Genomic DNA, 72,089 nt, shown 5'->3' with positions numbered 1-72,089 from the left:
TTTTTGTCTGTAGGAGTAGATCGACTTTATCTGTCATACTGCGTTCGACATAAAAGGGGTTTTCGTGGTTGAGTAGCTTGGCAGCTTCAATTCTGCTCTCTGTTTTATTCTTGTTAAAGTCAGGGAGAAAACTGGAGGAGCACACTTCAAAAAGAATAGACAGATCAAACACGCAGTCCAAAAAGACAGACTGGAACACCTCAGTGGAATGAAGTTTGACTATCTGGTTTAGACTTTGAACACTTGTAGCTGCTGTAAAAATCATGAGATACCATGTGGAATATCATTAAGTGAATAAAAATGTGCAAAACCTGTAAACCACTCAGCTCAGAAGCCTACTCAAAATAAACAATAACAAATGTTTGGAATGTAACTGCTGACTCTTTCTGTGGAATTTACACCCTGAGCTTCTTCATTCATCACCTACAGAGGTGGAAATGGACACACGCACGCACGCACGCACGCACGCACGCACGCACGCACGCACGCACGCACGCACGATAGCCTGCATGAACCTCTGCAATATTATAATTACTACTGGAATAACCCAACTATTTGCAAAACAACTGTTCAAGAAAAAAAAAAGCTACTTACTTGTGTTCTCTGGTAATTTTGATGACATATTGTAGTGTTTCCAGGTAAATTGAATGTACGGTTTGATTTCATGCTATCGAACTCTTAAATATAACACAGGTCTGTCGGCTTTCTAATCAAAGAAAAATATGAGAAGTTACCGCCCCGAAGAACGGCCAATAAACAAGCACAGGGAACAAAACAAAAAAATAGCCTGCGAGAGAGCAATGAGACTCAAAAACACTAAAGGGATAAGGAGATACAGGTGCAGACAATAACCGAAGAGGAGGATAGAGGGAGGCACCTGCCATGGGAGGTTCCTTCAAAATAAGGCAGGAAATAAAGCTAAACATCAAACTGGAGTCAAAACAACAAAAGAGCACAAGTAAAACAAGGCTGCAATTTAAGGGTAACTAAACGAGGCTGCTATGCAAAACCAATACCATAACACTTCAGTGTAACACTCAGTTGTACATTTATATATATATATATATATATATATATATATATATATATATATATATATATATATATATGCATAACAACATACAACAATGATTAATTATGACACCTGCTTTTTATTTTATAACTTTTACCTTGAATTCACATAATTGAAAACTCAGATTTCTATTCTTCAGCATCCTTCTTTATGTATGTTCACATGTTCTATAATAAAAAAAAGGTAATTTTCAAAAAAACATTTGTGGGGGTTAAAAAACAAACACTTTTTGGTTTGTTTGTAATAGTACACTTTGCAGCATGCAAAAACATTTTTGTATAGTAGAAACAAATTTTAAGGCCCTGTAGACTAGATTGTACCTGAAAAAAGGATATCTACCATGGTCATCTATTATGAAGTAAAACCAAAGTAGTGCAAAAGGCTCTGATAACAATACTGTCAATGTGACTTGACTTTCCCTTTACAAATCAAATATAGATACATGATTTGGGATTTGCTACGCTATCCATTGTGATATATAGTTTAAGCCAGACTCTTTCCATACATCTCTCTCCCTCTCTTTCTGTGTGTGTGTGTGTGTGTGTGTGTGTGTGTGTGTGTGTGTGTGTGTGTGTGTGTGTGTGTGTGTGTGTGTGTGTGTGTGTGTGTGTGTGTGTGTGTGTGTGTGTGTGTGTGTGTGTGTGTGTGTGTGTGTGTGTGTGTGTGTGTGTGTGTGTGTGTGTGTGTGTTCACTGTGGAGGTTCTTGATTACACAGAGTTTTGCTCAACCATCTGCTGCAGATCAAGACTGACTGTGACTACACATGTTGGGACGTATAAAGAAACTGCCGAAACCTCTCAAAGGAACATCCAGGGAATTCACGCAGTTAGAGTCTTTATTCTCTCATGACAACATCTAGTCCTGGTCCGGTTTGTTATCTTTGTGATCAGAGACGCAGACGGATGTGCTGGTGGCCTAAAGCCAAGGTACACAACACATACTGAGTTTGAACTGGCTCATTGTTTTTGTTGTATATCACCCCTGTTTCTCCTTTTTGACTTCACAAAAAATGGAAAAGCCACAAATTGATAATTTTTTCCAGTTCTTTGTCCCTTTGATTAGTCTAGTAGCTATTGTAGACAGGAAACAAAAAGTATGTATTCTTGGAATTTATGTATCCTTCTGTATCCCAACAAAATACAAATAATCTGGTTCTTACTTTGCTTAAAATGATGAAAATACAAAAACGAAGAACAACAAATGACATATTACATGTTATAAATGTTTATTTATAAATATATATATTTATAGAAGTTTGAAAGTCTCACCGGAGCATTTCAGTTTAAGTGACATCTGGACCTTGAAGAAGCCTTTACAACATCTTGATTTTCTTTTTCTGTAGATTTTGCTTTTGTGCTTTGGGAAATTTTCCTGTTGCAAGACTCAACTTTGGCAAAGCTGTTGGACAGATGGCCTCGCATTTGACCCCAGAACAATTTGGCATACATAGAAGCTTATCGTAGACTTAACTACTTCAAGGTACCCAGGTCTAGTTGCTGCAAAACAAATCCAAGGCCTCACCCCACCGCCACTGCGCTTGATAGTTTAGGCACATCTTTGCAAACCTTTTTGGTACTCTTTATACTCTTGTGAGAAGAGGTTTTCCCACGGTAACGTAACAGCTCATACTTTTTACTACATACATTTTTTTTCCATTTGTACCAGAATACATGGTTAACATGGTAAATAAGCCCCAAAGAGTCTGAGCTCTAGACCCCCCGAACTTCTTGAATGTTTTTCATTTAAAATGTTTTTCGTAGGAAATAAAAAGGATTCCAAATTGTTTGGGAATTGATTTGTTGGATCTTATTAATAGTCAGCAATAATTGCTTCTCTAAGATCATAGCTGATGTCTTACCTGCTTGCCATTGTATTAAAACAAACCTGGATGCCCCAGACCAGAAAACTGCAAAAATGTGTGTTTTTATAGATGTGATCACACTTGCTGATCGGTCGAGGTTATTTGTTTAGGATCGCATGGCTGCTTCCCTAAAAAGGTCAGAGTCAGAGTCAGAGTAATTTAAGGGTAAGGATATACTTCTTTTTTTCATGTTGTTCATTCATTTTGAACTGGTTTTATTAAATAGCCGACATACATACTGTACTCTGTATTACTTTGTAGTTTTGACTGTGTCAGGAAACAACCTGATAAAACTCCGACTGACCAAAATCCATCTGGACCTGATCTGCTCTGCAGCACCAGCCCTTGCTCCTGGTGCCGCCTTTGATACCATTCTGCTTGACATCGAGAAAATCAGAGGTTTGTGGCCCTGTTGGCTTATTATGTATGTCTGTGTTCAGGCATTATGGTCTGTATGAGTGTGTTTGCAAGTTTTTATGAGTGACTTTTTTGCTCCACACTGTGTCACTTCCACATTTCCTTCTTGTGAGCACCCCCCCCCCCTTACACATGTTTTCCATTTAGGTTTTTAATTTCCCTCCTTCACCCCACCCCCCCGCTTTCCTTTCGTCTGTTTAAACAGCCGGCAAGCGGCCTGTAAAAGCCCTGATGTGTTTACATGATAGGCCGCCTGGTGCTAGGCTGTTTAACGCACAGTCGTAAATTATACAAGATCTCAGCACACTGGGAATGAACACCATATTGCAGCTTCCACATGCCAAAAACCTGTTTCACATAGCTTGAACCTGGGACACTTTTTGAACTACAGGATAATAAGATTCTTGTCGATTGATTTGAATTCTGTACATGTATTTTGAAGATTTTTTTTTAAAGTTAGCGATCAATGATCAGTATTGTCTTTGAGTGCAATAAAGTGAAAAGCAATTTCTTCAAGAAATTGTGTCACTGTATGTACTATAATACTTTTGCAGACTTACATGTAAATCAATCAATCAATCAATCAATCAATCAATCAATCAATCAATCAATCAATCAATCAATCAATCAATCAATCAATCAATCAATCAATCAATCCATCAGTTTTCATGATCTTATCAGTTAATTCAATACATTAATAACCTCTATTGCTCAAAGCTGGAATATTTTCAGTTTTACAAAGATATTTGGTGAGTTATAGATCCATAGTCAAATCTCTGATTTCTTCAGAATTTACCATGACCTTGCAGCATTGCATTTTAGAAATGAAGAGAGGATATTGGGATAACAGATTTAAAAGTAAAAGATTTATGGTTAGCATTTAAAGAATTTTAGGATTTGCATATATCTTGTTCATAAGTATCATGTAAAAAGCACATTAAAAATGCCTCATCGACACTCAACAGCTTCTGTTGTGCATTGTTTGCATTCTGTAAGTTTTGTCTCTATTTTATTAGTATAATAATCTAGCGGCTAGCCCATTGCTAGAAACCATCAAGCTGCAAGCAACAGCCAGGACTCTAGTGAACATTCAGTTTTTATGTGTAAAATCTATTTTCTCCTATTCTCAATAAGTTGAGAAATCTGATAATGTGGTTATAAAATCATAATGACACAAACCACAAAAATGAAAAATTATTTAGATGCCATTGAGCTAATTTAAACTGTAGGTTAAAAAAAGAGAGAATATTGATTCAGTTAGAGGCATTTTTCCAAAGTGAGATTGCACTGGTAGATAAAATATGGTCTTCCTGCTGGTAGCCCCACTTTTACAGCATTTGATGAGACTAAATATCTCTTAGTTTTGTGATGCCATAAGTGACAGAGCATTGGGACATTTTTTTTTGTTCAATACATAGATCAGGTTAGGAAGAGACCCATCATAAAGATGCATCAATATTTCAAATGCAGTAATGTCATAACCGTTTCTGTTTTCTATCCCAAACTGTTAGAAATAGATCAACTTTTTGGACCACATTTTTTTATATATATATAGTATTCAAACAAAAACAAACAAAAAAAAAAGCTGTCAATCAAAAAGTTAACTGTTTGAAATTAACATAATTTATTTTTTTTAAACAATGTGCATAGTGCGGCTTTACAGTCAGCTAAAATGTGGTTATATCATCACCATGTTACAAACCACCACCTTATTTTTGTAACTTAGATTATGTTTTGCACAGAAAGTATTTTTTTTATCAGTGTGTGGCCAACCAAGATCTTCCAGGATATTGGTACTATTTTTTTTATTTATTTTTTTTAAGGTTAGCAAATGTGGATCTCATTACACTATATTCTTGCCACTTATGTTTTTTCGGACCGCTAGAATGTGGTTACTACATCACCACATCACAACATTGTTTTGAAAGGAGTTGTACACAAATTATAGTGGAACAAGTTTTTAGTATTTACTTCTCTGCAGGAAAAACATGCCTGAATTTTCAGTATACGTATTGTAGCACGTTGCTATTTGTCTCGTTTACTTGATAAATTAAATCGGGACTTCTAAATATTTATATATTAAAATATTTGGTCTCCATGTGGATTATTCTGTTTCATATTCTCTGGTAAACTTTGAACGGTTGGTGGAAAAATGCTTACACTGTCTTCTGTGACCACTTATTTTTTAGTCAGATATTCCAGTGTTTCTCTCTAAAGGCTTCAAATTAGACATTGCAGGAATGATGTCATCTTGAAAAAAAGACAGGGATGGGACATGGGGAACAGATGACAGCGGTGATTTACCTTTGGTATGGTTGAGATTATGTAGTACCTGTAGGCACTGCAGTAAATTCGTAAAAGGTTGCAGCCTCTTCCCAGCTTCTTAAGTTTCTCGACACGCATACTTCCGTGGGGTGAAAAGTTTATAGTGTGTCAAAATTCAAGTGCAACTTGCTGGATAAGATGTAACAGTACCTTAAAGGTTGACTGTTAACACATACGCAAGTACACAAGATGTTTCAACACACTCTCACGGGAATCTGAAAACTGAATCATGTCCAGGGAAACACATTTCACATTCATCCAGTTTCATCTGCAAAAACAATAACAATCAAGAATTTTCTATGACAAAAATGACTATATTACTATTAAGAGTTGAAAATCTTTGCATGGGAAGCAGAAGATATTATATGGAGGAGTTACAGGGTTGACCGTCACACAAAGGATCTGTGTTGGTTGAGGCAGATCGCCGTCCTCCCCCAAGTCTGGTTCTGTTGTTTTGTTTTGTTTTATTCCCATTACAGCGTTACTGTAGTTTGGAATGTAATTTTTGTTGTCTTTCACTGTTTTACTTCCTCTTTCAGTTACTGTTTGGTTATATTTAGGCATTGAATACATCATGGCTTGTCAAACAGCTGCTTGTCAGTTTTTAAGCAGGTTTAAACAGGTTTTCCATAATGTGAGTTCAGCTGCCAAACTGCGGTTCAACCACTGCCGTGGCTACCCTGAAACATGGCGGCCACCAGGAGCACCGTGGTCGGGTTTTGCAGCCATTTTGCTTTGTTTTCAGAGCAACTTCACGTCCCACTGGGAGCGTTGCAGAATCAGACCAGTTAGTAATGCTGCCTGCTTGGTGAGATTATTAGTGTGCTGAAAAGTTTCAAGAGCACATGAGAATCACGTGGTCACTTGCCCTTTAAAGACATATTTCTCACTATGTCTTATCCTTTCTGGAATTATACATACAAAAAGAATGAGTGGTGTCAAATGAAATGTGTATTAGTCCCTCTTCCTGCAGCACCAGGCTGCAGGAAGACTAAGTCCTGAATAAGTCCTGATTAAACCTTAAAATTGATAGACTGTTTATTTTGTTTAGTCCATGACTTTCAGTCTTCAGTGGCAGCACTTTATATTGACGTTACAGATGTGTGTCTGTATTTTTGACTTTTGGTTTTGATCTATCACTCGATTCTCACAAAAATCGAAATTGAAAATGGGCTGTTCTTGTTTCCTGCCACATCTGCTCAACACCTTTATCCTTCTACCACTTCTGTATTACATGAAAACCCTTTATCTTCTCCATGCAGCACCTCAGCCCACACTGTGCAAAAGGAGATTGGATCTGTCACAGTGGTACATGCATCCTTCCCACCAGTTGCCCAACCTCTTTCAGTCAAAATTTAGAAAAGTGGCACACAGGCAGATTCGGTGGTATTCAAATGATCTTGGTCATCTATTAAAAACAAAAAAATCAAAACAAAACGAAAGGTTTCCATAGGACAGCTTGGCAAGAACCCTCACGCAAATCATCTGCTTTTGACACACACCACCTCATGACCATGAATAGTCCCTTTAACACCCCCTCCTGCCACACACCCCACCCCCCCCACACACACACCAAACTAACCAAATGTGCATATACACATATTCAAATAACACACAGCCAAACAAAACTCATATGTTTGCATATGTTTACAGACACACACACACACACACACACACACACACACACACACACACACACACACACACACACACACACACACACACACACACACACACACACACACACACACACACACACACACACACACACACACACACACACACACACACACACAAACATACCGCTCCAAAGCTCTTGTTGTGTTAAGTAGGACGAGAGTGGGATCACTCCATTTGTCGTCTCACACAAAGCTGCTTGTTCAGTCATTATCTGGGAGAGCCTCTTCTCTGCTCTACAGACAAGATGACCCCCCCTCCTTTTATAAACAAAGTGCAAGCATTTGTTTTAGCCACTAAAATCAGAAAGAAATTGGACATTTGCAAACCAAATGAGGCTTATATGGCAGGTTCTTTTACCCCATCCAAAGCAGAGGCTAATTGTGTTCTTGGCCACTCTAAACAAATGAGTGGGACAGAGGGGGAGAGAGACTTCTGAAGTGAATGAGAGGATGGGCATTTGTTAAGGAAATAGGGAGGCCAATGAGCTCATGTTTCCTCGTTCACTGTCTGCCTGATCACTGAAGCAGAACACAAAGTATCACTTAATGTTTACAACCGGATCAGAAACACAGAACACTCACAGGTTGTATCTTTCAGCACGGAAACATGCAGTTTATACACCAAGACTTTTGTACATCTGTCATAGCAAAATAACAAAACCAACAATCCTGAGCCGCATTACAAACTTTAAATCAAATACATACTAATAGAAATACAGCAAACAAACATTGATGTAAAATGTCATTTCTAAATGTAAATTTGTCATGCAATATGTTTTTTTTTGGGGGGGGGGGGTATTTTTTACCACTTGAATAACACAAAACCAAATATCGCAAAGAAAAACCTGTAACGGAAACATCTAGAACAGAAAAGCGCGCAACATTTCATGAGAATTATTGTAATTCACAAAACAATGACAACAATGTTCAATGACAACACCAGTACTTTGTCACAATTTCAGAATTGTTGTATTTGTTTTGCGAAAAGGTGTAATGGAAATCCATCTAATGTAAAAGGGCCATTATGATGGCAAACTTTCTAGTGTCAGTTTCACCAGAATAACTACCATATTACTGCCAAAAATATACTTCTTGTCAAATGTAAACTCAACATGAAATGAACCCCATATTTCTTGTTATCTATGTAATATCTCTTTTTTTAAGAGATTAAATCTTAACTGTCATTGGTCTCTGAGGATGAACTGTTGCCCACTTTTATACCTAAAAGCGTAGCAAGCAAATCATTCAGTAAGTTGCTGGCGTCTCCAAGTGGCTTCATTGTGGGCATCATGGTTCTGCAGGCAGATGCTGAGGTTCATTGGGGATCTCTGGCACTGGAAGGTTTTATTTTATGGCCATGTTGTGAAGCACACAGTCAACTGACATTATTTTGCAGTATTCTTGCTTATATACAGCAGCGTGCTGCTGGTTGTGTCCAAGCACAACCATATCACCTTCAGGACACTGAAGATTGCGCTCTGTGACCTGCATGGGTATCTTCTTAGTAAATCATGTCAATCAACCCATTGACATTTTAAAAAACACAGTCTGAAGCTTAAATGTGTGCAATACACATTGATTAAGATAAAAGGACATATTTCGAATGACTTCTTCTGTTTAAAACACATGCTTTAAAAGGCATTGTGAAAATAACTTAATATATGCCATTGTGGTATAATGTTATTAAGTCTGCTAATGACAAGCAATATGAGTGTATACACAAGGTCCTTCTGGTCAGAGGCAGGAGTAGATATTATTCGTACCTTTGAATAGTTCAGAAGTAGCAACATTTTCATGAATACCAAAACCCTGAAAACAGTTTACACTTGAATTCCTTCTGGTCACATTTCATGAATGGATTCCAGTAAGTCTAAGTGTGTGTGTACTTCATCTGTGATTTTCAGGAGGCAGTACTAACAAAGGCAGAATAAACCGCCTCTTTACGCAATGCAGAAAGATAAATAAAATGTGATGTAGGAAGAACGTCAACAAGACTAACAGCAACGGTGTGCCGTGGGGAAGGAACAGCAGTGAATGATTGTTGTTGGTTTTGCAGTCAAAACCTGTTGACCCAAGGTGTTATTAGCAATTCTATAGCCATCATAGAAGTTTTGAATAGTGGCTCTTACACACTCCTGTTTGAGTCATCATATAAAACCAGTTTCCCCTCTCTTGTGATACGTTTGGTACATTTTGTATTGAAATGGCTGAGAATGGAAAGGCCGCCAAACTCATTTCACAAGAGAGAATTGTCATGAAGTGAGTGAGTTCTTTATGTTGGTGCACAAAATCGATGAGGAAAAGATTCATTTGTGCAATAGAAATGACCAACTGAGCCCCCTAATATTAAAATACTGTGGATGAGTAGAAGATTGTTTTCGCACTCTGTTCTCGTGTGCTGTTTTTGATAACTGGGGAAGCACTGACCCAGACATGTTAATCATTACCTCTTTTGTCTAGGAACCTCCAGAGAAATAATGTACCAAGTAGCCATTTTCTCAGGTTCTGCTTTATATCCATCACAACACTCTGGGGAGGAGTTCTTTTGACTAACTTTGAGGTTTTAAATTTCAGATACACTCAAGTGGTTCCCCCAGAACAACAACACCATGTTAAAACACTTTATTATCATTGCATGTGACATCTAGGCCATTTCAAAAAGAAACAGAATTTGGTAAATAAATTTGGTAACAGTTATTACATTATACCTTGTGGTAATTGTAGAGAACATGAGAAGATGAGGGAACTGAAATCAGCTCATAAACAAAGAGCCACAACATATTGTTTGAAATAATTTAATCTTAAAAAACATTCTAGAGAAATACAGTAGATTGTAAGTTCACTCAAATGACGTGTCCATTTTACACTTTTCTACATCAGTAACTCATCTGATTTTCCTTGTCCTAGATTGTAAAAATACAGTGGAACTGTGATAAACTACAAACCCCTACAGCCTTAAATGCTTCTCAGAAGTTCAAGTTGTGGAAAGTTTCAAGCTGCGAGTTTCCAAAATGGAACCATATTGACACATCTTTGACCCGCAATGTCTTTCTTTCTTTTTTTTTTTTCTAAAAGTGCTATTTTTTACCATAAGCTGGATATTAGTACACAATTTATGTCATGTATTCTTAAGCTTTAATTTCTCAGCATCTTCAAATATTGTTTTTACGTCATTTATTAGGCTTGTGTGTGCATGGCCACAGAATAACATTCTGCCCAAATTAAAAGAATAAAAGAGAATGTGTGTAACAAAAAAAAGTGTATTTTGTTTTTCGTTTCGGTAGTTGGGAATGCAATACAAAGCTTGACACTGTAATTGTATAGGAGAAGGGTTCAAGAGTCAGACATCAAATGGGATAAAACACGTACGGTACAAAAAAATTAATGTGTAACTGCACATTGAAGCTGCTGCAACAGTGACCACCACCTGTTAGTACCTGTCTGTTTGTGTCCGTGTGTGTGTGTGTGTGTGTGTGTGTGTGTGTGTGTGTGTGTGTGTGTGTGTGTGTGTGTGTGTGTGTGTGTGTGTGTGTGTGTGTGTGTGTGTGTGTAAGACACGCAATGAAAAGGGTGATGGTAGGTCACAATCAGGAGTCTCTCATATGGACTGGATCAGCCGCTGTAGATGTCAGAGGTCACAGGGTCAGGGGTTGAGCTCTATAAGCCAATCACAGGTCAGCATGGTGCTCAGGTTCTTTCCGTGTGAAGTGAGTGGTACTTAGATGGGATAAGTGGAGCAGAGAAAATTTGAGCCTGCTGTAAGACCGCAGTTTCAGCTGCCTCACCCATCATGACATAGTCACTTTATTGTGCTTGTTGTTAGTCAGCCCATCGAAAAAGACAATTTGGGTTATTAGTTAAACAAAAATGCGAAAATTTCCAGTCCAGGATGGGTGCGAGTTACTCATGTCTCTTTATCCTGAATGCAACTCTGACTTGCACAAGCTTGTTGGTAAAACCCGTGGTAACAATTATAGCTGTAGGCAACTTTGAAGAGATACATGAGAACAACTCTGATCTTAAAAACATAATTCATGGTTGTTATGCGTGAAGAATTTAGACTTGATTTAAGAAGGTGTTAACTTTTCCTGTAAGGCACTGACTGCCTAAAGGCTCAAACAATAAATCTGATTTGTTTTATCACACTGAAATATTAAAGTTTTTTTTCCAATGTTTTTGCTATTTAATTACTTGAATCAACTGGAATCAATGCACTCATAAGATCGAACATTATAAAGTTAGCAGTGCAACTGGCATATGCTAGAAATTGTATGTAGTAAACTTTTTAAACATCGGCTCTAAACTGTCAACACTACAGAAAAGCTGAATTGTGTCAGTCATCTTTTACAAATATTTATTATTATTGCGGATACATGGTCTTGATTAACCCCCCCTCGTCATAACTTACATAATCACTTGTATGTTAAAGTATTTGCATCATTTTGGTTATCATATACCTGTGATGTCTGTTCCTCTACTTTTTACATCAGCAGACACATCAATGTTTTATCAAACATGATGAAATCTTTCCAGACCGGTTTTTTTTTCTTTTAAAGATGGAGATTAATTTTACACAATGCATATTTATGAAACCTACCTGCGAACATGTATGAAGTGGCACATAAAGTGAGATAAACAAGATAAATGCCTTTGACGGACATATTTAAACACAAAAAGAGAAGAAGAGGAGAAAAGGATATTTGACGTGATTTGTCATTAAAATTCAGGACAATATCTACAGCTGGAAAACTAAAAAACAAACAATCTGTATTTGTTTTTTTTTTACAAGTATAAGTATGTAAGCGTTAGTTTGCTTGTGTGTTTATGAGCATGCGACTGTTCACGAGTATTTATGTATATTTGCGTTAGTGCACGCTTACGTCTCAAAGCCTTCTGCTGGTGGGCCCCCACGTTATTTTGATTGACAGCTGAAACTCGCCTTCTACTCACCGCACTACCCGCCCGTGCGCTCCTAAAGTGGCAGCACCTCGCGGCGCGCTGATTGGCTGGAATCCGCGCAGCTCGGCGAGGTCAACGGACGAGACGAGGCGAGCGCGGCTCCCATTGGTCAGTCCCTGACGGTGACGCGTCAAACCCACGTGGGTCGAGCGCTGTGATTGGCTGAGCACCGTTTTGAGGGGCGGGGCCGGGGTTTCGGTTAGACGGAGAGCGTGACACCGCGTGAGAAAGTTGCCATTGAGGTGAGGCAGAGCTGGGCAGCCGAGGGTTGTTTCGCCGCTCTGGGAGTTTTTGTTATCAAAACCAACGATATATTCCCTCTTTTTTTTCGTATAATCTATTTTTGACGCGAACACAACTTGATTTTCCCTCCTCGTTTGTTGTAATTGACTGTTTAACTGGCAACTAGCGACCGCGTCGAGTCAAGTGGGAACTCTTCACTGCAATTAACTGGTTTGCTGCTGATGCGGAGCGGGGACCGCCGGGCTGCGAGGATTGTCTTTTCCCCTGGTTTGTGTGTTTTGTGCTCGGAATACATTGAAGTGCAAACAAGAGAAACATTAGAGTGAGCGGAGAGTGCTGCTCTCACCTGGTTCCCCCCCCGGCTGATGAAGGGCTGGCCGGGCTGTTCCGGGTGATCTGCGGCGGGAGAGACCACCGTGACCCGGGCAGGAGCGCCTCACCCCGGACCGAGCAGCGGCTCCTGCTCGCTGCCGAGGACCGCCGGTCCTTTCATTGAGAAAAACACGGATGGCTTCGTCTCCGTAATCGGGAGGCTCGCATCAACTTATTGTGCTTTATTATTTGATTCCTTGTTAGCGGGTTTTTTAAGGAGGACACTGTTGTTTCCCCCCCGGAGGTAACGATGTTTCCCCAAGGGCGACACCCGGTAAGTAACTTCCCCTCCGGCATGTTTCTACCTGGAACCTCTTTAGCCTCAATTATGGTCCTGCGTTAAACCGACGCAGAGCCTACGCCGTAGGGTACGGTGTAGGTTCTGCGTCGGTGTAACGCGGAACTATAAATCAGCCTTAAAGCTGAATTGTAGTAACCCCCCCCAAAAAAAAACCCAACAACAACTATTCCCTTATGCTACCTTCCTCCTTAGTTTATTTTTCTTCCAGCTGAAGCAAGAGTGGGGTTGATGATATTGTTTGTTGATTGATTATTATATTTGTATTATTTTTTGCTATTGACTGTTTTGTTTTGGTGATTTTGTATTGAGGGGAGGATTTTTTTATAAGCCCTTCGGGCTTCTTTTCCTCTCCTGCACAAATTATTTGTCCTTGTATGATAAAAAAGAATTATTGTGTTATCACTGTGCAAATAAATAAAAAATAAAAAAAATAAATTATTAAAAGTTATTGGCATTAACACATAGGGCTGGGCGATATGGCCTTTTATTAATATCTCGATATTTTTAGGCCATGTCACGATACACGATATATATCTAGATATTTTGCCTTAGCCTTCAATTAACACTTTGATGCATACAATCACACCAGTATGATGATTCTTGTTAATACTGCATTAATATATGCTAATTTTAAACTTTCATGCAAAAAGGGGGAAATCACAACTTAGTCAAACGCACGTGACTGATGTATGTAAGTAGGTGCGCTTGTTTTATGTCTCTGAGAAGGAGATACGAGACGAGAGAGTGAGAAAAGCCTGTAATTTAATGCCCGCGACTAAAAGCAAACGCATGACAATGTATACTTGAATATTCACGATATAGTCATTTTGTACATTGCACAGAGTAGAAGCCGCGATACATCGAGTATATTCGATATATTGCCCAGCCCTATTACCACAACACGGTCAGATGCAAAGTGGAGCCAGCATATGAGGAACCATAATACTCATAATCTGGTGTTTGTGTGTTTTTTGCATGTTAGACACCCCATCAAGCTCCAGGCCAGCCCTTCAAATTCACCATCCCAGAATCACTGGACCGCATCAAGGAGGAGTTCCAGTTTCTCCAGGCTCAGTACCACAGGTGGACGACACAGAATGCACACAAGGCAGAACTTCCCCATTGTCATCTCACACTAAACCTCAGTCTAACCACAGTCTCCCCCTATAACATTATGAACAAAACCCCAACCGTGGCCTCCGACTAACCCGTAAACCTGGATTAGGTTCACATCCATAAACATAAAAGCACACACAGGCAGCAGGCATCAGCGTTTCACTTAACACTGCGGTAGGTCTGAGTCTTAGTGATGGGTGAGAGTCAGAGGATGGCATGTGGGCTCAGGGTTTCATAAATCACCCCTTATTACCCCTGTTCTGTGCATAGTTGTGTACTAGCCTGATACTGCTTTTTTCCCTTTGTGATAGTATTGTGTACTTGTATTCATGTGAGTTTCCCAGGGATGTTGGCCACAACAGGTGAAAGCTGCTGACAACAGATTTCTAATTCGTGTTCAGTTAAAAAGAGCTCAGTTAAATTAAACCATATACATCTATTGCACACTGGTTATCGTTGGCAAGAATCAACGTTTGTATTGGCGTATGTGACTGCATGAAATGGTAATCAAATGGAGAGGGATATTGTAGACTGTGTTTAGGTAAAACATAGATGAATTTGGGGCGAACAAGGGGAAACTTGCCAAACTTTATTATTTTCCTTAGGTTCTCTCAAAGTAAATATTGTATTGTTCTGTTTTGCAGTCTTAAGATGGAGTGTGAGAAGCTGGCCAGTGAAAAAACAGAGATGCAGAGACACTATGTCATGGTAAGATCCATGCACTCAATTCACTGGCCCTGCACCGTTTCACATGACACACTGCAGTAAGGCTGCTGAAATGTCCTTGAGGAAGATCATGTTGTGCTTTTACCAGGTGTGAATGTGAACTTTAATCTTTCCAAAGTCAGAGGAGTGCATAAGCTCAATATGTGGCTACCTGTAGTTGTTTTCTTCAACAACAACATAAAAGTCATTTTATTTAGATTTTTCAAAGGTTTTCAGTTTTTCTCAGTGAGCCAGTAAATATGGGGAGTTTGATTACAGACTGCATCCCAGCTTAGTGTTGGCTTCATGTTGTGTAAAATACAGCAACCTTTTGCAAAGTACACCACCATGATAGAAAACAAGAGCTTTTCATAAGACACAACAGCATTTTTTTTAAATAAAGCATTTCAAAAGCAAAGTGGGACAATATTTCACCAAGTATATACAAAACAACATCTCATGGTACACATTGATTTTTTTTTTTTTTTTTAACTCTCGTTTGCTGATTTATCTGTAATGTCATTTTGTTTGCTCAAATATTGTTTTTAGTTTGTGTTGGGCTTTTTCGCTTCAGAGCAACCACAGATTTACAAATTAAGCATTTCTGAGATGAACATAGGCTTCACATAGTATGCCAGGGTTCACTCGTCCGCAGATTGCTTTTCAAGTATTGTTGATGACTCCAAGTGGTTTACTGTCCAAGCCACATTCACCCATTAAAAATATATATTAATACCTCACTTCTTATGCTACATGTCCAACACTGTTTATGTCATATTGACACATTGAAGAGCACATCAAAGGAATGTTGGGTTATAATCACTGTCCTTACGATTGAGGAATGACCGCTGTTATCTCTTGAACCACCACTGAGACTACCTATACATTTATCACAGGTGGACGTAATATATGTTCACAACATGAAAGTTATATTGCGTGCTTTCAACTTTTTGGTTTGTGCATCTGAGGTTTTTAGTTTGACACAAACTCAAATGACGCAGGCTGCATGAAAACTGTTTCTCTATTTTGGCTCTATGATGATACTCGTACTCAGATAAAAAGTATTTAATTTGCGTAATATGACATTGATATGGTGTGGATACTCCAGAAAAGATCTAGTATGATAATCTCATCTCCAAAGTTACACACATTCATTTTGTTTATCGTGCTTTTTGTTTTTAGTTGTTCAGGATGTTTACTAATGGTCTTTCTGTTCTTCTTAGTACTATGAGATGTCGTATGGCCTCAACATTGAAATGCACAAACAGGTATGGCTGCTTATCCGTCTGCCCCCTTCCTCGCCTCTACATCTTCTTGTTTGTGTCTCTTCCTCTTTCTCTCTTGCTTCCTCATGGCTCATTTTGATGTATTTGGTGTGTGTGCCTGTTGACGTGTCCTGTGTTCATTCGTTTGTGTGTATATATGTTTTACTGTATGCGTGTGTGGATGTGTGTTTATTTGTGATTGATGGGGCTCTGTCTCCATTTCCCCAGTTAGGGCCAGCCGGCTGAGCCCAGAGGCAGAATGAATGGCTCTGTAGATTGATTGGTGCTGTCTAGAGGAGCGGCCTGGTTTATTACGTTAGAGGGGCAGGGCTGGGGAAGGCAGAGGAATTGATCAACTTGAGGTCGACAGAAAAGATAGTGTAGCTCCCCTTTTTAGAAGCTGGGAGGTTAAAGCAAATATGGAATACAGCATAGCATAATGTATGCAGATATGCAAACTGGAAACGGTACTTTTCTTTAGTCATAAATAAAATATACAAATTAAATTGGGGATTTTTTTTTTTTATGTGGTTCTCACAGTAATATTTACACAAATACAGAAAACTAAACTTTTTTGTTATGAAGGGATTTTTTTTTTAAAGTATGTGAACACATTGTTGAGGAGGGAAACTCGCACTATGATACACACATTTCCCCAGGGGAGTATTTCAAGGATCAGAGCGTTTACTTGTAATTACCACACCTATCGACCAGTCAGGCCAGAGGAAATTAGAGGTGGATTGGCTTGGCTACTTCACTGAGAAGTGGAGATGCTTCTCTGCCTTTTTAGGGTTTTTTTTTTCCCTCTTGTCCTTCTCTTCCTTTCATGCCCCAGAGTTTTTAACCCCTTTCTGTCTGGCCTCCTCAATAATAGTTATGGGATCTCTTCTTTCGTTTTTTTACCCAGCCCCCCCTCCTTTTTTTTTTAACTTAGCTCCTCCTTTTATTGTATGTCTGTGTGAAGCTGTTCTTCTTTCATTGAGAGGGAGATGCATCTTTTCCTATTGTCCACACATACATAAACATACACACACACTATAGCTCCAAGGGAGGTCATTAGCTTGGGGCTGCAGTTGTCAGAGCAACAAGCTTCTGTGGGCAGGGGGTACGGGGGATACGGATTAACAACCTACCTCCTGCTGGGGATGTGCGTACGGGGGGGTTTGTGTAGTGTGGCCATAATGGTCCAATTATATGTGTAATGGGAAGCCTGTTCCTTTTAAGACATTGTATGTGCGTGTATGGCAACTTTTTCTCTGTATCCTCAACTTTTGTCTGTCCTTGTCTCAGCGTCATCATGTAAACCCATGTGCCACAGGATTTCTCATTTGTCGTGTTTTAGGAGTTTTTCGAAAGAGCACATAAGATCTGTAATATTATTATTTTAAATTTTACTTGCAATGTCTATACCTCACAATTTGAAGCCTCACTTAGGTATTTCAATTTTGAGTGTTTGTGGGGTTCGTCAGGTTCGGTAAGATCACCTGATATTACCTGGTAAGACTATTCTCAGACAGCCTAATCAGTTAGCCTTTATACAAAGCTAATTAATGGCTTACAACAGGGTTCTGTAAACGGAAGTTCTGGTATACTGTGGACTGCCTGAAATGGATCTTTATTTAAAGCTCTCATGGCATAACTTTGTTGGAACAAGACTAATTGAAGAACAAATGTCAGAAACTCTTGAGCTGACCAGGATGATGGTTTTAATAAGTTAATGGAAGGATGAGATTCACATGCAAGTTAACTCACCCTTTTAAATGGGCGCGAGTCCAGACTTTAAAATGATACAGTAAATCTGCACAGAAAGGTCAACCGAGTAGTTTGTTGTATGTTTCAAAGTTGGCTGTCCATAAAGAGGAAATCTAAAATGGCATGTAAATTTCCTTTAAAAACTTTTCATGACATGCATCTGACATGCTGCCATGTATACCCAGAAGCGGAAATGAACATTTTGAGCTTCTAAAATGATAATAGATGAAATGAGATAAATCTTGGGCAATAGTGCTGGACACAGTTACATAATTCATTAAAAACGGTTGGAAATACACACAACAGAAACAAGACACAACTACACAGTTTTAACATGTCACATATAGTTGACGTATCATGTGCTATGATGCACAGAGTTGTAATAAACAGAAGCGCTCTGTCGGCTTGGAATTACTTTCGATTCCTTTTTCATTTTCACTTTGGATAAAGACCGAATTTCAGCGAAGGACTTTGGAGGACTAAAACAATATCATACAGTCCTATTAATAGTCTCCCAAGAGCAGGGAGATTTGTGCACTTAGAAAAGGTGGGCTGGACTGCTGCTACTCTTGGTTGAGAAAAGGAAGATTACACAACAAAGAAAGATGCAGCTTCAAATCTCTGAGAGAAATGTCTGATCTAAGTAGGGCCTCGGATGTCACTGGCATTAGATTAATAAGGTCTAGCTGGAGACTCTGATACTTGTATTAGATTAATACATCGACCCACCACACTTAAGGCAGCATTTCTTTTTCCAACTAAACTTACCCTTTTGTTTTTTCCTCTTGTTCCTCTTGTGCTGCTGTGTGTATGTGGAGGCTATATGTATTAATGGGTGGTGGTAAGATTTCATAGAAAAGGGTATCAGTGCCAATACTTATCCAATACCCTTATTGATACCATCCTCAGTATAAATTCACAGTTTTAAAGCAAAACACACTCTTTACATTAGGCTTGGCTATTAGTTAACAGAAAGTTAATAATTGGTATTTATTACAGAACATACCTTAACAAACTCTACTCCACTTCAGAATTTTTTAAATCCCTCTCTTGTTGATGATGATTAATGTCAGAAAATTGTAAAAGCTCTGATTGCTATCTTAATCCTTCTTGCTATTGGGACTATCGGGTATCACAGCTTTGATACATTAGATATACATCTCACAACCTTTATAATAACTTCTGTCGTGGGTTACTTTTATTTATATTTTTCTTTTATTCTTCAGGGTAGTGCCATCTGGGATTTTTCTTCTGGGTTTTACTTTCAGTTATGACCCAAGTCCTGTCAAGGCTTAAGGAGATACTTGTTTAGTTCAAGACTCATTAAGAATACACTAGTACTTGTTTAAGCTCATTCAGCCTAATTGGCTGAACTATAGCAGGGTTGGCATTTTGGGGATCTGCCAGGTGTTGGTGTGTTTGAGCTTTCTAATGAGAGCAAGTATGTTTTCAGCTAAAGAGCAAATCCCGTCTGCAACTTTTCAGGAAATTATTGACCTATTAAAACCATATAATCATGCAGGGGTTAGAGGCGTGAGTTCAAGACTGGAATATCTCATAACCTACTAGATACTGATGTTCAAAATACTGATTATACCATCTCCATGAAGTTTGGGGCGGTAATTGGTGTCAGATTACTGTAGCACAACCCTACGATCAGATACTTGCATTTCCAATCATCTTACGCTATAATGCACCAATTGGTATTCTGTCTTAACTAGTGATGTCCTGATCAAATCCCATGATCTGAAATTGGGGGATGATTTCCCCCAAATCCCAATCATTTGGAAATCAAATGATTGGGATTTGGGGGAAATCATCGATTTTTTTTTTTTATTTTTAAACTTCTCAGCGAGCAGCCCGCGCTGCCGTAGGCCTCTCCCCCACCACAGCAGGAGATGTTCACCTCTCTGGCTTCACACCGCAAAAACATCCCACATCGTGAATCCAAAGGTGGCTGATCTTGCCCTGGCCCAACAACATTGAGTAATAAAAGATTATAATTATTAAGATGGAGGGTTAGAATTGTAACCTGGAAAAACAATCAAAAAAAGAAAGTTTATTTGAATTTCTAAACATATTTAGAGTGGGTTTTTTTTGAACTCCCTATTTCTCTCCCATTACTTAATTCTTCTTTTCTATATCATATACATGTATACAAAATGTAAGGCCAATTGATACTTTCTTTACTGGGAAGTTGGCAACACTGACTGACATAAACGTGGCATAAACCTGAAGCGCTTTGCATTTCAGAAATGTCTGAAATTTTGAAATATCTCAAACTGAACAGAGAATGTAATGCTACAGTAGATTTTGTTGTTTGGAAATCAAAAAACTTTTTTTTTCCTTTTTTTCTTAAATTGCACAGTATCGGATTGGGACTCAAAACCAAATGAATTTGATTGGGATGTCCCTAATGTTAAAATAATTTAGGAAGTTAAGAAACTGCAGTGCTCAATTTCTTAACATTTGTTTAAATTAAACAAAAAAAAAAAAAGCTGTATGTCATTGCCGTGATATACAGTTGGTTGTTTTCCACCATCACATCTTATTTGCGCCACTTTGGCAGCCCAGTGGTTAGTATACCGGTAGTTATCTTACAAGTTCCCCGTTGTGTGAGGTTTCCTTGCTGTCTCTGTACTTGCAGGGTTGCGACAGAAAGGATATCCAATATAAAATATCTTTTAGTATCAATTAAATTTTCCAATATTTTTTTTTAAACTCGTATAACTACAATAGCTAACCCTTTGCATTGTTCACTTTCAGTGTATGCATCCGTTTCTATTTATGTAGGTTAGGACTTGTGTGTCTCTAGAGCCATTACTACATTTCATGGCTCCTCCAATTCCCTCGTCACCCACTATTTGATTGGATGATGTGTAATATGAATCCCCTTATCCGATTTGATGCCACTGTGGGGGTATCTGGTTTCGGCCAATTGTAGCCACATCTGGGGGTTTGGGGGCAAGTAGATGTGTTGGCATGGATACTGGGCAAGACCAAACTAAGTTAATAGCTGATTAGATTATGTTGAAGTGCTGAAGGGAAGAGGGACAAGAACACAGACGACAGAAGGAGAGCAAAAGAAATATAACAGGCAAGACCAACTGAGATCATAAGCATAGGTGGATAAGAAAATCTAGGTATTATTTGTGTGTTTTAGTGCTGAAAATGGTCCCAAACAGAATGTGTGCTTCGAGAGACGATTATGATTTCTATGTAGGTAGGTGTTTGTTCTTGAGTAGACAGCAGTTTCCAATGTCTTAATGAGGGCATGTGTGTACTTGTATTAATTTATTGTTGTAACTGAACAGCTGTCTTTTTTTTTCTAAGTGAAAGCAATTATGTTGTAAACAGTTGAGTCTCTTTCTATCTTTGTGTCTCTCCCTTTGTCAGACTGAGATTGCCAAGAGACTAAACACCATCTGTGCACAAGTCATTCCTTTCCTCTCACAGGAGGTAAGTATGTGTTTGACTTAGAGTTACAGATTTGTTTGCCATTTATATACCAAGGTTGTTTTTCAAGCTTTATTAATACATTTGACCTTCTGTGTTTAACATTATTCTGTACATCTACATATTTCACAGCATCAGCAGCAGGTAGTTCAAGCTGTGGAGCGAGCTAAACAGGTGACCATGGCAGAGCTTAATGCTGTCATCGGGGTACGTGGACTGCCAGGGCTTCCTCCTACAGTGTGTATTCTTCTAATTTCTATTTACGTACAGTGACTTTCAGTGAATGTGTTTAATCCATAAAAATAAATGTTACTTTAATCTGCCAATATTGTGTTTTTAATGTGTGTCTGCGCACCAGGAAGCAGGTGAAATAGGGGCATTTATTCTTTGAGTTTTTGTATAATAGTAATGCTATTTGAATGAGTCCACCATAACTTGTGGACTTTATTCAAGGGTAGGCAGAAATATTGGGATTTGACAGGAACCTTCAGCCTAAATGGACAGGGGAGCCGGTGAGTTAGCTGAGCTACCCAGGGCTCTGCTATCCTTTGATATTGATAAGTCCGTTAATGAAGCAGTTTTGAAGCGGGTTCAGAGCCAGTGCCTAAGGCCCCGTTTACACGTAGCCGGGTATTTACAAAAACGGAGGCGTTTTCATGCGTTTTGGCCGTTCGTTTACACGGAAACGGAGGTCAAAGTCACCAAAAACGATCATTTCTGAAAACTCCGGCCAAAGTGGAGATTTTCAAAAACTCTGTTTTCCCGTTTGCGTCTAAACGGAGGAAAACGGAGGAAAACGGAGATTTAAGCTTCAGAACGTCACATTATGCACCAGAAACTCACCAGCGTCATGTGTGCGACCTGTGTTTACAATTAGTTTGGCCACCGTCAATATTTTCTTGTATTTTACCTGTTTAATATTCTAAAGTCACACTTAAAAGTAACTCCCCCCCCCCGTCCAGCCTCCTGCTCATTCAAGCCTGTGAACGCGTCAGCCAGCAGCATGAAGCCTGAATTATGGTTCCGCGTTAAATCGACGGCGTAGGGTACGCGGCGACGCGCAAGGTACGTGCGCGTCGCCGCGTACCTTACGCCGTAGGCTCTGCGTTAATGTAACGCGGAACCATAAATCAGCCCTTAACTGGAAGTTACACACGTGTCATTTGTTGATGTTTTTCCAGGATTCTGATTGGCTTGCATGACGTTAAGAGCGTTTTCATGCGGGTCCGTGTAAACGAGGATTTTTTTGAAAACGTAGAGGGGAAAATATCCGTTTTTGTAAATACCCGGCTACGTGTAAACGTGGCCTAATTTAGAACCATTCCTTTGTGTTTCAAAAGGCAGTAGAAGACAATATATAGTTTCAGAGCCAGGAAAACTGGTGTTACTTTGGCCTTAAAACCCTGTTGGACTAGATACAAGGAACCGGTTATGCCAGGGCCTTGGGGTGTAATTTGTTACCACCAACCTTAGGGTGTAATTTGTTACCACCAACATTGTTAAATTATGTCCGAGTTGAGTTTGTCAAGCTGAAAGTAACAAAAAATAATTTACAAAAATGGATATAAAGATCAAGCAGCAGTGCTTTGTGTTTATTGCAGTTTTGCAGTTAGTACAGTTGGCTCTTGTTGCACTACCAACATTTGTTGACAAAAGTGTAAAACTAATTTGACAGTGCACCAAAAGTATCAACCAGTCCAATTAAAGATTGGACTGGTTGTCTGGTAGATTGAGACTCTACTGTTTTGGATTCACAATAGTGTAATCAAAACAAATTGTGATGAAAGTGAATTCAAAGAGATGTAATAATCTGGTTCCGTGTATATGGAAAAGTATAGCAGTTTTTTTGGTGTTTTTCTTTTAAATATTTTTTTAAATAATTTTGAACAAGCTCTGAGCTAAGACTAGAATCTGGTTGAAGTTGGTCAGTAAAAGGTATTTGAGAGTAGTATACAATATAAAAGTTCCACCTTTCTGAAACCTCACAACAGGATGCCAGCACATGTCGGTCTAAGAGTAAAAAAAAATTGTTTCATCCTCATGAATACATTTCACAAGACTCACAGAAAGACACAAATGCTGGCTCAAGGTAATTCTTTGAGACAGCCCCCCCCCCCACACACACTCTTACACAAACTCTTAACTGATCTCAACCATGAGATGTGAGAATTGCCTGTTGTACTTGTTCTATAATTCATACTCCTGCACAAAAAAACTTAATTTGACTTCATAGTTTAGGAATGCGGCTGAAAATAAAGGATGTTGTTACGGTAATTACTGAATTACACCCAAGGCTACTGGCAAACACTTTTAGATTGTAGAGTCATGACTGGAACATTTGGTGAAAACCTGAAAGGTTAACGCGAGTATTAGAATAGTGTTTTTCTTTTTTTCTTCTTATTATGAGTTTTGAAATTAAAATAGGTGAATTGCTCAATGTTGTCCTTGTCACAATGAGTGGAGAATTCAAGAAATGACTTGGATATATAAGTTTTTCCCATGTTTATTGAAAAGATGGTTGTCAGCCAAAGATGATGAGGAGATAAAAGTATTTTCTGTAGAAAGGACTTTTTGGGTGGACTGAGAACTACACTTACTCAGCCAGGATCTTGACTTGCCAGAGCTACAAGTTTGAATTCAGTGTGTGTGTGTGTGTGTGTGTGTGTGTGTGTGTGTGTGTGTGTGTGTGCATGGGGGGTGGGGGTTGTTCTGGTAGTTAAGCAAAGAGTGGGCAGTGGGATCAGAGGGTAGTCTGGTCAGATGTGTGTGGGATTGTTAGTTGGTGTGGACTGATGGGGGTCTCTGTTTGTGTGTGATGGGGTGAGAGGTGGATTTGGCAGTTGCTGTTTCAGTCTTAATTGCAGAACTTTGGTGTTTGCAAAAGGGGAAGGTGGGGGGTGGGCGGTCACACCGTTCCCCTTACACTCCCCCTCTTCCCATCTTCTCTAGTCTCCCACGCCAGCCTGTCATTCACCCCGTTTGTGAGTTAAATGAGTGTAATGAAGCATGTTGCCCCTACTTCTACACACACACACACACACACACACACACACTAACATTCTATGACAAACTGGTCTCCTCTTGCCTCCACCAATATTTATCCTTCAGTTTCCCCATCAGGGGTTCCGTTTGTGTGTCTGCAAGGGAGAGAGAGTTTTTTTTTTTTTTGCATTTGTCTTTTTGTGTGTTTGGGTAGCAGAGAGTGCATTTCTGTCATCCTCATATATACAGGCAGAGGTAAGATGGGTTGGTGAGGTTTGTGTATGATTGTTTGGCAATGTATGTGAGCCAACTTTGAAATGTCTGTGTCAAGCAAGCGTGGGCGTTGAGGCTAAAAGACAATTTTGTTATTTGCTTTCAATCATCAGAGTTAGACATAGAAAACAGGAGGATGGAAATAGAGGAAAAAAGAAGGTGGGGGTATGGGGTTAGTCAATTAGGTGAGATAAAAGTCGGTTTGACCTTCAGCACTCCTTCCACCCCTGCTGAGTTGCCTCCTGTGCCCCCCTTCTCCTCTTCTCTCCCTTCCTCCTCCTCCCCTCCTCGCGGCGAATCAGTGAGCTTGGATTCCCGCGGCTGCTGTCTGAGGAGGCAATAATGATGTTTTGGAACACAAAGGCATTTCACGCTCAGACGAGCGCCTGATTTGGTGTGAAAGAGAGAGCAGGGCTGCCAGCCAGACTTGCCCTCCCTCTCTCTATCTGACCCTCTTCTTTCCTTCTCGCCTTTCCTCTCTCCTCAGCTGCTTCACTCCCTAGTAAGACCTGACAGTGCCAACAGCAGCTGGGGCTCTCGACTGTCCCCACTCCTGCCCCTTCTCCATCATTCTTCCTTTTCCTCCCCTTCCCCCTCCTCTCCTCCCTCCACATCCTCAGGCTTTGGGCTGTGCTCCCAGCTGTCAGTATTGTTCAGTGTTTGACCTCAGAGGGAGGAGGTTGTGTGCATGGGGCGCAGTTTGTAGGGGGAGAGGATGTGTTCACCCTCTTGGACAGAGCAGCAGCTTGTTGAGTTGGTGTAAACCACCCACACTAAAGAAACTGTCCCTTCTGCTGAAGATTTAAATGGAGCCAGAAGTCTACGTTGGTTAGGTTACAAAGTGCTATTGATCTTCATCAATTGGTGGCTATGTTTCATGAGCACGCACTTTTAAGTTTTTGGTGTCAGTTGGTTTTGTTTTGCACATTTATTGTATCTAAAGTTGAACATTTTTGGCAATATCCAGATAACCTTGTATCTAATCTGTTTAGGCTTTTCCATGATTGTAACCCACACCCACACAAAACTCACCAAGATGTATTTACAGGTTGAGGTCAAGTCAGCATTGTGAGTGTTGGTCTGCTTGTGTACACAGATAACTTAATGGTAAAAAAATGAATTTGATTCCTTTACAGACGAATCACAAATACAAATAATTAAGTTAGCTGTCTCTGTCTTGTAGGTGTTAGGTCTGGCACAATTATGAAGACATTGCTGTTACTAAAGCTCACTCCAGTCATTTTGGAAAATTGTTACAATTCCTTTTAGTTTATCTTCTCAGTTACTTAAATAAAACCAATTCAAATTTAATTTCCACATCCTTTCCCACTATTTAATGTTTGACTGGTGGTATTTTTTGCTTCCACTGCAGTAGTTCTGTGCCACTAATGTTTTACTCATCTTCCAATCATCTCACGTACGTAACCAGTTTTATTTGACACAGTATTTTAAAGAGTATCATTGGGATAATTTCAGTTGTGATATTTGAATAACTGATATCTGTCTTTGAATATCTCCAAAATGAACTCTTTATATCATGGTTCCTTTACTTTCCTTTACTTTTTTTGTGTTTACAAAACCCCTATAACAAACGGGAAATGTAAATGTTATTGCCCTGTTCAGTACCTATACATTTTGGTATTAGCTTACTTAAAAGCTGGCATGAAATGAGTAGATAGAAGACAATTAAATTGCAAATTGCAGTTATTTATATACAAAGGTAATCCTCAATTAAAATAGGATTGTAAAAGGCTCAGTATTGATGCAGAACTGCTTCTTGTACATTACCGTACATATTTCAGGCATTGGTTGTCTTCTCTCCATCTTAAACCTAATAATTGCCATCTATTTTTACAGCATCCCAGTACATTATTTTCTCTTTCTCTCTCTGAACTAATCACCTCTTTCTGTTTTTGTGGTTCTTCAACAGCAGCAGCATCTATCTCATAACCACGGTGGTGCCCCCGTGCCCCTAACCCCTCACCCCGCTGGCCTTCACCCTTCTCAGCTCGGTGGTTCAGCTGGTCTTCTGGCACTGTCGGGAGCACTTGGTTCTGTCCCTCCTCATCTGGCAGGAAAAGATGGTGGTGATAAAAAACCTCACCTGTCTGGAGCAGACTCGCACCCTGCTGGCCCTGACCACCTGAGAGGTCAGTGGATATATGCTCCAGCACAGAACCACCACTTGGAGGTTTGGGGAAGGCGAAAAGACGATTAGTTTGTAAATAAAATGATAATGGTGTACAACTTTGATAATTTACAAATAAAATAAAAATTTGTAACAAATAACTATCTCCCAGTGTAGGGCTCTAATTTTTGTGTCCTTCAAAAGTTTAGTATGTATTTAGATATACATTTTGCATTGTCTTGTTGGGAGACCTAGCAGTGTAGATTTCTTAACAGTATTCTCAAGAAGATCAGCATAAACCTATAAGTTCACAACAGTTCATTGTGTGAACTGTCTTTCTTTGGGCCAAAGCTTTCTTTCCACCTTCACCAAACAAAAGCAGCATCCATGCGCCCAAATACCTCAAGTTTGGCCTCATCAGACCAAATGGGCAGATTTCCAAATGGTCAGATGTTCACATGCAAACTTCAGTCTGTCATTGATCTGTGACCGTGTGAGGAATGGAGTTCACATTGAAAGATGACCTTGGAGTCCACTGCAATGAAGAGTCGCCATGCTGATCTTCAGAGAAACATTGTCCTGAAGAAGCCAGTTCAGCAACAGTCATTGTTTGCAGACATCCAGGGTTCTCTTTTTTTGGCGTCTCTTACTATTTTTCTGAAATGCAAAGAAGTCCTTGAAAATGGCAATGTAGCCTTCTCTCTTAAAAAGCAAAGCAAATATCCTGGAACTCTCTTGGCATTAAAATATAACATACCGGTAATAAGAATTTAAGAGGAGTTCCTCTCAAAGTTCTTTAATTAATGTTCACATGCTGATGAATTGCTCAGATAAGCTTTGAGTGCTGTTTGTTTTGAAGGAAAGATTAGAGGGCTAACACTTTTCCCCATCTTAATTTTCACTGCATTTTCTATAAGGAAAACCTAGGAAAAATACATATTTTATACTTAAGTGATTCAGAAAGGACTATTAAGATTGAGGATATTTTTACAGTTTTTATAAATAATGCAGTAATTGGTCATTAGTTTAAGGAATTATTCCATAGTCTTTTGAACTAAGAATTTTGACCCTAGCTGTGTTTTTGTGATGTTTAATTTTGCTAATAGTGTCATAAATAGTTTTGGCTTTGGCTGAATATGCTTAGTCTTGAACCTCAAATTGTTATTAATAAAGTCACATTCAGTGAATTCTCCTTTTTTTTCTTTTTTTTTCTGCTCTGCTGAACATCCTACCCTGTGACCTCGACCACACGTATATTTTTTTCCAATGGCAACAGAGCGAGAGCCTGGCACAGTAAGTACTTCCTCTTTCTGCAGCAATGCTTTCTGTTCTAACAACTCACTTTATTTTTTAGTTTGTCTCTAGGGGATCGGCTGGTTTTGGCAAATTTTACTTTATTAACTGTAGCATGTAACTGTCTTTGCTCCATTGATGGCTTCTGTGGTTTGCTAAACTCAACAACTAACAAAATATTTAGCTCCAAATAAATTGCATTTAAAGCACATGAAATTGAACAAACATAAAGAATGATTCTTTTCTGGGAACTTCTCTGTAACATCTGCAGCTAATTGTGTAAAGAAGAATGCTGCAAAATATGATGGTCAACCCTGCATACCCTCTAAACAACACAGTCAGTGCGGTTATGTACAAATCTAAATCAAGCTATTGCCAACAATCTAGCCTAAGGATTAAACTGGAGTTTCAGAGAAATCCAAGTAAACATGCACAAGAAGACAATTGATTATTGAGTGAGGTGCGTTCAACTCCGCGATGCTAGGTGGGCACACACACTTTTGCGTCTGCGTTCTTCTTTTTTGTTGTTCGTCGTCTTCTCCTACTGTGTTGATATTCTGGCTTTTCGGAAGGAGGAGACACGGGGCAGTCACTAGCTCACTAAGCTTTATGTTTGTTCATGTGCTTTAAATGCAATTTATTTGGAGCTAAATATTGTGTTAGTTGTTGAGCTTTTAGTGCCAGATAATGGGTCCTAGTTCGAGTTATTCCAGCATGTATACACTGGAATAACTCGAATTAAGACGCATTATCTGGCACTAAAAGCTCGATCTCAAGAGCTTCAGTTCGGTTCAAATACGACCTGGCTAAGGTGTATACATGGCTAAAAAAAACCTATCAGTCGGATTAAGGCAACAATTCGACTTTGTGTGAGTGCATGTAAACATACTGAGTCATTAAACAACAGTTTGTCTTATGTCAGACTTTTTCAGGTTTGGTGCAATACAGACAAGTAGAGATCATTACTGCACACAAATATATTCTAATTCTTTATAGAGACTTTGGCCCAGTCCCAATACACCCACTACCCCTACTTTTCAGCCCTACCCCTAAATTTTGCGCGTTCCCGTGAGGGTAGTGGTGTCCCAATTCCTCTTTGCAAGTAGGGGTAGTGGGGAAAACGAGGGCTAGTGAGTATCAATCTAGCCCTACAGAGCGAGGGTTTTAGATGCACACTAGCTGACCTAGGGCCAGAAAAATTTCCCAGAATGCTTTACGTCATCATTTGCAGAATGAATTAAAAAAAAAAAAACATGGCGGACATTTCTTATTTTTTAGTGAATAAAATCAATGTTTTGAGTTAGTTTCTGCATAAAAATGCGTTTTGATTACATTTCTAGCGAGAAATATACATTTTACTTTCATAATATTCACTGTGGATGTACATAATAACTCGTTTTCCCGTTGTTGCGAAGATCACGCCAGAATTAATTCTGATTTATGGTTCCGCGTCACACCAACGCGAGCCTACGGCGTAGGTTACGCGGCGATGCACGCCGTAAGCTCTGCGTCGATTTAACGCGGAACCATAAATCAGCTCCCGAGCCGGCAGGCTGTTCTCATCCCGAAAACATCGGATCAAATTTCTTAACAGCCGTTATTTGGATAAACTGAGCCCAGGTTGGGGATCTTAACGGTTACTTTTACGCCTGGAAAAATATTAAAACTTAATAAAGTGGCATATTAACAGCGCTACAGCGGAAATTAAAACAGCTTCTAGCTCTGGGCTTCCTGATATGGTGTGACGTTTGTGCAAACGTAACTACGCAGTCGCTTACGTACCCGAACGTGACCACGCAGTGACTTAGCAAGAAAAATGTAGGGGTAGTGCTGAAAAGTAGTGGTAGTGGGTGTATTGGGACTGGGCCCTGGGAAGATTACAAGATTACAATTTGTGGCTTGATTTTTAGGGGTAGTGGTAGTGAGGGAGGGCTAGTGGTAGAAGTAGGGGGTGTATTGGGATTGGCCCTTTATAACACTGTCAGCCTGAATAATATTTAACTGCAGCAGTATAATTTTGCTTCAGGGATTAATAAATTGTATTGAATTCAAAACCGTCTCAGAAGATTTGAAACCCATAACATGTTCAGACTTCACTATTTTTGGCGACAGGTCTTTTTTTTTTCTTTCTTCATTTAAATGCTTTTGCTTTTATTACCCATTTATTTGCTGCTCCAGTGACCCAATTCCCCATAGGAATCAATAAAATTCATATCACAATGCCATTATGAATTAAAACCCTTTTGTAGTTTTTAAACACCGTTTGACACTCAAATAGCTTTCTTCCTGAGGTTGTATGTTTTTGATTGTTGGTTTCAGAGTATGTCGTATTTATGTGTGTTTGGGGATTTCTTGAGTGGAGGTTTGGCCTGCCTGTTTAGTTCTGCCCTAGATCTGCTCCGAACTGTTGGGTTTCTTTTCTTCTCCAAATGAGCCTTTTAGCATGGTCAAGTACACACACACACACACACACACACACACACACACACACACACACACACACACACACACACACACTTTGCCAACCTAGCCTGCATTGTTGTGCCTATTTAACACCTCAGTGAGCAGATTACCCCCTCCTCCCACCGCCCCTTATCCCGTGCTTAAAGACTCTCATTGTGTTTAATATCACCACAACTGAGAGGGGAGGGCTTGGGAAAGGGTAGGAGTGAGGGAGCAGCAGTCATGTGACACTGAGCTTGTGTGTGTGAGCAAGAGACACCATGCTAAAAGCGAACAGAGGGGAGAGACGGAGGTGGGGGTATTGCTTATGCTTTGCGGGTCAGTGCTTCTGTGCTCGGCTCACTAAAATCTTTCAATAAAGAGGGGGGGTGGGTCGGTGGGGGTGAAGGAAGAGGCCTTTGGCAGCACACAGATCCCCTCCCCATGCTTCTTTCCCTCTCTTGTCTCTTGTCACCCTTTCTTTTCCTCCACTCTCACACCCGCCCTCTTCTCTGTCCTCTCTCATCTCCTCCTTTTCCACTCCTTTCCCACCCCCTCCTTCCCATCTTTCTTAGCTTTTCCTCCTTCATTTACCCTTTCTCCTTCAAAGTGGTCGCTCACTCTCTCGCTAGATGTGTGCATGCGCATGTGTTTGTGTATGTTGGATGCACATTTCATTGACAGGCTGAGAATATAATGGACTCAACATGAAGCTTTAATCCATTAACAATAGGATCCGTTGGTCAGGAGGCCAGGGGGAGATGGTTGTGTCTGTCTGTGTGTGCGTGTGTAGTCTTGGGACACAGGGACACTACACTGTTATGCGAGTAATACACACTCATAGTCTGTTACACACTTGATCACACACCGGCTTTCATGGTCAATTACACTCTGTGCACACACACTGACACACACACATACTGCAACCAGTGCAGCCTGTCGGAGCCAGGAGAGGGAGCACTGATAGAGTTTGAGAGCCACTTAATGTAATCATCAACTTCAGAGGCATGTGTTTGTGTTTGGCTGTGATGGGCTTTGGTCAAGTGAGAAAAGAGGTTGCTGTTAAATTGTTAGTGCTGCTTAATTCATGCTTCTGTGAACGGTTAACCTATTTGCGAGCAAGTGTCTGTTTTTCTAACCTGCTTTACACATGACTGAAAGCTCTTGCAATTAGTCAAAGATGGATCTAGCGGTTTAGTGAGCTCATGCAGCAGAATACAACCTTAGCTGACAAAATTGACTCATGTCCTCAAATCTTTTTTTTTTCTCCCCCTCTGTCCTTCATACTCTCCTTTTCATTTTTCTTTCTGCACTACCTACCTTTTGTTTGTAATCTCCTTCCTCCTGATTCCACTGGGATCTGCTCTTCTGCTCCTCTTCTGTACTTCTCTCTGCAGAGTAACTCAATGCTGCCGGAAAGTCTTAGAAACTCAGATAAGAGACGCAATGGTCCAGATTTTCCAAATGACACAAAGAAACGCAAGGTGGACGATAAGGACTCTGTCCACTATGTAAGACATTTTTCTAGTTTCAGCGTTTTATCTTTTTTCTGTAAAGACTTCAAATGTATCAATGCACTTCTTCTTTGTTTTTAATTGACTATCTATCCGATTTCTCTGTTAGGACAGCGATGGAGAGAAAAGTGATGACAATTTAGTAGTGGATGTCTCAAATGAGGTCGGTATACTTTTTATATTTTTCTAATGTGTAATAAGTTGTGTAATGAAAGAACAATTTAATTGGGATCAAATTAGTTTTTTTTGCTGTAGGAATAATGCTTTAATTAAAATTACTTTAAAACGAGTTCCTTTTTTAAAATATTTGCACCATGTTCACAATGGTCAATATTCTCTAAAAATCACAAAAATTACCCCATCACTTTTGTGCTGCAGTTTTGTTCTCAAGTATTTAACTAATTCCTTGTTTACCCACTAGGACCCCACCTCACCTCGAGGCACACCTCTTCCCTCCCCTAGAGAAAATGGCTTGGATAAAGGACGCCTTCTCAAGAAAGATCCCAGTAGTCCAGCATCTACTGCCTCATCGGCCAGTTCCTCCTCTCTCAAGTCCAAAGAGATGGCAATGGTAGATGGAGTCATTTGTTTCATTTCATTTCGTTTGGTCAACCTGGAGAATGGATGAATATATGGATGAATATGTAGTAATTAACATATTGTGTCTCTGTGTGTCAGCGGGATAAGGCTGGTACCCCTGGACTAAAGTCAAGCACACCCACACCTAGAGGTGACTCTACCCCTGGTCCAAGCTCAACACCTGGCATTCGACCAAATCTATCAAAGCCTTCATCCATGGATATACCACATCCACCTAGTAAGTACAGTATAAACATTTGTCTATGGATTTATATTAAAATATTTGTAGTTTTAAAATGTTTATATTTTAAACATAGGAATAAGTTAAATTACTTTTTCTGAATAGGTTTGAACTATCAAGAGTCAAATACCTTTTTTATAAATTGCTTATCACTTTTACCTTACTCCAGTAGATTTTTTTATTTTTTTTTTTAATGTTCTAGTCACTGTTTCTTGGCTAACCTTCATTTTGAATAAACCTCATGCATGGAGAGTCACAGTTTTGCTTCTGTAATTTGCAGTTGTTTGCATTGTGACTAAAGAGAATTTTGATTCAATTTTCTTCAGCTGCAGGTTTGCGAACACCTTTGGCTGTACCAGGCCCATATCCTGGTGCATTTGGTATGTTGCCCCATGCAGTAGGGATGAATGGGGAGCTAGCAGGTGCAGCTGGTGCTGCAGCCTATGCTGCTGGACTGCATAACATGTCACCTCAGATGAGTGCTGCAGCTGCAGCCGCTGTGGCTGCATACGGCCGTTCACCCATGGTGAGTGGAAAATTAGGTTTGTTGTGCTTTTTGCTGAAGTGAATGTGAGTGAACGGGACAGTACATTTGGAAAGTTTAGCTTCTTGTTATACTTCTTCTTTTGTGTGTTTTTTTGTGTATTTAGATTAAGAAAAAAAAACTCTCCAGAAAAGTTCTTTCTGTTTTGCCCTTTACTTTCTTTCTCTCTTTTTTTGTTGAAAACATTGCTTCATTGTTTATTTTCCTTAAACAATGTTTGTCTTGTTTTCTTTTTTTTTAGCTTAAAATCCTCACTCTCCCGAAGAACTACGATTGATGTTTTTTTTTAGAAAGACAGATTGAAATCACTTTGTACATCTTTACTAAACAGAATTATTGAGTTAAGTTAGACATTTGATAACTCAATAACTGTTTAATTCACTTTATATCCATTTTACTCGCATTTGATTTGTTTTTACTGCAATCAATTTACATGTAGAGTGTTATTTCAATGTTTAAACGATGCTTATATTAACTTTAATTCAATGTCCCGTAGTTAAATAGTGTGGGTATTTAACATAAAATAGTGTAACTTAATTGTACAGCTGTCTTTTCTCCAGCCTGCTCATGCAGTGGATATGTTGGTGACAGTTTTGTTCAATCACCTCATCACTCTTGGCTGTATTTGCATAGGGTTCATTACACTGTTTAAATAGATTTAGTAGATCTACAGCTGTGTCTGGGCAACACTTGATAGCGACTCAGGTTGTGTACTTACCAGCTGCATTGATGTGTGTGTTGGACCAGGGTGGGGAGGTGGGCAGCACATGCACTGACAGTTCTGCCTGCATGTTTACAGTCTCTTACACTTATCGTTTGAATTCAGATGGCGAATGTCTGTTTGCTTTGTTCTTGTGAGCACTTTAGTTCTGTTCCAAGAGTTAATATTAACCTGTATGCATTTTGCCAATTCCCATAGACACGTGTTTGCACTGTGCTCATCAAATATATGTTGTTTCTTGAAGGTTGGTTTTGATCCTCACCCTCATATGCGAGTTCCTGGAATGCCTCCTAGTCTCACGGGAATCCCCGGTGGCAAACCGTAAGTTTGTGGTTCTTTTGTATCTAAATAAATAAAAAAAACAACAACTTTCCAATAAAGTTACTTGTCCTTATTTCTGCCTCTGCTTTCTTCCTCTTTCTTTTTCCTCTCACTAAATTCGGTATTTTCTGCCCTTCTTCTTTTTCACACTTGATCTCTTCTCCTTTCTCTTTGTGTCATCAGGGCCTACTCCTTTCATGTTGCGGCCGACGGACAGATGCAGCCAGTCCCGTTCCCCCCAGATGCTTTAGTGGGCCCGGGAATCCCTCGACATGCCCGTCAGATCAACACACTGAACCATGGAGAGGTGGTGTGTGCCGTCACCATCAGTAATCCCACCCGACACGTTTACACAGGAGGAAAGGGTTGTGTCAAGGTCTGGGACATTAGTCACCCGGGAAACAAGAGCCCTGTGTCCCAGCTTGATTGTCTGGTGAGTGACGTGGGCTTTGTGGGATGGTCACATTATATAAAATCTCACTCCAGTCAGAGAGGTCTGTGTTTAATTGATTCAAAACTGTTTTTAACCAGAACTTTTACAACTGTAGAGCATGACTGTGGAAATCCGAAAGATTACTTGTTTGCTCTTTATCATGTAAAATGATAATTAATAATAGAAATGATATACTAAATTAATTGCTATATAATTTGTTTGGGTATTGGTAAAACATTAATTTTAATTATAACATGTATTTACTGAAAACGCAATTGTAAAAACAACCTTTTTTTTTAATCCATCATATCAGAATCGAGACAACTACATTCGCTCCTGCCGTCTCCTTCCTGATGGCAGGACGCTTATCGTAGGTGGTGAGGCGAGTACGTTGTCCATCTGGGATTTGGCCACACCCACTCCCAGGATTAAAGCAGAATTAACGTCATCAGCACCAGCATGCTACGCTCTGGCCATCAGTCCGGACTCCAAGGTCTGTTTCTCTTGCTGCAGTGATGGAAACATTGCAGTCTGGGATTTACACAACCAGACACTTGTTAGGTAAGAGATCAGAGATGCATTTTTATTTTACTATGAAAAGCAACACTGGAAGCATGTTTACTTTGTCATTCTATACAGGTGTTTTCAATGCATTTAAGATAAAAATTAATAATTCACGGTAACAACAGTCACTACCTTTTCTAACGTCCTGTAGACAACAGCATGGGTTTATTTCAAATGTTTATATTGTTTTATCTGTGGTCAATGTTCTGACTGATTTAACAATGTACGGTATATTCACAAATTATAACATCAAAACAAGGATATTTTGCATTGATACTACAGAAGTGACTACATTTACACAAAAGTGCAGTTTCCTTTAAACGTAACATGTGATCCTAACTAACTCCCTATGCAAACTCAGTACAGTTGTTGTAATACCAGTAACAGAAATACTTGCTGATGTCACTGGAAATAATGGTATTGGGTGGGTATTTATCTTCATGTGCCATCTGATACTATGCAATTTTTATGAGCAGAATCAAATTTCTTATCTGTTGCTCTAAGAGCCAGTACAAGAAGTTACACAATACTGCTTTGCAACTTCCTGTTTTGAGTCACCAGGTGGAGAAGCAGCAGCGTGCGTGTTGTTGGACTGAGCTATCTAGTATTACGTTGGCAATATGGGGTTATTTTAGCTGGGAAAATCCCACCAGGAAAACTGTGACATGCTGTGACATGCTGCGGTTTCCAGAGGTGGTACAAATGTTGCTGAAAAGAATGGAGCACCCCTCAGGTTGAGGCGAGAGATGGATGTACCACAGCAATAAACTCTGGAGTTAGGTTTTCAGAAATTCCTCAGAGAAGGCCAGAAACTGTACAGTTCATTGTATTGGATGATCAGCTCCTGACAATCGGTGAAAATGTTGGATTTCACCGCGTAATTGAACATCTGAGGCAGCGGAACAGTTTCTCAGATTGGAAATACAGCTCTGCTCTCTCCAAGCACTGAGTCTGACTGATCATGTTTCATATCAGCTAAAAGTGCAGACGGTCAGATTAACAATAGACATCTAGCACGCCGATACCAAAATATAAATGCCTTGTTTATTTCACATTTTTGTGGCTGTACTTGGAGTTTAATTCAGCAATTAAATAATGCTTGGGTGCACCAAGGGCCCAAAGCCCAGGTATCAGAATCGGTATTGGAAAGAAAAAAAAAAAAAAGGAATATCTCTATTTTTGTTTGATTACCTCCTCCTTGATTTGACTGAGAAGTTGCACATGTCCCTTCAGGCAGTTCCAGGGCCACACGGATGGAGCCAGCTGTATTGACATCTCCAATGATGGCACCAAGCTGTGGACCGGAGGCCTGGATAACACCGTCCGCTCCTGGGATCTGAGGGAAGGAAGGCAGCTGCAGCAGCACGACTTTACGTCACAGGTATACACTCTTATAGTTATATCATTACATTTGAAAATCACCTAAAACTTAAGACGTCTTTCAGTGAGTGCAGGATATCATGATGTCAGTCTCAAAACAGAGTAGATTTAATCCTCTTTGAAACTAAGTTAAACAACTGGTCAGACATTCACTGCTATTGCTGTTCAGGTAATGTTTCCTCTCTCCTCTGTGCAGATCTTCTCTCTTGGTTACTGTCCAACAGGAGAATGGCTTGCTGTTGGAATGGAGAGCAGCAACGTTGAGGTCCTTCATGTCACAAAGCCCGACAAATACCAGCTACACCTGCACGAGAGCTGTGTACTTTCCCTACAGTTTGCCTACTGCGGTAAGCAACTTCCGCTTTCAATAACAAGCTTATTTAGTGCTCCCTTCATTAATTTCCGACAGATAACTCTCGCCCATTACTTGTTTCAAAACACACATTTAGAAATTTGGTTGGTGTCGAGGTAACCAGAAAAGAGAAGGGGGGGGCACGTGTTGGCAAGCAGCAAGTTATCCTTTGCTTGGAAAATGTTTTAAGGCTGTTTTGATGTTGTGGTTTGGTCAAGAAACCACCTCAGAGTGGTTTAACTTAAATGCTGTTTTACTGTTTGTTTAATTTTACAGAATGTTGCCCCCCCAATGTCAATCATATTTTGTAGGAATAGGAATGTGTAATTTACTTTTTTTCTTTTTCCCCCTGAGATTTCTTATGATTATATTTGTCTGTTTCTCCATGCAGGCAAGTGGTTTGTGAGTACAGGCAAAGACAACTTACTGAATGCATGGAGAACACCCTACGGAGCCAGCATATTCCAGGTTTGGATAATAGACACTTGAATAATACACGTAAACTGTCTCTATAACTAGCAATTCCTCTAGGTTTAATTAGTTAGTCTGTAATTAACTTCAATTATCTTTCCCGCTTCTTTTTTCTTCCTCAGTCTAAAGAATCGTCCTCGGTGCTAAGCTGTGACATATCTGTGGATGATAAGTACATCGTTACCGGTTCAGGGGACAAGAAGGCCACAGTTTATGAAGTCATCTACTGAGAAACATTTCCTCTTTCCCACTTTTTTTTTTTTTAAATATATATATATTTTTTGATTTTTTTTTTTCATGTGGAACCAGAAATCAGACAAGAACGACCTGACTGGCACTTTTTTTTCCATCTGCTATAAAGAAAAGACACGAGACATTGTGCCTGCAAACATGATGAAATATGAGCTGGGGATTAATTGGACCAGTTGGATGTTTATGCGTGGATGCTGAAGTCGGTTGCCTTCTGCCGTGGACTAGCCGGGCTTCAGTTACTACAAGACTCTTTGTGACTGGATCCAGACTTTTGATAGAGGCATGAACTGCAACATTGAAATACACTATATCTGGTGATGCAACCAGAAACACCAGAGCAAGCTATTGGAATCAAATGGTAAATATGTAAAGAAGTGACCAAGGGAAAGAAAACCATGGACACGAACGAACAGAATGTGGAGATTTTTATATTTTCTTTAGACACTTAAAACCTGTTAATCTCACAACATGGACTCTTTGAACTTACCTCCTCAAGTTGTTGTTCTGATACTCCTACACTGTTTGAAAAGTACCCTTTCTGTCTTAACAGTAAGTCTTTTTCTTACTAACTGCACTGTAGTGGTAGCTGTCCACTTACATGATGTACTTAAGTACTTCGAATGCCCAATGGAACGTTTGAAGATGCTGAAAGCGATGCTGGCATGTCTCATGCTACGCTGTTGTAAACTTCCAGGGTAAGTTGAACTTTGTGCTTTCCCTTTCATGCTTAATTAAGAGATGGAAAAGTGTATTAAATACTGTGACGTTGAGAGTTATTAGCTTAACAAGACATATAAGGTTCAAAACAGTGTTTTTAAGTGTTCTTAAAAAAGGCTCAACTTGGTTTATTTGGGGAAAAAAACGCACTGTGATGTAAGTGTTTCAATAGATTTTTTTCTATACTCACATTTTCAGACAGTAGATGAGATAAATTAGGACATATCCAGAATATCAGCTGGATGAAACTGTATTTGAACATCCGGAGGGGACGGGGGCAGTGACATAAGCATACATACTGTGATTGGATTTCACAGCCCTTAAACGAAATACTTAAGCAGAACAGAATCAGCAGGTCTGCACTGTTACAAAGTCATCCCCACTCTGCCTCCATCAGGCTGTGAAACACTTGACGTCTTGTTACATTAATGCTTATTTATATTTGGAACAACTGGAACAAACCACAGTTATCTAGACATGCGATTTAATGTTCTTGTATATCTTGGAAATGCTGGTGAAAGAGTAGAGGGAAAGAAAATCCCCACTTCTGCCACAAACATTGAACAAATAACATGGTTTTCGCCACATATTGTCACTCGTCTTAACTGGTACCCTTGGACTGGGACAGTAGCTGAAACGCCTTGAAGCAAAACACTGTCATATTGTTTCCACTTAAAATAAAACATTGTAAGACTATAAGGTTAAATTATTAAGGGTTTTGGAGGTGTGCGGAAAAGATGCAGTCATACTTAAGTTTGGAGAGGAGTCCTTGAGATTCAGCAATCTTTTTTTTTTAAAGCTTATTTGATTTGTCTAATTACATGACCTTGTTTGTTTTTTAAATCTATTTTTTTCTTTGTCTGTAAAAATGTATATATCTTTTTTTCCTTGCAAGGCATGCTTTAGAAATAAAGGTTTTGTACGTCTTTTACATTTAATCAGGAGAACTACATAATGTCTTAAGGCAACACACTTAAATTGAAGTATCTAGATAATAAATGTGATTTTTGTTTGTTTTTTTTTGTAACTGGAGTCTTTTTGGTTTTGCACAACACAAGAAAATGTTTTGATCCATTTGGTGCAGACAGAGTTTAGAGAACAGACATTTCAAACTGTTTCAACTTTAGATTTGTGGATATGTTTCAGATTCATATTCTCTCCCACTAAAAGTACATCATGGAGTTCTGAACGGCTCGATTACCAACAGGTGACAAAATAACTTATTTACTTAGACTTAGTAGTCTAGTAGTCATTTACAATGTGGTGCAGTGACTATATTGATGAGGGAACATGAACTTAAGAATAATATATATTTTCCTTGTATTCTATTCAAGCAACACCAGTGCTTTTATATTATTACATTTTTTTTCCTCATCACACTTGTTTCCTTTATTTAATTGTTTTTATCTTTAAAACCTACATGCTGTGGTGGTATGATCCTGAACCTTGCCTGTAGACAATTTTAACAGTTAAAAGTTGCATAACTGCTCCGTACTTTGGTGATAAAGGCTCTGTAACATGAGTAAAAACCAGTCGGAGGCGATTTTTGTCACAATGCAAGATTGCGATCACGGTGAAAGTGACATTTAAAAACCTTCAGTAAAGATGGATTCTGTACGACTGCACACCTCACTTGCAAATAACATCCTGATATATTTTAGCAAATACATATTTTTAAATAACCACTTTTACATGTTTGGGCATACAAAAAAAATCAGTTTGTTCTTATGTCTTAATATTGGATAAATGCAGCATGCTGGATCTCAGGTAGAACATTGATATAAATGATAGAACAATTGGGGAAAAAAGATTATTTGGTAAAGTTGTCATGAGAGAACATCTTCTTTCTAACAATCACCTCACACTGGCTATCAAGCACAGCAGAAAGATGAGTATCTGGTCTTGTTTCCATTCCTCCATAATCATGTTGGAGACTGAAAACATGGAACGGAAACAAAATACTTTTTAAAGTTATTACTGTTAAAATGATCTGAGCTTGAACACATTATAACAGACTGTTAGGCCTCTAGTCTGTTTTGGACCGAACATTTATTTCTGCTTCACTTTTGAGGTCAATGAGATGTAACGCTCTGTTTAACGAACTGTAGTATTTTACTCTCATCCTCTGGCTGTTAAATGACAAATTTGAAATTACAAGCTGATGGCTTCTTAGAGCTTTTCGTATTGAAAAACATGGATTTTAGTTGTTTCTCGCTGTCAAAATTCACTTTGTCGTAAAGCAACTGCTGTTTTATTTTTTCACCTTTTGAGTTTGTTCAGTCAACAGTTGTACTCCCTTCTTGGTTTAAAAGGAAGTGAACGCAGGTGACACATTTTGCACGTTTTTTTTTTTTCTGGTGTTTGTAGGTCTGTGACAAACCTCATACTAAAAAAACAACACCTGGTTTTGCCTGTACAGTACAAGGACTTCCCTGGAATCACTAGGGTGGATTTTTCTAGTTAAGGTGCTGCTGTTTCTTTCCTGTGAAATAGTATTTTTTTTTTTCATTTTTTTAACTTATTTTGAGGTTTATCTTCAGCCTTTTGTGGCTGCGAGTTTCACTGAATGTGTACACAAACAAACAAAAGGGATTGGGTGGCCGACTCCTACAATTAGTCTGCAGAACACAGGATCTTGCATTGCATGTAGTTTTTCTTTTTTTTCTGTGTTTTTCAGCCCATGTTGTATTGATGTGCAGCCACAGAAGGCAGCAGCTGTTCAAATCCAATGCGTGTTAAATAACTGAATCCAATCCCCTGCTTAGTACCAACTCCAACAACAAACAGACTAGCTCCGTGTCTCTTCCCTGATGTAAACGGCAGATCAGATTAATTACTGTGAATATATAATTCTGTAATTGTTTATCCCTGGCACTCGTACACAGACACTTGCACAAACACACGTGCGCACAGCGTTGTACAGAATGAGGTGATTATGTGGCAATTACAGCAGTCACAGTGACAAAATGAAAGCTGATCCTTGGAGAAGGAAAAAAAAAAAAAAGATAAAATGTCACTCCAAGTTTTTGGTCTATGCGGAGATTTCTGAGCTCTGAATCACAGCGTTCTCTTTTGATCATCACTGCTGCTGCCTCTCTCCGATACACAGAGGGATTATTCCCCCTAAATCTCCTCAAATCCCTAATCCTATTTATCTCAACGCCACACAAAAAAGGTGCTCTCTGCCTACTGTTCAGTTTATGTATACAGTATGGGTGTTAATAAGTCGAAATCAAATTTCTACATTTGTAAGGACTTGTTCATAGTGGTATTTCTGGCAGTACCTGTCCTGAAAACAATCTATTTAGGGTTTCAGGACAAGTTTTAATGCAGAAGCTGGATTTGGGTTCGTATTGCCTCCGGAACGATAATAAATGAGTGCATTGGGGAGTTTATTGAAGAGTTAAAAATCAAAAATATAAAGGGGAAAAAAAAGCCTTGGGTGGGTGTTATCCATGCATGCTGTGGAAGAAAAGTCCAACTCGTCAGTATAATTGGTGTAGAATCTAACTCCTTGGTCTTAAACTAGTAAATGTGCCACAAAGTGATCTAGTGGGCCAGAAGCATGTGGCAGAGTGGCTTTATCAGGGCTCCCTGGTAGAAGGGAGGAATGGAAAATGGCTGTAGTGAATGCAGAGGAAACAGTGGGTGCAGGTTTTGCATATGTGAACATGTGGCCTCTCATTAACGTTATTAATTTCCTAAGAACGAAACTTCCTGGTCCTCCAGTGTGACAGATTATCGAGCCAGTAACTATGCCAGATTTGCACACTCACTCTCCATTTAGCCTAATTAACCTAATGAAGACGATGTGTCATATTTAGAAAATGAAACTTTATCAGTACCTTGTGGGCAGCAATACAGTACAACAATAGTACCAGTTGGCCAGCAAATGTACTAAGCAAGCAGACAGGGCTGTACTTGTAGATACAATCAATCACCAGTAGAGCAACCTGGGGCTGTCTTATGACACAATCTAAAGCCATTTTTGCTGTTATGTAGATTTTTCTGATGACTTTAGTCAGATACACTCACAACAGCAATGGAGAGAAACCGTACTTTGTCAGTATTTGCCACGTGTTAAACTGGTTAAGTGTTAACACTCAGAGATGTCCTGCAGTTGCAGTAATAGCTCATGTTAGCCTTACAGTAACTCTGGCTGTGTAAAACATACCAGCAATGTATCATATCAGTTAAAAATAGTTTTATACTTTGTTTCAACAGCTGGTATGATAAGAGACTCTTATCGGCTTCTTATTCCCAAGGTTTATAACTCTTTCAGTAACGAGCGTAGGCGTTGTAGACGAAAGTTTTTTTTCACTTCTTCTCCAAGGGCTCACAGCTGTGCCGTCCATTAGGAAAGTGTGAACACGGTCATTTGTTTATTTATTCACAAGCTCTATTTGATTTCTTCAGAAAAGCAAAACATATGCTGACTTGAGCTGCTGCTACTACTACTACTACTACTTTATGTTACTGTAACTGCGTGAAAGTCAGACTTGTGCTTCCTTCAAAGTGATCTTACAACTTAGTACGATGGCTTTTGCATTTCATCTTTTTTTTTCTTTTTCTCTTATTAGCTCTTGTCTTTCAGGGCGTTACTAATTTATATTTGGCAAATTTTTAGAACATACAGATAAAAAAAAAAGCAATTACATTTATAAGAAACATGGTAATTTGATATATTACTTACCTAAACTTATTGATTAGTGCAGCCTTTTAGAGCCTTTTGTCATATGTGAGATATATATGTATGTGTGTGTATATATATATATATATATATATATATATATATATATATATATATATATATATATATATATCTCTCATTGGTTGCGTTTGTGTTGATGTTTCTTATGTATTCAATCAAACATGCCTGCGACAGTGACAGAGCTCTTTGGCGAGCTATGACGTTCGACATTCACGTCAGATTGGGTAGCAAATTAAATCAGTTATTAAATTCTCACATCATCCACATTTTCACAAATTTTATTGCATCAGTAAAACAGTTCACATGAATGTTCAGCATGTAGAGGTTGTGTGAAACATAACAGCAGTTAATAGGCACCTTTCGCTCATGAGCGTTTGGGTTTGTCTCGGGGTGTAGCTTCTCTCGTGACGACAGCTGAGACGAGCCTCTTGAACTGGTTGACATGACGACAGAAGATGGATTGTTGCACATGAATCACATATATATTTTTCCCCTTCAGGTTCCACTGTCTTTGAACTGTTTTTCTCATTAACTTTATGACATTACGAACAATAGAAAGTAGAATGAAAGAGGCCTCTATGTCTGCTTTCTTTAGACAACTGAAAATGTACAACAAGCATTTTGATCCAATTGCTGCAGGGATTTATGTTTACATCCTAGTATATTTGGCAGCATGTAGTATCCATGTGGTATTCATAATATAGTTCACATTAAGGGAGTTTTGATTCATTAACAGTTTCTTTTACTCTGTGACATGTGACTGACAGTAAAGGATAACTGAGTTATTCTATCATAACATTTAGGGAAAAAAATCCCCATGGATTCTTGTTTTCTTCAGTAAAAGAGAGAAACTTGCTCTTGTTTTTGTGAATTTCACACAAACGCATATCCTCTTATCTAATGTTGGAGCCACTGATATGAAAACAAATTATCTTAAACTTTTTCTCCCTTGTTGTTTTGCAGTAAAATCGGTGCTCCGTTAAAATGGCTTTTTAAATCTAGAACAGTAAAAGACAACTTCTTTTTTTTTTTTTTTTTTTAAATATATTTTTATCCCGGTTTTTTTCCCATTTTTACCACCCCGTGCTCCTACCTACTGACAGTCCTGGGCATTGCCATCCTCTACCAACCCCAGGAGGGCTTTACACTGAGCTCAGGTCTCCTCCTTAACCTGAGGAGTGAGCAGGCCGCATCTTTTCACCAGACAGGGTGGGGTTTCTCTGGCCGGACGTAGCGCGTGGAAGGATCACGTTATTCCGGCCGGATCCTCCCCACCCCATCTGGCGCCCCGGTTGGCCAGAGGGGGCATGTATAGCCCAGGACTGTGTGCATGTTTTTGTGAGGGTAGCTCACACTAGCTACCCAGGGGAACACAGGGAGAACATGCAAACTCCACACAGAAAGATCCTTTCGCCAACCCCACCCATGGTGTGGGCACTGAAGTCATGGGGGAACTAACACGCACTTCAGCACCCACAGCGTCCCCCGGCGGGAATCGAACCCAGGACCTTCTTGCTGTGAGACCGCTGCACTACCAGCTGCGCCACCGTGCCCCTGTAAAGAAGGAAAAAGACAACTTCTGAGTTGGGCATTAAAATTGAAAAAAGTCTGTTTAAATTTGATGGTTGTTTTGGGTCATGTCATCTGCTCTGATTGTTGGTACTTTGTGGCCTATACTAGACTTTTGAGGTGACCTTATGATCATTAAGTACATCAGCCATCATATTTAATCATTTTTAACTAAATCCTTGTCATATGTTGCAGGGTTATTTATTTCTATAGATTGAAGGTGCTTGTTTGAACATCAGTGTTGGCAAGTAATGTGCAACTGTCAGGCATACTAGGCTGTCGACTTTCTAAAAAAAACAAACAAATACACCACCACCACACTTGCAAAATTATGTAAAAATGTTACAGTAAAATCAAATATGACTAACGGTTTAAGTTTCCTTCCAAATAATGGCAATGAGTTTATATCTGAAAGAGGCTTAAACACACTGGCATCAGTACCACACTCACCCACACTCATTCCTGATTATTGTGGTAACATATATTATAGATGTGTCACGATACGAGAGATTTATAATCAGGTTAAATTGTTATTCAAATGCTGTTTAAATGTTCTTTGGTGAGCTTGTGAATGTCAGATATACATCCGAGCAGCAGAAGGAAGATGAGCTGCAGCACACCTAAACCAAATTGAATTCACACCAATCTAAGCAGGGGATAACAAGTGAGCAGCTCCTGCCAGCGTGAATAAAACCAAGCCTTTAAAACCATTACACCCTGTTATGCTTTCTTCAAACTGTCACCTCCTCATCTTTTCCTCTCTCATCCTTTCTCTTGTTTCTTTGTCTCAATCCATGTTTACTATCTCCTCCTATTTTTGTTTTTTGCCTGTAAAGATGCTTTTTGCTTTTATTTTGTTATCTGTTTAAATCCCTGCAAGTCCCACACTTTGCCCAAAGCTCATCTTCTCTTTGTTTCCCCCAAGTCCCTTGTTGTCTTTTATGTGGTAAACTCCACTCTTTTCCTCTGAGGAATTTTAGTCGCTACTTCTTTCTGTTTCCACTGAGCTTATGAGCCGCCCCCCCCTTTTTTTTGGACACAACGTGTGTGTGTGTGTGTGTGTGTGTGTGTGTGTTAATGAGCTTAGAGCTGTCTCCCTCCCAAGGTGAGGTACCATGCTGAGGTGATCAGCACTGCTGGAGCTGCAGGTATCAACCACAAACACCTGCCTGGTTGAGCTCTACTGCACACACATGTGCCCCCGCTCCCCGAAAAACACACAAATACACATGGGATTTCAATTTCCTCTTCTTCACATGTGAACCAACATGCAATAGTGAAAATGGGGCCTTCCTCAGTCTCACTTGGACAAATGCAAATTTTGACTAAATCATTACTTTTCTTTTTTCATACAGTTAAAACACAAACACTGAATTCAGTATGTGTTTTCTTCATCTGCTGCACAAGGCTGATAGCACAACTGTGTCCTGTCAACACACAGGATAATCAGCTGCTGGGGATTGTGGGTAAGCTGTAATAATCCCTTGCATGGAATATGGAAAGCATCAGAGAGTTATTCAATAGGACAGAGATAAAGGTGTATGTTTGTGTGCGTGTGTGTGTGTGAGAGAGTGTGTGTGTGACAGAGAGAGAGTGTGTTTGTGTGTGAGAGAGAGAGGTTTTTCCATTTTTCCATGTACTTTTACAAGAAGCTGACTGTCAGAATAATTGAAGAAAATAAAATAAAACCCCCCTCACATAAATGCACGTACATCAGCAGAGCTCCCTCCCAGTGGACCTGCAGCTGCTGAAATGTTCCCAGCTGGAGCGAGAGCGTCTTAATCATCTTGAACAAGCCTCATTTAGCTGGAGGAACACCACAGAACGCTGGGTTTTATTTTTCTGTCAATTCCAGCTCAAGTCTTCAAAGGAATTCTTCTTGTCAAAATGTTCCTTCTAAAAATAATGCAAGTATGTTTATAATTCCTTTCCAAAACCTGTTTCAAGTGTTTTTTTAATTTTATGCAGCATTTTCTTCCCTAAAAAAGGGTATTGCATATTCTTATATAGAACTTATTTTCAATAAAAAACAGATGAAGCTAGTAAGATTTTTTTATTTTTTTTTTAAGAAAGAAAAGACACTGGATTATTTATGTTTCTAGTAAATTCCTGCCTTACATCTGCTGTGTAATATTATGTAAGAGAGTTTTCCATCAAGCTCATATTAGAGCTCTGGTTGGTAAGTGGACTGGATTTATGTGGGGGTTTTCCAGCCTCACCAACACAACCCTTATCATCCAACACAAATTCCACACACCTTCATTTACACACACCGTCATTTAACCTCCCCAAATCTGACATCGGGATCTGATCTTCTTGACTGACCATCCACGTTATATATTATAAGTGGTCTTGTTGGTGTTCCTCGATCGGCATGGTTGCCATGGTAACCTGCATCCACAGAACTGATGTCAACAGGGATCTTTAACTGGCTTTGTCGCTAACTGGAATCACATTTGAGTCACAGACCTTCTGCTAAGTAGATGACCCACTCCGTCTCTGCACTCAATCAAGAATATCTAATTAGTTAACAATTAATTCTATCCGTGTTATTAAAAAACTTCACAGTTGTTGTATCCTTATTATGAAGTACAGAGACTGAGGTTTGAAACTGGTCCACACACACAGCCAGATTTATAAAAAGCTATCCGCAACAATGAGAATAAAGAGTCCTAATAGATGAGTCCTTATCCATTAATCCTTTACTTGTAATGCTGGAAAAAAGTGAAATGACTATTCACATTATCTTTGAGAAGTATGTGATTTGCATTGTTCACAGTATCCCTCTAAACAACTATTTGAAGTTGAATATCTACGTAGATTGTATATAAACACCCTGATGTGAGATAATAGGAAATACTTTCCTTGTTTTCTCTATTCTCTGTGTTGAACTTCTTCTTTTTCTTTCCTTTCTCAATTACAGACAATGTACTTGCACTTTGATCCTCCTTAACTTCATACAGTTTATTTTAGTGTTTAATTGTGACTCATGAATGTTGCTGAGCTTTTATGTGAGTCATTTAGTAACTACCTCTAAGAGTCTTCAGTCCCAGTTTTAGCCCGACTGATCTGGAAATTGCTAAGTTGTTTTCAGAGACACAGTTCCCCGGATGGTTTCCCTGAGGGCTGAAAGCTCATCATGTATTGATCGTCCAATCAATAGCTATAAACTGGGGTCTGCTGATCAGAAACATTGATTATCTCCTCTGTAAAGTACTCCAACTGATGCCAAGCTCAAGCTCCTGAACGAACACTTCCCAGTTTATCTTTGAAACGCTGCAATTACTCTTACAATAGACCGCAAAAAAGGAAAAAAGAAACGTACTCATCAATCATCAGAATACAAAGAAAATTAAAACTCTATCACTGGCTGGGTCATGCTAATCCTTTTTTTAGCCTCTGGCTTTGCGACTACACAGACACTAAGGGCAAACACAATCTTTTCCATAATTATTCTTCAGGAAAGTGCTTACAGTGAACACGGATCTTAAATGGTGTAGAGCTTCCCAAGAGTCTGGATTTTCAAGGATTTTAATCAGTTAAATATGTGCGTGGTATGTGTCTAATCTGCTGGTTAATCTCACTAACACTTTTTATGGGATTGCTAGCTGCTGCAAGGATTATTGCACCACAGATCACATCCTGATTTCCATAATCCTCCTCCTCTGATAAAACTGTTTGTCCTCCAGCTTGTGCCTTTGTGAGATTGTGAAACATCATCCATTTATTTCGTGAATTTCCGTGTAGTTACTGTAATGGTGCTCGACTTCAGAGCCAGACAAACTCCAAGTCTCATTCTTGTGTCGAAATACTAAATAAAAGAGGTGTAAATGAAAAGCACACAAGTATGCATTTTGTTCTACATTTCCCAGTAGACTGTACTATATCATAATTAGAATCTTAATGGATATTAAAAATCTAATTCTGATTGCTTCCTGCAATATTTGAATGACTTCCACGAACAGAACTGGATTGAAAAGGAGCATTCATATTACGAAGAGCAGGAAATGTGTTCAGTTCTTTTATTACACCACAGATTTGGCTTTTTAAGCAAATACAATCATTGAATATCTTCTTGATGAATAAATCTTTATTAAAACTATCATTTTCTTTTTCATCCTAAGGGATTTCTGAAATGTTTTATTATACGTCACCTCAATGTTCCTCGTGTGAGTGTAAGCTCTAGGTTCTGTGCCTAGAACGGCCTTTTTGTTTCTTTCGCTACTTTCTTCAGTCTCTTGATCGTCTCTGCTATGAGATCTACTGAAGTTTTTTAGGCCACTTTCATTGTTATTGATGACACAGTGCTGTATAGAGACATGCACCCGTCACAAGAAATGATCAGAAAAATTATCTTCAAACCATTCCATCCATCCATTATTTATATCCCTTTATTAGGGTCACAGAGACCGGCTGGAACCTGCCAGGCATCTCATTGGGTTTGAGGCAGGGGTTCACTCACTCACTCACTCACTCACTCACTCACTCACTCTTGCAGGCGATTTAAAATCTGCAATTAACCTGAGATGTATGTTTTGGGACTGTTGGAGAAAGTCCCACACAAGCACAGGAGTCACTCCACACAGAGAGCCCTGCTGGGATTCAAACCAGCAACCTTCTTACTGTGAAGCAACAGTGGTCAACATCTCAACACTCTTAGCATCTGCTAAACATCCACGACATTAATGTTAAGATTGACATCCTAATATCTGTTAATAATATTTTATAAAACGTTAAAAACAAATAAAAAACCATGTGGATGAATTCAGATGGATTTTTGTATTGAGTCCACAATTGTGGCTGAATTTGAATAACTGCTGAAAATAAAAGTAACGGATGCAAAACTGAGCAGTTTAACCATCTTTAGTACATAGTACAAATAACATTTAAAGAATCTGGAGAAACCTCTGTATATGAGGACCGGGCTGAAAACTAGCTCCATGTTAAAAACTGTTTGAATTCTTTATGATGGAAATTATTGCACGAGCTCAGACACACTTATTAAAAGAAAAAGAATGTGAGCTACAGGCGCAGTTGATTTTTGCATCCACAAGTACAAGTTTAAAATGTACTTTGCATAGAAATGAGAGTAATGGTGGCCTTCTCTGGGCCTTTTTCATTCAGTATGCACTGAAGTGCATAACTGTCCTCGGATCTGATAAATCAAATTCAGGAATTACGGTCACTGCGTTGCATCTTCTAGGCTAAAGAAGGAACCAGTCAGTTTGTTATCACACAGTTTACAGGGCCAAATGCACAATGGCATGTGGATAAATCAGCGCACGTGAAAAAGCTATTTGTGCTAAAAGATGTATTTCCATAATTGTACAAAAGCAAAAATGTGACTACATCACCATGTAACATTATCTGGACTTGTTTACTTCTCTTATTTCAGTTGTTTTAACAATGTTAAAAGAAAAATGATTTGTTAAGGTGTCATTGAAGCCATATTTATGTTTGTCTACTATACATGCCATTTTACAATGTAGTGATCCGGTAGAAAAGGAATTTGTCCTTTGGTTTTCCATGACAACCTGTAACTTTTGCAACAAGTGGCTATCAGAACAGTTGCATCACTCAAACTGTATGAGCTGACCAATATTTTATACTCAAATAGTGTTTTTCTGCAGCAAACATTCAGTTTCAACGCATTTCAAATTGAGTATAGGGTTTAAAAATTCTTGTAGTATGATGATGAGCATGATAAGAGGAGCTTCCACTTTTATTTAAAAAAAAACATACAAATACATTAATTTATCTCTGGAAAAATACTGAATTTTATGTCTGTGTATACACGTATGTCTGTGCAGCATATTTTCCAGCGTGTTTTTTTTTTCTTTTATCTTTTGCAGTTTCCCTCCACTTGCCTCCATTTTCTGCTCCGAGGGTCCAGAGAATCCCTTCGTGTGGAGAGAAGCTATGATAAAGCAAGCAGGGAGGAGGAGAGGGAGGAGGAGGAGGAGGAGGAGAAAAGTGGAAACTGGAGAAAAAAAATGAGGAGGAGAGGTTTTGAAAAGAAAGAGCAGAGGATGCTGAAGGTGGAACAAAGAGAATGTACCTTCAAGTTCAATCCGACTGGTGGGAGGGGCGTTGTGGAGGACAAGAGGAGGAGGACAAGAGGAGAAGAGGTGGAGGAGGTCGGCAGCGGGGAGAACAGGCAAATGGTGGTTGAAATGGGGTTTAACTGTATTACACTCTGCCGGCTCCATCTTCACTTTGTGGCTGAGTGTGTGAGCTCATGTATTGACTTGAGAGCCTTATGTGTGTGTTATTGAGTGTGCACAAAAGTGTGCGTATTTGTAACAGACCCACGAGGCCTTTACTCTGTCAGTGCTCAGCGATAATCAGCCTCTATCCCTCTTTTGATCCATCTCCACCTCCATCCCTCCCCTGCCGCTATCACTCAACCTGTCCTCCATCCTACATGTTTCACCATCCCTCACACACATGCACACAAACACGTAGTGTAGATTAACGTGTGTGTGCTTGTGTGTGAATCGATTCAGCCTCTGCCCTTTCTAAGCGTTCTACAAGCTCCATTGGCCTCTCACTCTCCACTGAACAGCATCTGTTTCACACTCTGGCTCTGCTGTATGCCATATCACTCCATCACGCCATCTCTCTGGGCTCATGTGCCCCTCCATTTATCCTAAACTGTCCTGATGTTTTTGTCTTCTACTGCCTCCCTGATGCTCTCTTTCTGTTTTCCTTCTTGTTCTTGTTATCGATTTGCACTTTTAGATTTAGAGAAAAATCTCACTGTTTTGCATAAGTGGGGCTTTACTGTTAGGTTTGTCATTGTTCTGTTGCGATGGTGTATTTAAAATGAAAAATTGGTTCAAGTGTTTATGATCCCAAACACTCCCAAACACAGGGTGTGTCAGTCAGTCAACAACAAACCGGACTGTGCAATATTAGATGGCACTGCACATTTTATTTTTATTAGGGCCCAAGCACTGACAGTGCGAAGGCCCTATTGTATCTGTAGGAATATTTTTTTTCTCGTTTTAATTTTATTTTTCTGCCAAAATGAGGGCCTTTGTGCCCCCCTAAACATGCCCCAAAAGTCACCAACTTTTGCACGCAAGCCAGGCCTGGCGAAAAATGTAATATTTAATGGTTTGCATTAATGGGCGTGGCCTAATGGCTCAACAGCGCCCCCTAGAAAACTTTGTGCCTCAAGCCACAATACGGTTTGACGTACATACACGGAAATCGGTACACACCTGTATCATGTCGCAACTTAAAGAAAAGTCTCTTGGCGCCATGGCCGAAATGAATAGGAAGTCGCACATTTTGAATTAATCGTGTAATTTTGGCGCAATTTATGCCATTTCTTTGGCCGCTTCTTCGCCCGAACCGTAACGTGCACCCAGGTGTGTTATACATCAAAATGTGCGTCTCGATCCTGCGACGACGCACATTACTTTTCTCAGTCAAAAGCGTTACCATGGCGACGATAGATTTTTGAATGGTTTGACATAGAGAGTCATGGGTGGTGTCATCGGACTTGGTTTTGAGTCTTTGACCTTTATTGGTGAAAATTGCACACGCGAGCGCCCGTTCATCGCTGCTTGCAGCTTTAATTTTTGTTTTAATTTTAATTTTAATTTTAATTTTAATTTTAATTTTATTTTTTATCTCTATTTTTAAATTCTTTATCTTTTTATCTTTATATGAGTGTTTGGTTTTTGGGGTGTTTGATTTGTATATGACAGTGCTGTGTGTGTGAGATGGAGATGTCAATTTCCCCGAGGGAACCTCCCAAAGGCGTCGGAATCTGAATCTGAATGTACAATTCTTTTAAAATTTAAATCAAGTGTTATGGCAGTGAATGTTACAGCTTAAGTCTGAATTAAAACAAGTTTAAATTGTTACCGGTACAGCATCTGCATCATTGTGGATGCTACCCAAATATACCTGTCAATCCCAAACTCCAATCTACTCACATTTATGAAACATTAAGCCTTGACAATGAAACTCCTGTGCTTGTAAGAGAAACTCATTCTTAAACCAGAGAGAGGAGTCCATGCTTTTCCAAGTGAGGACAGTGATGTCTGACTTACTCATTCTTATCCCAACTACTGTGTCCATCTTTCAGTGCAGCCAACAGGACTAAATCATCTGCAAAAAGCAGAGGTTAAATTACAAACTGACTGAATTTGAAACTGTTTGAGTTTGGCTGCCAACATAATAATAATAATGATCTCTGTAAAGCGGTCTGGGTGCCTTGAAAGGGCGCTATATAAATCCAAGTCAATATTATTATTATTATTATAAGTTATGAAACCAGCACCCAACATCTTCTGCTGGCAATGAAAACCAAGCTTTCACTCAGATGCTACCAAGACCAAAATGTCTTTTGCAAAAGGTACAGTTTAAGGCGACCATTGCTGCAAAACCAGAACAGAGGATCTTTAGTCAAATTCAGTGAAGCCAGGATAAAAATGGAAACATTCTCAGAAATGTGTAACAGAGACTGCAGCCTGGTCCACTCACTTTGTAGCTTTATTTGTGATTCTCATGCTCTATCCTGGCTGCTTTCCAGCCTCTCTTTTTTTGGTTGCAAGGACTTTCAGGTACATATGTGTGTAGTCAGATGTGAAATTAACAAAGATGTGTGGCTCTGCTGTCACATCATCTGCATCCCAACATTTCTCTTATTTCTTCATGCAGAGATCATCACTGAAAAGGCGTGTAATGTACATGTATTGCTGACGGGGATTAAGAAGCTGTAGAAGCTGACCTTCCTCTGATTCAGACATGGAGCTTTTAACATGTGATATATTTCCGTCTCTAATAAGCTGAGAATGGCTTCCACCATGCCCTATTCCTCAGTATTTATCCGTATCGATGTCGTTCAAACTTCAATCCGGTACAGCACCGCTGTATTCTGCACAAGACACAGCAGCTGTAAGGCAAAGCTTTACAGCTGCACAAACTTTGCTATAGACTGCTCTCAGAGAAGTCCCACTTTTTAGCTTCATATTTCATAGCTCTTTCATAGAAACAATAAAATTAGCCTCAGCTCATTACATTACCTTAAACAGAAAACTTATGCTAATTTATTTAGTCTCTGAGAACACGTAACTTAGAAAAAAGATGTGCGATTATCATCGTCTCCAAAGCAATCTCCAAAATCTCAGAGCATACCTCCTCACCCCTGGGAACACAGTAGATGGCCTTAAATTTCCAATCATTTTCCAAAGTGATTTCCTGATTTTATTTTCAGTAGATAAACCCCTCTCGTAAACATGCTACAGCAGCGTACATTCCTCCATTTTGAAAAAACTCCCAGAATTCCTCCAACGCTTCATGAGGTGCTAAAATGGCTAAAAACCTTACGCAAAAGCGTTTCAGCATACACATCTTTAAAGTCAGGTAACGTTTTCTGATCAGCACTGCTGTGTTTTTCAAAGTTAAAAGGAAGATGTTATAGAAATAAATACTTTTTCTAGATTGAAAGCGATGTCTCCTAGTTATGTCTTAAAATGAGGCACATACATTTAAATAGGCATTCATAATAAATGTACTAATTTCTCAGAACTGAATGCACACATATGTGTTGAAGAAGGTGCTAAATTCACTATATTTAGCTGTTTCTACTTATGTAAGACTTACTGTGCTTTTTTATTAGCGGCGCTATTATTGTAAAAGTTGTGCATGCAGATTTAATGGACTGATGTGAAGTGGTTCAAAATGAATTAATGAATCAAATGGCATCATTAGGATAATATTTTGCCACTCTGAATAATGTTTGAACAACGACATGTTGAAATGTTAGGGGCTACATTGTGCACCTTTCACCTGTACACTGTAGAAACATGCGATGCACCGAACAAACACTTGAATGAATACAAAAGTAACAAAGTAAAAAATAAAAAGTTGAATTCACAGACTGACTTTTGGAAATTTGCTCGCTCATCAGAGCGAGAGAGAAAGTAAAAGAACTGTGTGGTTGAAATCTCCAGTCATCTTCAGAGGTGACCAAACGCTTGTTATCAGATAAAATTTGACTTCATCACTTGTGAACCTCGTTTGTTTCTTGTCTCTCCATTCTCCAGGAACGCTGTGATGTATGTTTTACAACACTGCTGACAACTGAGGGGCTTTGTTCTTAAATTACAATGCTTGATCTTTATCTTCATTTAATCAAGGTGTTCACACTTTGTGGGGATCAAGTTAATCAAATTCATTTGATTAACAGCATTTGGTAACTATCTATCTTTTTCATTCCTTAATGACAACATGTAATATGTCGTAAGTTGTTGCTATTTTAAGAACTGGTAAAGAAAAATTATCTTGTTTTTAATAAATCTGCACCCTGTGGACTCAGGGTGGTTTATTGTTTTACTCACATGAATTTAAAGCTCTAAATATTGCTCCTAAAGATTTGAAATGTATTCTTAAAACTGAAGCTACTACATTACATTGAACTATCAACATGTAAGAGGTCTAACATAACAAAACTTTTCCTTTTCCTTGCATTTCACTATTTGAAAAAAAATGCCTGCTACCCCCTGCGGTGGAGCTTTCATTTTGGCCTTTGTATTGTCATACAGAACTTATAACATCCTGCAGGAGCTCTGCATGCTTTATTAAACTTTCAACATTTTATAGTGACACAAGTATATTTACACAATACCATTTTTGCGTGTGACTGAACATCACATTTCCTTGAAGAAGCTTGAGATAGTCCCAAAGTTGCAAGAACGACTAAAGTTTTCACAGGTGAAAAGTAAAATAAATGTAAAGCAATTTTTAGGCTTCGTTGTCAGCTCGACGCAGAGTTTAAGGCAAACTACTCATGAGTAATCTACGCCGATGTGAGGATGTAAATGCGCAGCGTTTTCCTCTGTCAGCTTTACTGGAAGTAAGGATTTAGCTGTTGCTTCTGAAATCAAAACTTTTCTTCAACAGGCAGTCTGTAGGATCCAGTTATAGCACATATACAGCAATGGAGAGATGAAGGAAGATGCTAAAGATGACAAAGCGTACGAGTGTTGAACCAAACAGACAGGTAGAGCTTGTGAATAGCAAACGCCTGCAGGTTAGTTATTGTGTCAGCTTTATGAGCAAATCTTTTCTCCTCTGCAATTGTGTTTTTCTTACATTTGAACAAAGCAGCAGGCTGTGTAGACACAAACAGGTGGACCAGTTGTCGTTCTTGTCTGTTGTTCTTGCACATCAAGCTTACCATAAACTCTGTTGATTCAAAGCTGAAGCGGAAATTAGTCTGAAATCTAACAGGTGAACCACTTCCACTCCTCTGCTGTCACAATATAATATCAGTCTCTGAGATTCTTTCACAGAAGTCATGCGGATTGTGTTAGACTGTTAGCACAGGTGAGGTAAGACGGATGGTGTGGCTGCAGTGTTTTGTTGTTTCCAGGCCGCGGCGACAGAAAGGCCTCTGTTTGGTTATCACAGCGCTGCCAGGTAGCACTGACTCTGAATAAAGGCAGTTAGTGTGCATCTCTAATTTCCCCGGGAGAGACTTCAACGCGGGCTGTGATTCACAGCTCGGAGAGAAGATAATTAATGTTTCCTCCCCACCTCTCTCTTCTCCACCCCCTCCACCCCCTCTATCCTTCCCTCGACTTTCTCTCTTATTTTGCGGCTCTTCTTATCCAGCTGAGTGATTACCCCTCATTAAAAATCAGAATAAAACATTGTTAGCACAGATCGTTAGGGTGCTCCCTCCCTCCTCTCCCTCACCCGCCACTCCATCGTTAGCACTCAGCTCTGGCACTAAACGAGCGGCCTTTGAGGAATGTTATTCTAATTCCAATTAGCTCTTCAGGCTTGGAAGGAAGCCAAGTCCCCGAGAAAAACACTAAAAGCTACGAGCATGCGGACGCCAATGAGAAGCAAATAAGGGTGCACACACAGGCTTGCATGCATAAATACACTAAAATGATGTGCACGCTCATTTTCAAGAGAACAAACACACACACACACTCGAGTGACACACACTGAATTGTGAGAACAGCAGTGGCTAATGGCTTTGGCAGCACCGCACTGGGACCTGAAGAGCAATTAGGCTCCAAACTACACATTGTAAATCCCCTCTGATTACTATGTGTGGATGTGTATATGAGTGTGTGTACGTGTGTGTGTGTGTGTGTGTGTGTGTGTGTTTGTGTCCGCATGTGTTTGTGTTAAGCGCTGTTTATCTGCCGCCAATTACCTCGCCCTGCCACAAGAGATGCACACCAGGATAAATGGAACCCATAAACATGCAGTGCACACACATGGAGTGCATGCAGGTAAATGTGCACAGTGACACAGACCCAGACTCACACACACTCGCAGAGTGGATGTCTTATCAGTTTATGTTGGTGTGACTGGAGGATTTAGTCACATGACCTGCAAGACAGGAGCAGCCAGGCGCCAAAACTAATTTCCACCTTCAAAGACTCCCTTATCTCCTCAGACGCCATGTGTGTATACTTGTGTGTACGTGTGTGAAAGTGCGTGTGGTTGATGATCTGATGTCCTCTGACAGAAAGACTCCCAGCGAATCGTGTATCACTGTCTCATCTGCATCAATGAGACAGACACACACACACACACGGAGAGCAAAAGTGACGGAGAGTTAGAGGGAAAGATCAAAAGAAAGGACATCCTCACACACACACACACACACACACACACACACACACACACACACACACACACACACACACACACACACACACACACACACACACACACACACACACACACACACACACAGCAATAAAGAGGGAGACAGGAACAGAATTGCAGATAGGGCAAGTGAAAGATGGGAATCGCGGAGAGAGGGACCGGGAGAGGAATGGGACAGGGAGACATGCATCTGATTCCCTGTGAACAGAAACCTTTGGCCTGCACAAAGTCAAAGTTCAGACAGAGACAACAAAACAACGGTTTGTATCCTGACATCTTGGATTTCACAGGCAATACTGCTTACGTGACCTTATCTGAAAATATCAAAGGTGAGCCCGAGCAGAAAAAAAACAACTCAAAAAAAGAAGTCACACCTGAAGCTACAAGAATTTCTGGTGACAGCTGCAGCAGTTTGTTGTATATTTCATGGTGCTCTTTTGAAGTTGGCCCCACATTTTTCACCAGCTCTTCAAAGGTCAGACTTCAACTGCGTTTCGTCACCCCCCCACCCCACCTTCATCATGTCTCTCTCCATCTCCATTCCACACTTGCGAATGTTTCACTCAGGTTGTATTCTCTCTGCGCATCCCTCTTGTCAAGCTCCTTCTCTGTCAGCAGCGATTTCTCTCAAACCAAGTCATAATCAGACTGAAGCCATATCATCTCTAATGCTCTGCGACAAGCCTGTGATGCTCAAAGGAAACATACTGAGAGCAGTTACGGGGAGATGACTGGGGGAGCATGTACTTTCCTGACCTACAAGATAAACCACAAGTCAAAACAGAGATCAGAGAGGAATACAGTGAGTGTTTGCAGCCGAGTGTTATTACAAAAAGTGTTCATATTATCTGCTTGAATTGTGCATCTGGTTTATTTAACGGCCAAATCTTTTTATTTGTGTAGTCTTTTGCTAGTCTTTTCCTAGATTATTCTTTTCACTTTTATTACCCAGCAGAAATCATTACGTTAAAATAGTTGTAAAATATCTATGAATCAGAACATTATTTTTCAGGTGACTGACAGTGGCGAAACCTTTGCCTAATAATGAACACAAAGTCAAACAGGAGATGAATTTGTGCTCACATATTGTCTGTGCAGGATATTCTTCTTTTAGTTGGTGCACGTTTGACCTATTTCTTCATGTGTACCCTTCGTGTGTGATTTGTTGTCCACATCAAAACAGTTAGCATCCTCCTGACCTGGAGCTGTTCCAGCCAATCACATTTTAGTGTGCTGTCAGCAGGTGCCGTCAGCTCCCTGTGAGATTTATCAAAGTGACGGAGCGCGCCGCACAACACGACAGCAGCATTTATCTCTCTTTCTTACTCTCTGTCTCTCCCTCTTTCTCTCTCCTCATCCCCCTGCATCACACAAACATGTGGACGCGCTCACGCTCGAGGATCGCCTCAGCATCACTGTAAGTGAAATTATGTTGATTCCCAAGTAACCTAACATGTCAGGCACTGCAGGTTCTTCAGTAACATGTATGAAATTCATAAAATAATTAATAAATTAGGAAAAGGAAGAGACAAGAACAAACTCAGATGTCCTGATCCTTAGGTGCGGTGCTTACAGGTGGATGGTGAGCAGCAGCAAGCTTGGCAGTTGTACACTGGTTAGGAAGGTAGATAAGGAAGGAATAGTAAACCAGGGTGTTCTATGTAAGTGCTAATTGATGCTTGAGTTGCCTGCTTGAACGAGCTCCAAGAGCTTAGACTTTGGTTGGGACATCACCAATTATTCTGGATTATTCTCTCTTGGAGGGGTCTGATCATGGTCCGCACGTTGGTTTGGCCCGGGGGCCCTTCCTGCTACGACCCCGCAAGCATGGGGAGACACAAACATACAGTACAAGTTTTTCAGACTGTGAGAGGAAATGCAAGCACGGGGAGAACATGCAGACTTTGCCCAGAAAGACCCGCAAATTGAACCAGGAACCTTCTTGCTGCGAGGAAAGAGTGCTAATAACTAAGCCACCATGCCGCCCATAATAGCCTTTGGTATGGACAGATTGGCAAAATTGTCCCCACCAATATTTAAGCAAACAATCTTTGGGTAAAGGTAGATTTTTCCATTATCTCCTGTCCCTTCTAAAAAACAACCACCTTAGAAATGCAGAGTAAAAGAGCCCATGTAACTAAAGCCCAAACTCTTCAAACTCCTGTCTACATTTGAGCAGTTCTTAGACCCACGTCTTCATCTTCTTGGCTACAGCTCATCTCCTCCTCCACATCAAGGTAGAAGATAGACTTGTGCATCACAATCCAAACAAGTTCATATCTGCTAACCCACTTCTTGGAAAGCTTTGTGGTCACCTGGCAACTGGGGTCCTGTAACCACTATTCGTACATGTGCATCTCCTGCTCTTCACCCGGTTAGTGTAGTGCATCTTATCTGAAAGACCTTTAATGTCTAGGGTACATGATTTAAAGTGAAGATCTAGTATCAGCAGGTGTACTGTACCTCTGAAAAAAGCAGCAAAGTGAAGAAAGAAATGGATCAGGATTTCAAGAGAGGTTGAAATATTTCCGTACATCAAACCTCCACCATTGTCATATTCCAAGTGGGTGTATTTACTGTACGTTTAACTTCTAGAAATTATTTTGGGTAGGATATGAGCACCGAATGATGCCTTTGTCCACTGTCCAACATTTGCTACTACTGCTACTACTACATTCATTACTACTACTACTACTACTACTATTACTATTACTACTACTACTACTACTACTACTACTACTACTACTACTACCACCACTACTACTGTCATTTAGCACACACTTTTATCCAAAGCGATTTACATCTGAGAGAGCAACACAAGCAAGAAATCCCATAGGAGGGTGCAGCAAAACTGCAGGGATAAGTTAATGAAATAATAAAGCTTTCTTAAACCTTTGCCACTGAGTGCATTTCAGGTTTGTTTGAATAGGGTTTCATGTTGATTGAGGCTTAAGGAAAAAGCGTTAATATACGTAAGTAATTATATGTTAATTATCCATTTTCCAGGTCCACTCTTTCTCACTCCCCACTATAGATATAAGTATGAATAACATATAGATAGTTCTCATAAATCTTTATATCAGTACAGAAGTACATGATCACACCAGTTTTGAAGTGAATGAAAGTCAAAAACGCAATAATTCAGCCCCTGACTAAAACTAAAATATATACACTCTTCTCTTTTGCTCAGATGAATAAAGAAATGTTTTTTGTGTCAAGCTGAAGTTGCCCTCTGTTTTTTTGCTTACTTTTTGGGGGGCATAAAATGTTAAAAATGTCATATTCATTGTAGAAGATTTACCTGTGGTATTTTTTGTCAATATTAGTGTAGATATTCTTGTGTTTTAGCCAAAAGTTTGTTTTGTGAGGTCACAGGGAACTGGACATAAAGACCATACTAACCTACTGTAAGTATGATCAGCCACTGCCTGAAGAGGCATAGAAGTATAATTCAAAATGCTTTACAATCATGAAAAATACAAAAAAAACGTATTTTTAAAAGAATGTATAGCTGCAGAGCTAAGTGACAGGACGCTGACATAAACAGATATTTCAAAAGCAATAAAACACAAGCAGACTGAGTTAAAATACTTCACCTTTTCTTCATCATATCTTTTTGAAGTGGGATCATTTTTGTTTTCTGTGATATTTTGTTTCATGAGCTTGTATTTTGTCTTGGTGAGCAGCACTGTGAGCAGCAGGAGAGTTCCTGGTTTGAATCCCTACAGTGGATTTTCTGTGTGGGGTTTGCAGGTTCACCTATAGAAATGTGAGTGGTTGTTTGTCTAAACGGACTGGGGTCGTCTCCAGCAGGCTCCAGCAGATCCATATGATCCTAAAAAGGAATAAGTGGTATAGATGGATTCATTTTTTGAGTTTTCGTCTGGAATTTTCTGATGTAAAATAACATTATTTGGAAGTATAACTGTAATTTATTCTGTTTTTCTACAATGCAATGCAGCTGAATGAACATTCAACCTAAACGCGGTGATTCAATATTTCTTTGCTCCTGCCCTCTGCCCTGTTACTTTTTCTACTGTGCTTAAACTTCTCAACGCAGGTAGTGTCGTCACAACTCCAATTGGGTTTAATGCCTAGGTCAAATCCCTTTGTGTGTAATAGATTACTGGCAAGTAAAGATTCTTGTTGTTTGTCACTGCGTTTCTGGAATGTGAATGACAATTTGTTGGCTGATTTGACTCAAATTGTTCTCCTACTGAAAGTCTTCCCTCCAGGACAGTAACATTGATTGACTGACACACCAGAACACGCTGCACAGCATTCAATCCTTGACATCCGACCTTTAACTGTGCCATGACCCCATCACAATGATGTACTGCGATCTCATCATTTCCATGGTAACATGAGCTAGTTGCGCCTAGCAGCGCCACGGGGGGAGGGAGGGAAGCATGTGTATTTGTGCGCATGTGGGTGTGCTCTGTGCACTTGTGCAAGTTGGTGGGGTTTAATTAGTGAAGGATACACACACACACACACACATACACACTAATGGGGCTCTCCATCTGTCTATGTAAATCAATCCTGACCTTTGCTGAACTCTGGCTCTGCAGTTTGACAGTTAATCACTTGATAAGTGCATTTTAGGTTTGCATGTGTGTGTGTGTGTGTGTGTGTGTGTGTGTGTGTGTGTGTGTGTGTGTGTGTGTGTGTGTGTGTGTGTGTGTGTGTGTGTGTGTATGAGTGTTTGTTTCGGTGTACATGCATGGGTACATGCACAGTTATCTCTTTGGTGTAACTGAGTGTACATGAGCAGCAGACTAGCAAACCCTCAGGTCTGACAATGAACTTGTGTGTTCTTGAAGCATCTTCCTGTATGAATAAAAACTTGATTTAACCACACATCTGCCTTTTAGAACAATCATTTTGTATCAAGATTTACTACTGTAATGATACTGCATGAAGTTGATTTACTTCCGAGATGACTCCAAGTACTAAACATTTACTGTCCCCACTGCGTTTGGTCAAAATATATTATTGTTGCAAATTATCATTCAACAGTGAATGAAAGAAAAAATATTAGTTGCATAGATTTTGATAGATCTCTTAATAGGGAACACAATTTGAAACTGCAGGAGCCTTTATAGTTTGTCTCATTTCAACATACACTGGGGTAAATAAAGTGAAAATAAATGTGTTGTCTCGTGGTCCTCTTTTTATGTTATTTTAGTCCAGGAAAAGCAATGAAACCATGAAAAATGTGATCATAAAAATGAGCAAAGTGTGTCAGTCAAAAACCTTTTACAACTTTTTCTTGCACTATGTGCTGCATTTTTGTCCTCCCAGAAATTATTTAACCCTTTAATGTCATATGTATCATGACTTCCTGACACTTTTGTACCACCTCCATAATCAAAAAAGGAAAAAAAGAAAGTTTTATACAAACCAAAAAATTCATAAAAAATAAATCAATTAAGTAAAAAAATACATAAACTTACATAATGAATTCACAATGACAATAAAACGTATTATTTAAAAATTGTTAAATACAAAATTGGAAATGTTTTTTTATTTCAACATATAATTTTCACTTCATATGCTTATTTAGATTTTCTTGTGTGTGTTATTTCATGTCAGGCATTAAAGGGTTAAACTCATTAGCAAATAAATCCTTCACGCATATTAACACACAGCATTTAGGTGGAAGCTAAATGTTGTTTTTATTTATGATTGGTAAGAATATAAAAAAGAACTGTGCCCAACTGTTCTCAGCAGTGTCACAGGTTCTACTCATGTTAAGAAATTGATAAACTAAACCATATGGCAGGAGCTCTAAACTAAATCCAGCGTACATTTCTGTCTGAGCAACATATTGATTTCAGTTGCTCTCATCCGTGATGAGGTTGGTCAATATGCCAATACACCTGGATGAGAGCTCTTTATTGTGTTAGTCATTGTGTGAGTGGAGACCTGCTTTGCGTGCAGACACATGTTCACATGTACAAATGACAATGGATTGGCAAATGGATTGATTATTGACGAATCAGTTTCAAACTCGACTGATTCAATGAATCAGTTTACATCTCTGATGCAGATAAAACACATGGAATCAAGTTTCTAGTGGCTATAAGGTCACATTTAACCTCCAGCGAGGTTGGCACCCTCAAACTGCAATATTGATGCAAAGGCATTCAGTGTGAAATCCGAACACAACTCTTGACGGACTTTGAATTTCATCAGCAAAGACGTACAAAAATGAGATGTTTTTTTACGCACTGAATCAGTTTGAATGACACTACAGAGCATCTAAGTTGTAATACGCAGAGATATACAGTCACACTCACACAAACATTCTCAGATTAACCTAATCAAGCTAATCCGGCAGATTAACACACACATTATAAAATGGCTACTAATCCCTGCCCGTCCTTCTCCAGAGCTCATTGAACAGTCAGAGATAAGCACGAGTCCAGAGTCTCCTCTGCCATCAGACTGATGCTCAAATTACACAAATGTGTTTCCCAGCACTGTGAACATTTTCATGGGGACAAGCAAGCCTGTCTTTTGGCCAGTTTTTATATCAAGTAATGGATGTTCACCTCATGTTTTGGTTCTAAGCATACACTATGAAAAGCCAATAACATGAACTGGATGGCGTTTGTTTTAAGGAACTTAATGGCTTGTGTATTAGTTACTATGATTTTTGATTTGACTGGTGTTATAACAATAAAACCAGGTGGACCCTTTGGGTCCTATAGACTGTAACGTGACGTCTCTGTGGACAGATGCCCTCACTTGATTGTTATCTGATAGGTCATTGCACTGTAAAAGGAAGTGCAGTTACTCGTTTTACCTGCCAGTAGTTATAACGTTATGGCTGACTGGTATGCTTCCACAATATAAGAAGCCTGTCTTATATTTTAGACGGCTGCTGCCCTCTTGCTTGCAGAATTGGTACAACAGAGTGTTACTAAAAACTAGCTGCTTTCACACGTTCTCAGAAAAGAAATCGTTTTTGCAAAGAGACTTATAGTAAATCTTTAGATACAAACATGTTGAGAAACAAGCTCTAAATTCAAGATTGAATGTATGTGAAAAATTCAAACAATGCAAGATATAGCTTTTGCAACACTTTTAGTAACTAATATAATACATATATGTATGCATATAACTAAAAGCATTGCCACATGAGCCAGATTGGTAGGAACATTTGTGTCTGTTGACCTTCTTAAAATCAAGACAAATCAAGTCATTGATCAGGTTTATCAGACTGTTTGGGCGTGTATGTGTAAGGGATAACTGTGAGTGCGCATTTATGTGTACACTTGCGTGTGTCTGTCGTGGGTATGAATCTAGACAGCCGGTCAACTGTCCCAGATTTCATTGGAGTTGGTCCCGTTGTCTGACCTCTGACCTTTCCAGATGGTGACAACCAACCCCCCCACTCCCCGTTGGCTCGTGTTTATACCACTTCTTGCTTCTTTCGTCAAGCATCTTCAATTATTTTGCAGAACTTATTTTTTTGTCTTACTTTTGCAAAGAATGCATCATTTACAAACAAAAGTGCACAGAACAGAATATTGAGTAATGGTGTTCATTTTCTGAACAAGATGCTGAACAACAAAGAGGACCTGCCACATCTCCTCTAAACTAATATATTCATTACTGTCATTAACCTTTTGGCTGCACAGTCCCCTTATCTAATTATCCCCCTATTACCACTGAACACACACGCACACACACTCACACACACCATTATCTGCTGCTTCTCTCCGCACACGGCATCCCCACCTTCGCCACCCCACATGTTTGACAAATGAGTGGTCTCGCCTCATCAAGCACATGACAATGTAAACAGATGGGAGGTGTAGACAGGGACCTGTGCCAGATCCAAATCCACACACAAAAGCCAAAACACACACACACACTGCAAAATCCCTAGCATATGTTGTAGTTATTCAAACAGTTATGCTCGGAGACACTTCCAGACGCCCGCGGAGCATGGCTAACAGGAGGGTCTTTTAGAGCATAACCAAGGAGAAAAATATCTGATTTAATTTGTGCTCACCTTTGAAGGCTTAATGGATGTCCAGGGAGAAAAACAAATCAGAGTAACCAGCATTTCCACGAATGTAACAGTGTTAAGTTTTGAGATGCCCTTCTAGATTTTTTTTTTTTTTTTAAGTTTAGGAGTTAATTTGTGTTTGCTAAATAAGTACATTTAAGAGCAGTATTGGATTTCTTGTGTACAGCAAGCAGAAGCAATCTTGGTGAAAGTCCGAGATAAAAACCTATGCCATCTCAATATGTGGAACACAATGGTCTACTACAGTGACCCCAACAGAGGGAAAAAACGCAGAAAGAAATTGCTTTTCCTTGGAAATATTAAAGGAGCCGTCTGTAAGAAATGTCCAAAACTGGTACTGCAGTCACTTTCAAAATATTGTTGAGCGGCGTGTACCCTCCCCCTCCTCCCCCCGACCAGAGGTTGCCAGGTAGGCTGCAGAATGCAGCAGGAACGTAGGCTGCCATGGCTGCGATAATTAGAGCCGAGCTGGCAACCCGGATGCCGAAACAATACTGACTTGGTGATTGGGAGATAGGTGGAGGGTGGAGCTTCAGAAACAATACTGACTTGGTGATTGGGAGATAGGTGGAGGGTGGAGCTTCAGAAACAATACTGACTTGGTGATTGGGAGATAGGTGGAGGGTGGAGCTTCAGAAACAATACTGACTTGGTGATTGGGAGATAGGTGGAGGGTGGAGCTTCAGAAACAATACTGACTTGGTGATTGGGAGATAGGTGGAGGGTGGAGCTTCAGGCCAAAACAAAAAATGACAACATAAACATCAGTTGAGGGCTGCAACTCCTCTTTTTAAACTGGAATATCCTGGCTTGAGTGCTGTTGTCAGTGACATAAGTATTTGAAATGAACATGATTTTTAAATGTCTGTTGACATATCGGGATCATTTTATGATTCGTTTTATTATTGCTCTTACATACAGCTCCTTTAAGTGAATGTTTGGAGATCAGTAACCTATGCATGGCTTATAGTTTTTAAACATATGGTTTAAAAGGCAGATTGATCCAAAAAATGGTGTTAGTGATGACGCTGGGCACAGTCTCATGTCAGAGACAATTGAGACAAACGCCTACACATCTGTGTACAACTGCACAACTGGATTAAACTTTAGAGGGAAATTCATAGACCGGTTAAGTAAGTAAGAAAGTAAATTATATTTATATAACACCTTTTTGATTTGATATATTTTATTTTGAACATAAGCACAAACAAAACAAATAAATAAGTCAACAAAACAGCAGAACAATAAATCAATAACATAAAAAATAACTAATAATCACTTAATAATAAATGTACCATTGTAAACAAAGTAGACGAGAATTAATAAATATAATAGCAAATGTGTTATGCTTGAAAAAGGAGTAGGAAGAAGTAAAAAAAAACGTATGAACTCTTATCCCTTGAAGTCAATACTATTTTCTTCAGTTGGACCTTTGTTATTAAATATGAAAGCAAAAGAAAAAACTTTACATAGTTAAAGGTTACACAAATTAATAGTAAGAATTTTATAAATATAAATTCTGGTATACCTGAGTATTAATCACCTGAGTTATTTACAGTCCCTGTATTCATCTATATGTAAAAGCATACATTATTTACGATGTGAATTTATATACGCCCGTGTATATAAATTCACAGACAAGGGAATGTCACAAGGTGCTTAAAGAATAAAAACAATACAATACATACAGGATGATACAGAAAAAAACTTCTAGAATAAAAGTACATAAAATCAACATGATGGTCATCAAACAACCCTCTTACTACTGATGTTTAAAAGCTTGGAGAAACATGTGGGTTTTAAGTTTGCTCTTAAAAGCGTTGATGGAGTCCAGCGAACATAGAGATTGTTCCAGAGCCTCGTGCGACGGCCTGGAAGGAACGATCTCTTTGCATCTAACAGTGGGTACGAGGGACCATGAGCAAACTCTGATCAAATGATCTTAGCCTCCGAGATGAAGTGCAGGGCCATAGTAGGTCCTTGATGTAGGAGGGGACATGCCCATGCAGAGCTCTAAATGTCACCACCAAGATTTCAAAGTTAAAATGAAAAGAGACGAGGAGCCAGTGAAGAGTTTTTAAAATTGTGGTGATGTGAGCTCTTCTATTCGATTAAAGGTATAGTCTGTGATCGTATTCAAAAACATTTATTGTTATACTGGGTGAAATGGTCCTTCCATCCTGAGAGTAGCCAGTGAATAATGTGTTCAGAAAAAGGAAAGAAAAACATCCGACCTCTCTGACAGCTTTAATCCTGTAAAAACTCTGAACAATCTGTTATTTGTGCACCGAATGAAACGGATTGGTCCAGGACCAGAGGATTGGCAGGGGGGAAAGAACCAATCAGATGCCTTCATTTTAAGTCCCGCCCATGCCCCCCTCTGTCCCATGCGCGCACTCGTCTCGTCTCTCTGCCTCCAGCCTGAGTGATGCTTTCGGAAACCAGACTGAAAAGGGTCATAGATGTTGCACTTCTCCAAAAAGGAAGTTAATTGTTCAGAGACCACTTTCTCTAAGACTTTAGACCAGAATGGGAGCTTTGATACGGGCCTAAAACTACTTGGATCGTTGGAATCCAGACTAGGTTTTTTGAGAAGTGGTTCCACAAAGGCATGTTTAAAGGAGCTGGGAAAAACACCAGAACACAGTGAGGTATTTACCAGTTTAGTAACCCAGGGGTCAGTGGCATTGAACACGTTTAAAAAGAGTTAACTGCTGGGCCGCTCCGTGGTGCAGTGGATTAAGCATGCGGCTACTGAGGCTGCAGTCCTCCTGCAGGTCACGGGTTCGAATCCCGGCCTGCGCACCTTTGCTGCATGTCATTCTCTCTCTCTACCCCCTTCTTATCTGCAACTTGCAACTAGAGCCACAAAAAAATCTTTGAAAAAGAATTAACTGGGAAGAGCATCTGCATCAGATGGACAAAAAGAGAGATTAAAAGAAGACAAATTATGGTGCAAGCTCAACAACAACAGGATTACAAGACAAGGGGAGAGGAAGTTTAGCCTTAATATCCTGGATTTTTCTGATAAAATACTTTAAAAATGTATTGCTATCAGCTTTCCAAGAAACAGGTGTAGCATGAGCAACAAGACACACAAGAGAGCTAATGGCGTCAAACACAACTTGGGATTTCTTCTTATTTAAAACTATCAGCTGAAGAAAGTAGTCAGATCTGGTATTTTTTATCATTTCATTTAAGGAAAACATCAGTTTCCTAAGATGCAATTTTTGTACCTCAAGTTTGGTAGATTTCCATAAATGCTCTGTTTTCCAACAGTCGCTTCATGTCCTGAATAGAGACATTAATCCATGGACATGGGGTTTTCTTAGTCACTAAATTAGATTTAACAGGAGCAATCTGATCTGAAATAGATTTACAATGACTGTTAAAACTATAAGTGAGGCTATCCACTCCATGCCATTCCTCAAGCACTTAAGAGTCAAACAAGGCAGAGAACCGAACTGCCGTATCCTCAGTGATGATGCGCCTCTTTGAGCTAATCTCAGAGGGCGTAGGTTTGGGAGCAAAGGAACGGTCAAATAAAACACAGCCATGATCACTAATGTGGACATCTTCTCCACAAAAGTTGGTAACATTGATGCCAAGAGAAAAAACTAAGTCAAGAGTGTGGCCTCTATGGTGGGTGTAGCCAGAAACTTGTTGCTCAAAATAAAAAAGTTTCAGTTAATGTTAAAAATTTGCTTCCTGCACAAGAATTGCTGTAATCAACATGAATATTAAAATCATTAAATATTAAGACTTCTTCCAACTTGATTATTGAAGATAAAACGTCACTAAAATCCATAGAAAATCAGCAGCATGGCCAGGAGGGCGATAAACCAACACACAAGAAAAAGAGAGAATTTTACAAGTAAAACTGTCCCTGAATACTACAGCAAGTCCTCCGCCACGTGGTAACTCGAAAAAGGAGCACGAAACAGCAAGAGGAGCTCAGATGAGTCGGTCGAGCAAATAACAGGTTTAATAAAAAGTTTGACTGTACTTTCCCCAGTCACTAAAAAAGGACTCCATAGACTCCTTCATGCCAAAAAGAGAGCCAGTCGCAACTCCAAACAACAGAGGCATGACAATTTGATAATCAGCCTGATATGACCACATGTTATAAAAACAATAAATAGTATACATAAAAGGCAAACAGCGGCTAGCCAGGAACAGGCGCCAGCTTGGAAAATGTGCAGGAAAGTGATGCATTTGCAGTCCATCTTCCTTTATTCTGTCTGCAGTGCAATCTCTTTCTTTAGTACAGTCTTAAACCTGGGTGGAGAGGTGTTGGAGTCGAGAATATGTTCCAGCCAGAGGATTTCTACTTCCTGATGTTTCTTTGTCAATATTGTAAATTTTAATGGGTCGGAATCTCATATGAATTTTGGATAGCTAGAAACACTTTGGGTGGCTGTAGTTATACACGGCTCTACTGCAGAGCAAGACTCTGCATTTACAGTATGTTTTTTGACTCCATCATTCAAGCATACTTCCCTTCAGAAGGATGAAAAAATAGCTCTTGGCTGACTATGGCAACTCAGACATGCAGGTGTATGCAGTTACAGCAGGGCCTTATCACCGCCATCTGGTGGCCATAATAAGACATGACTTCAATTTTATTTATTAACAGGCATTTAATAACAGAGGTTTCTTCTCCACAGCAGTCTCCTCAACTGATCCTCAACGTGTTATGTGACTCAATTTTTACACTGTTTTGCACCGATATTGTATATATGTATGTTTTTGCATTAGAGTTGTATTTATTTATTTTTTTTAACTACTACTCACTTTTTTTAAATATTTATTACATTTTCTTGAATAGAGACGTGCTTTGATCTCCATTGTGACAAAGGAAATCAGCTCTTGCCCTCATGCTATATCATCTTGCGTTATACCGTATTTTTATTCGATTGACTACATTTCCCAGAAACCCTTGCAGTCACAAAAACATTGCGTCACATTAAAGATGGCGGACCAGTGAGTGCATGGGGTCCACTCGGTCCGCTATGCACCTTTTCTTCGTCGATGAAGGATAGATCTTTTTTCCTATAAAACTGCATTTTCTCGAAAAGGTACGTTGTTCCAAACAAAGCAATGTGTTTTGGTGCAATAAAACATGTAGATATTGTTGTCCCGGCTGGAAAACATCCGTGATAAGACAGTTTCAAGTCGGACAGAGTCTTACACTTAAAAGTGTTAGGAGCGTGGCTTCGGGCTCATATGTGGCATGTTTTGGCATGGTATTGCTGCGATATGCAGCCGATTTAACATGTGTGATGGTGAACATAACTTTCATTGTCCCTCGATCAGATTATTAACATTCATACTAAAATCCTCCTCTCTTCCAGAGCAGTGGTTAACAAAACTGCTGAGTTTTGCAGTAAGTGACATGAATGAAAACACTAAAATACCCCATGGATGGGACGTTTATGTCAGGGGATTGTGTATTTCGTGGTTGCTTTAACATTTTCACATTGGATTGCATTATTAAACTAATTTTGGTGTTTCAAAGCTGTACTAACAGTTATTTTAAATTCCTTGTGGTTTTCCACTGAACCAGTCTGACAAGTGACCAAATTCTCACTCAGAATAGATGTAGCTGCTTCAAATCTGTTTAATTACAAGACACTTCGTTAATCAGAGCATTTCATACAGTATTTTGCTATTGAACCATATCATTGGCCTTTCCTTATTGTAAGATATGCTGAAAAAACCTACATGTTGCAGTTGACAGAACATTAAAACGTTAATTCAAGAATAAGTGATTACTTGAACCCATGACATCTTTATGGTCATTGTTTCACCTCAAATACATATATAATAATATTAGGAAAAACCCTTATGATTGGTGGGGGAAAAAAAGCCCACATGTATTTATCTGATTTAGTGACACAGTTTGACTGTGACCATTTTGCCAAGGGAGGTTTTCAGCAGTCGGGATTAGATTATTCCAATAAACTGAAGTATGTATGTGTGTGTGTGTGTGTGTGTGTGTGTATATATATATATATATATATATATATATATATATATATATATCATAAAGTGTAAATTCAAGGATTTTTAGGGGTGGCAACAGCCGAGTATCTAAACTCGGGGGGCATTAAAATCATGGAATTAATAAATAAAATCACCAGTTGAAAGTCACTTTGGAATAGCTCACAGATGAAGCAACATTTGACACTGAATGTAAAAATTGTTGTAATAACATTTTGTTATTAGGAGTCATGCAAACATGTGACAAATTAGTGCAGAAGTGCCTTCGGTCATTGATTGGAACCATAAAAACACAAGTGTGCATCAGGGCTACAAATCAGGGAGCCTGTGTGTGCACGTGCACACCGGCAGGAGTCAGTGAGAAGGTGAATGGAGGGGGC

General features: G+C 39.4%; 2 protein-coding genes across 6 annotated transcripts in view; both read left to right on the top strand.

The window, feature by feature from the left end:
- The first annotated feature begins 12,561 nt into the window (after positions 1-12,561).
- LOC133450566 (transducin-like enhancer protein 1) lies at positions 12,562-39,747 on the top strand. Of its 5 annotated transcripts, none has more exons than XM_061729290.1 (20): positions 12,562-13,203; positions 14,213-14,313; positions 14,991-15,054; positions 16,275-16,319; positions 21,465-21,527; positions 21,657-21,731; positions 26,713-26,929; positions 28,184-28,200; positions 32,040-32,153; positions 32,266-32,319; positions 32,578-32,727; positions 32,835-32,973; positions 33,303-33,502; positions 34,486-34,562; positions 34,746-34,995; positions 35,309-35,556; positions 36,793-36,940; positions 37,136-37,286; positions 37,683-37,759; positions 37,885-39,747. In XM_061729290.1, exons 1-20 carry the CDS (start codon positions 13,180-13,182, stop codon positions 37,990-37,992), a joined length of 2,322 nt encoding a protein of 773 aa, XP_061585274.1. In that variant the 5' UTR covers positions 12,562-13,179; the 3' UTR covers positions 37,993-39,747. The 5 variants fall into 5 exon arrangements, with proteins under 5 accessions (XP_061585274.1, XP_061585273.1, XP_061585272.1 ...); XM_061729289.1 differs by having other exon boundaries at positions 26,710-26,929; XM_061729288.1 differs by having other exon boundaries at positions 21,657-21,761.
- A 30,924-nt stretch (positions 39,748-70,671) lies between these two features.
- The window catches only part of LOC133451275 (transcription factor TFIIIB component B'' homolog), a 15,230-nt gene continuing 13,812 nt past the window's right edge, over positions 70,672-72,089 (top strand). The window contains exon 1 of the mRNA XM_061730243.1: positions 70,672-70,784. The gene's annotated coding sequence lies outside the window, so the exon portion shown is untranslated. The remainder of the gene's footprint in view (positions 70,785-72,089) is intronic.

The sequence above is a fragment of the Cololabis saira genome, chromosome 9 (assembly GCF_033807715.1).
Source record: "Cololabis saira isolate AMF1-May2022 chromosome 9, fColSai1.1, whole genome shotgun sequence".
NCBI classification, from domain to species: Eukaryota; Metazoa; Chordata; class Actinopteri; order Beloniformes; family Belonidae; genus Cololabis; species Cololabis saira.
Note: the sequence above shows the minus strand (reverse complement) of the source record. Positions and strands in the feature narration are given on the sequence as shown.

Excerpts from the sequence above, each read along its gene's own strand:
- LOC133450566 (XM_061729287.1), top strand. The coding sequence starts at position 13,180 with ATGTTTCCCCAAGGGCGACACCCG. Across the intron at positions 14,314-14,990 it reads CTCCAGGCTCAGTACCACAG|TCTTAAGATGGAGTGTGAGA; the intron begins GTGGACGACACA and ends TCTGTTTTGCAG. Across the intron at positions 37,760-37,884 it reads ACGGAGCCAGCATATTCCAG|TCTAAAGAATCGTCCTCGGT; the intron begins GTTTGGATAATA and ends TTTCTTCCTCAG.